Consider the following 72,089-nt stretch of genomic DNA (forward strand, 5'->3'; position numbering starts at 1 on the left):
TGTCAGCCACCCGAACACATAATGAATAGGGAAATGCGTCTTGAAGTCCCCAGGAAAAGCCTCACCTCCCACTAGTTCATGACCACCTTCCTTCTCTTTATAAAGTTTCCCCCTTGACACAGCTCCTAGCCCATAATAGATGCTACACAGGACTGGTTGTGCAAGGGCATATTGGCGCCCCCTCACCATGTCACAGGCTATGTAAAGTGTGCCTGGATGAACTATATCCGCTCCACCAGGAAGAGCAAACTTGCAGAGAAACAAGGCCAGGTAGGCGGTCAGAAAAACGTCATCGCCCTCAGATTGGCATCTATAAACCAAAGGTGTTTCTTCTGTAAAAACCTTCCCTTTTCCCTCCAAGTAGCAGTCAAACTCAACTACATCAGGATGTTCTCCATAGAAGAACCTTACCCACAGGGTGAAGGTTACATGGCCGCAGTTGGACTGGGAGCTAAGGAGTTCGTAAATCTCGAAAATATCCTTAATCTTAGCTGGAGGCGTCTCGGTCCCCAAAGGTGGCCTGCCAAAGATGATTGAGTTCTGAGACACAAACTAGTCATACATTGCCCCCATCAATGATAGCCCACCAATAACGTGAAGATCTAGTAGAGAGATCCCTACCTCATCATGACCAAAGAGCCATGTATTGACAACATTACTCCATGTTTCCAATAGTACCTTGATGGTGTTTGAGCAACGATCGAAATATCCTACTGAGCATTGAATTGCCACTGACAAGGAAGTGCGCTCAAGTTTGTCTGCATGCAAGTGCAGCACATCAAGGGTTCAGGAAGAATACCCTCTCAAAAATTGGTGCTCCCCTTGCACTCAGAGTCCAGTAGGAGACCATATTAACCCCCTTGTTTTGACCATCCTCTACCCGAGGGTAGGCAGGTTCTTGCCAGAAGCTATCTCGCTATGAAGGAAGTGAAGGAGTACAAAACCTTCTTCAACTGAAACTGTGCCATCATTATTTTCCTGAGCTTTCAAGCGTACTGGTCCACTAATGAAGGTGACACTCAGGGGCCACTCCGGTCTATAAGAAGGCAATGTGAGCCAGATGGGGTCCCGTCTGACCAAACTTTCACCAGTAAAATCACTGGTCTCTAACTCCCCCACTCTTGGAGGATTTTTCACTTCTGGAATATTGGCAGAACCTCGGTCGTTTGAAAGCTCGACCATTAGGTGCATACACTTGCCCTTTGGAAAAGCTTGGCTATCGTGCGTTTCAACCTTGGGAACGTTTGCTGACGCACTCACCTTTTACAACCGAGCGCACCACACTGCTGAGCACAACTCTCTACCATGCACAATACTCCGTCGCGCACAATTCTTTGTCGTGCGCGCCCTTCATAGCCAAGCACACTGCACTGCTAGGCACAGTGCTTTGTCGTGCACAATACTCCACCACACGCAATTCTCTACCGTGTGTGCCTTTCACATCCGAGCGCACCGCACTGACGAGCACAACACTCTTCCGTGCACAAAATTCTGCCGTGCACAACTCGCTGCTAAGCGTGTCAATAAGATCGACGGGCACGTCACGCCACACACCTGTCTCTGTCACACGTGTGGCACATGGTGCCACGAATACTATGCACATCACCTATCGAACTACATGGCCCTGCCACGTTTGGACGCGTGTCCCTGCCTGTGGGTGCGGATGAAGACTCTTCGACTGCACACAACTGGCTGGCTTCCCTTGCTGGAACCCCTATGCAAACACCGTAAAACCTCCTGGCTCACTGGTGAGCCCTCCCTCCTTCTTCTTGGTGCTTCCCTGTCGTCAAAAAACCACCAATAGTCCATCGAAGAATCTTCGCAAGACTTTTCACCAGAGCTTCTTCCCTCACAAAACCAATCGGAAACTCTCCGATAAGTACTTGCCTTCACCTGCAACCCCTGTGATTGGCCGTGAAACTCCCTCACCTCTCCAAAACACCCCTAATTGTTCCCTTTATGAGGATCTCTTGATGAAATCTCTTCATCGGAATCTCCCTTTGCCGAAACTCTTATTGCCGGAACCCTCAGGTGCGCCCGTCAGAAAAGTCTTCTCCCACTATTAAGAAAAAAAGCCCTTAGCGTTTTACCTTAAGGTAAAACGATAAATGGGGTTTTACCCCTTTTACACATGGGGCTTCCCAAAACTGCCCCACGCAAAATGAAAATGTCACGCAAGTCAAAAACGCCAAACGGCAACAGACCGGGCCGGGTCGGGTTTAGGCCCAAGCCCAAAAAAACTACTGCCGAGCATGCCTCTCATCGAATGTTGCCACTGAGCGTGAATGATTGCCGCTGAGCATGTTTCCTCGTCAAATGCTGCTGCCAAGCGCGCTCTCTAGCCACATGTGCTACCGAGCGTGTCCCTTTGTCAAGAGCTGCCATGCGCTATAGCCATGCACACTCGGCTGCTCAATGTTGTGCACGCATTACTGTTGTGTGCACTTTGCTGGCAAGTGAACCTGACTGCCACGAGTTGCTGCTGTATGCACTTTGCTGGCAAGTGCACCTGACGCCCATGAGTAGTTACCGCATGTAATTTCCACTATTGAGAGCACCCCTTCTGCCTCTGTGCCAATACCTTTTGCATGTTGCTCCCCACATGCCTTCCGCAGCCGGTCCGTTCATGAGTGCATCGGCAATGTCCGACCATCCCCATGGGAGCCACATTCATGCCCTGGCCTCATATCCTCAGGGAACCCACTTCTTAATCCCCAGTGAGTCCATTTCCGCCAACCATGCCTCACTGAGCCACCTTCACCATCGGAGCCCACCGCTCATAAATAGTCTCGGTGACTTCATCCCTAATGAGTCAGACCACCATCCACATGTTAATTTCCCATGGAGCCTGATCCATTCATGGTCTAGCTGTACGACCCTGATCCACGTACGGTACAGTTGTACGACCTTAAACTATAGTGCACGTCCTAGCTACATGACGTTAAACTGCTTCACACAATGGTCCAGCTGTACAACCCTAAACTATAGTGCACGTCCTGGGCACATGACGTTAAACTGCTTCACACAACGGTCCAGCTATACGACCCTAAACTATAGTGCATGTCTTGATTGCATGATGTTAAACTACTTCGCACAACGGTCCAGCTATAACTGTAGTGCACGTCCTTGCCGCATGATGCTAAACTGCTTTGCCCAGGTCTCGGTGGCATGACCTTAAACACATCTCCATACATAGTTTTTACCACATTAATTACCTCCCCAGCGTGTCCATCTCCGTTACCCTTTATAAACTCTCCACATTCCCCAGTGAGTTAAACCCACGCTCACGAAACCACGGTAACCGATTCCATCATCCATACTCATCAAGAGTTAATGGGTTACTCCTTATCCACCTTCCATATATACACAATCCATCATTCAGTGACAGTGTTGTTCCATCTCATGCAAATGAGTCAAACCACCATCGTACTCACCCTATGGCCTTCATAGCCTGTCATCCATCTCCGTCACGGTCTAGCTATACAACCTTAAACTATAGTGCACGTTCTGGCCGCATGACATTAAACTACTTTGCCCAAGTCTCAGAGGCATGACCTTAAATATGCCCCATAAAAACAAAAAAAACAGGCATGGTGTAAACTCGAAAGGGAACGCCATGAGTAAAAATGATGGACGGGCATGGTCATGAAACCATGAGTAAGAGTGTTCCATAAAAAAAAACTGGGCTTGATGAAAACCCGAAAGGGCATTGTGCGTAAAAATGGAAAAGGGCAGACATGGACGTCAGGTCATGAGTAAAAGAGCCTAATAAAATGGAGGTTGGTGAAAACCATCTTTACGACACTTGTTCCCTCAGTTTAAGAGAAAACCCGAAAGGGCACTTGGATCAATAAGTAGGTTGATGCAAAGTCCACCATCATAAGCCGCTTCAGCTAGCATTTCAAAAAAAATTCTCGGTAGCAGATATCCTGCTATCAAGAAAAAAAAAAAAAAATCATTCAAAGGCAAGAAATTGGCAATCCTGATGATGCTGCAAAATAACGCCATCCACATATCCAAATCCCTTCAGATCCCACACAGGCAAAAACCTATCAAATCAGGTAATACCGGCCCACATCAACCAGGGTGAAGCCAATCGAGGCCTCCTCACCAAAATCCCTCCCTGGTCGGACCAGACATTTGGGACAAGCCAACAAAAACCCTCGACTGGGCTCGGCAGGATGGGCCCCATAGAGGTACCCTGCTTGTCAAAGAATAAACAACGTCACAAACAAGTCCGACAACGGTGAAGACTTTAAAAGCATCTTGTACCTCTAATAGGGTGTAGACTCTAAAATCATCTCCCAAAAGTCTCCACAACTGGAACCACAAGGCCCCTAGCCGTCTGAGCGCCTTGGTCACCCCCTTCGGGAAGCAGCTTTGCATGAGTATCCCTTTGACGTTGGTGTGATATGGTGGCCAGGAAGAAACTATAGTCGAATGGCCAATTTTGTTTCCAAATGTTTACTTCTCGCTTCTCTCGAAGTACAACATTCAGTGGGGCAAGCAGTTTGAGGTCATTTTCCATCACTTGTATCTCCGATCCGAATAAGGAGAGAGCCGTTCGTGACCTAGGCCCACAGGTACCAAAACGTGTATGGACTACAAAAGTCATAAGTCAATAAGACCTGATTTCGAAGTAAAAGTTCTGACAGTCTTATAATGGTCTAAGAAGGTTTATGATTGTGTTTAAGAGTCTCTTAAGAATAGCTGCTAAGTTTCATCGCAATTTGACGAGTTTTAACAGTGCATATGACAAAACAGTTTTGGGAAATTTTACCTCTATCATGCTAAAATGGACTTTGAACTATAACACCATTATTGGAGCATCAAATGGTCTCCAGACTCACACCATTGGATTTATAACATTTGAAAACCCCCGATTACCGAATTTCAGTGTATTCTGATGCTTTCGGAACAAGTTATGACCACATTACCCAAAATGGATAGGTCATACACTATTACAGTGCACCCTCGGTGAACCAGTTTTCATTAATGGAAACTGTGGCTCTCAATTTCAGGGGTAAACTTCACATGGCCGTATCTTCCTCATCTTGAGTCGGATCGAGCCCAAATTTTGGAAGCATATTCCTCTCGACGACCCGGTCGATTTGATATATGGCACACATGATAACACAGCCCGAGATGAGAGAAATCAAAGAGAGAAATTCACCGAAAAACTTCCAAAAGTAGCAGGAAATGTCCAGCAACATGTCTCCAAATCAAACGGCCATATAAAGACGCTCGCGCATCGAAATGACCTCAAACATGACCCATTACGAGCACAAGGTCAGAGGCTTTGTCTGAGCCAAACCTCACGTGTGATGGACGGTCAAATTCAACACATGATGAGTCCAAAGTTGCTGCAATTTCGGCCACCGAAATTCAAACTTCGGCCAAAGTTTCCCAATTTGAAAAATCATCGTCCGAGCACCAAATCGAGCCGTTCTTTTGGGAAAACACTCGTGGCAACATGCTCGACACGCTACAAAGAAGAAATCGACAAAAAAAAAACTGAGAAATGGGTTGGATCTTAAATCTATGGTTACACATTTTTCCATGTTTTTTCCACGTCATGATCTTGGCTCGAGAGTCTGATCTATGGCTTGAAATGGGTATCAAAACGATCACGTTTTCGAGCCGATCAAGAAAAGACCTATCTTTTGGCCAAATGAAGACCAGAAGGACCTCGAATGGATTCCGAAAGTTCATGAGCATTGTATGGCCATTGCAGGGACCTGTTTAGAATTTCATGGATTGTTGGTATAGGGGCAAAATCGTCATTTGTCCCCTATTTTTTTAATTTTCTTTAATTCATTTAATTGATAATTTCAATCAATTAGGTCAGAAATTAATCATCCACCAATGTTTGGGCCCACTTCTATATACGAACGTACCATCTACATGTAAAGGACCCTTCTTTGATCAATAAAAAATTTCCTTTTTTGCTTGAGTTTTGTGTCACGGCATGAAGAGAGAGAGGTGAGAGAAATTTTGGATGGTTACCCCTAAGTAACTTTCTCACTCCTCTCTCTTCTTCTCTCTCATTATCTCCTCTTCTCTCTTCTTCTATCTTCTGTTTCTCTCCTCTCTATCTCTTCTGTCTCTCTTCTCTTTCTCTATCTTCTTTTTCTCTCTTCTTTCTCTCTTATTTCTCTTCCTTCTCTCTCTTCCTTCTTCATCTTCTCTGTCGTGCACGACAGTGCCCATTGATGAGCATAATCTTCTTTTTCTCTCTTCTTCTCTCTCCTTCTCGCCCTTTTTCTCTCCTTCTCTCTTCGTCTTTCTTATGTTTCTCTCTTTTGTCTGTCTCTTCTTTCTCTCTTCTTTCTATCTTCTTCTCTCTTATGTTTCTCTCTTCTCTCTCTTTTGTCTCTCTATTCTTTCTCTCTCTTCTTTCTCTCTTTTTTCTCTCTCTTTCTTCTCTCTTCTCTGTCTCGCACGATAGTACACACTGTCAAGTATGATCTTCCTCTTTCCTCTTTCCTCTTTCTTTGTCATCTACTTCTCTCTCTTTTTTCTTTCCCTCTCATATTTTTCTCTCTTTTTCTCTCTCTTCTTTCTCTCTTTTTATTCTTCCTCTTCTCTATCTCACACGGCAGTGCTCATTGTCGAGCACAATGTTCTTCTTTCTCTCTCCTTCTCTCTTATCTCTTCTTTCTTTTATTTCTCTTTTTTATATCTCTCTTTTGTCTCTCTTCTCTTTCTGTCTTCTTTCTCTCTCTTCTTTCTCTCTTCCTTCTCTCGCTTCATTCTTTCTCTTCTCTATCTCGCACGGCAGTGCTCATTGCCGAGCATAATCTTCTTTTTTTTCTCTCATTCTCTCTCCTTCTCTCTTATGTTTCTCTCTTCTCTCTTCTCTCTTCCCTCTCTCTTCTCTTTCTCTCTCCCCTTTCTCTCTCTTCTTTCTCTCTCTTTCTTCTTCCTCTTCTCTGTCTCGTTCGGTACGAGCACGATCTTTCTCTTTCCTCCTCCTTTCTCATCTTCTTCTCTCTCTTTCTTCTTTCTCTCTCTTTCTTCCCTCTCTTTTTTCTGTCTCGCACACCTTCTCTCTCTCATCTCTTCTTTCCTTTCTCTTTATTCTTCTTTCCTTTCTCTTTGTCCTTTCCTATTCTCTTTCTTCTTCCTTCTTTTCTCTCTCCTCTTCTTTCTTTTCTTCCTCTCCATCTTTCCTTTCTCTCACTTTTTCTTTCCTTTCTCTCTTTTTTGTTCTTTCTCTCTCCTTTCTTTTTCTCTTATGTCGTGCACGATAATGAGCATTATCGAGCATGACCTTCTCTCTCTTCTTTCTCTCCTCTATCGCGTGCGGTAGTAAACATTGTTGAGCGTGACCTTCTCTCTTACCTTTCTTTCTTCCATCTCACACGGCAGTGCACACTGCTGAGCTCGACCCATTCTCTGTTTTCTCTTCCCTCTGTTTCTCACGATAGTGAGTATTACTAAGCATGACCTTTTCTTCTCTTCCCCTTCATGTCCTGCATGGCAAAACACGCTGCCGAGCGTGACACTTCTTCCTTTCTCCTTCCTCTTTGTCTTGTACAACAGTGCATAACGCCGAGCATGACCTTCCTCCTCCTCTCTTCTCTCTTTCTCCTTCATTTGCTTGGCCAGAGGGTAGGTTGAGCCTTATGCTGCCGTGTTAGTCTTGCCATGAGTGGTTTAGATGTCATGTCGGTCTGAGTTATCTTACCCGTCTAGCTGTCACGTCAGACTAGCCATTGCGTTAGATCAGCCGTCGTGCCAATCTTGTCATTGAGCAGTTTAGTCATCATACCGGTTTGAGTCACCGTGTTTGTCTAGCTGCTGCACCAGACCAGCCGTCGTGCTAGTCTTGCGCTATGCTAGCCTAGCTACCCGGTCAAACTTCTTCACTCCTCTTCTCTCTTTCACTTCGTCTCTTTTTCTCTCCTTACCCCCCCCCCCCCCCCCCCCCCCCCTCGTCCTCTCTTTCTTTATTTTCTCTCTAAAAAAATTCCCTTCTCTCTAACATTCTTTCTCCAGTTAACCACTCTTCTTTTTCACTTCATTGTAATATATGCACTAAGAGTCCATAGTCAAGGAGATGCCATGAGGTTACTGAATTGACATGGATTTTAACTCCTTCATCCTCTTTTGAGTATGCACGCATGTGTGCGCTCATCCTATGACAAGGTGGGGTCTCCAGACTCACTTGTCTTGTATTCTAATGTGTGTGCGCGACTGTAGGAAAAAATGAAATAGGCCAAAGGAGGCATTTTGAACCAGTCATAAGTTCGAGGGGCATTCCAATGTGATCTAAGACGGTGCCCATGCGAGTTAGCCCAAGTACATCATGGACCCAGGTGAGGTAAGTCCCACCTCACACCTTAATTCCTCTCTCAACGGTAAGTATTCCTACTTGTGTCTTCTTAACACGGTTCACCAGAGAGCTGTCTCAGGTCTTGGGTCTATCTCGAACCTGGAGCCACGCCACCAGGTCATCTCGACCTGAGGGTGAGATCAAGGCATGTAACCAGTATATTTTAAATTGAATATGCTAGGGTAATTGATAGTTTAACGTATGTAATGACCAATATGAGGCCTGACATTGCATATGCAATGGGAAACTTCATAGCTATGCAAATTGCCTAGGAAAATAGCATTAGGATGCTATATCTCAAGTATTAATATACTTGAAAGAAACTATCAATAACGAAATATACTACATAGGTTATCCTGGAGTGTTGGAAGCGTACAATGATGCTAATTGGAATAAAGAAATCTAAGATTCACTATCAATATCCAGATGGTTTTTTACAGTAGTGGGTGGTGCGATATCAAGTGTATTTCATAATCTACTATGGACTCTGAAATTATTGCTTTCGACTATGTCGATAAAGAGGCAGAATCGCTAAAGAATTTGTTATATGACATTCTTATATGGTTAAAGCTAATACCTGCGATCACAATATATTGCGATAACAAAGCTACTATTATGAGAGCATGTAATGATGTATATAATGAAAAATCAACACATATTGTGTTAATTGGAGATAGAGTGATTAGTGTAGACTATGTAAGACGAAAGGAAAATGTGGCTGATCCTTTGACAAAAGGCATTGCAAGGGATGACAACAATAAGATATCAAAAAAGATGGGGCTTGAATCATTTGAGTGATCGTTTACAGTGGGACGTAACCTCAAAATGGGGCTAGAGTCCTTTGAGTAATCATCTACAGTGAGAACCCAACCTATTCTTTTGTGAACTAGAATTTTAACCTCAAAATTCTAGGTTCAATGTGGTAAAAACAAACTGTACATATGATTAATTTAGTCACCAAACGACAAAATATTTTTATCACCTATTCTTAGAAAATCTATATAGTGGAGAAGTATAATAATGCCCTGTATGTTAGTAAGATGAATTATAGTGTTAATATTGTCTATGGCTATACATAAGTCGGAATGGTTTATATACATGGGAACTCTTGATAGACACACCTTTGTAAGTATGGAAGTGAAGCCACTTCCTATGAGATGAGACTCGTATCTAGGGCACTTATGAAATTAGAGTATAAGCACAAGAACTAAAATATGCTGGCAGCTAAAAAATACCAGAGTTGAATATTCTTTGTGAGTTATACTACTGGTCTGTTAAATAAGTAATCTGGTTCAAAGCTATATGCACCACAATACTTGATGGACTTTGTAATGTATACTCTAAGTGAAGGTTCAAATCAAAAGATACCTTCATGGTATGCAAATAATATGTTTCCTCTGTTTTTTATTATTGTTTTGAAATAGTGGAGGAAAATTTTAGTATTTTTTCTTTTGAAAAACACTTGTGTATATTTCAAAATAACAATGTGTTTTTGTGTTTTTTCCTAAGCTGTATTTTGTAGAGCGATAAAACTATGGGTTTTTTGTCCTATATTGACGAGGAGAGAGTTAATTGAGTAGTATTCAAGAGTAGGCATTTCCATGCCTTATATTCTTAATACAAAGTGAGAGAATGATGGTGCATGTCCAGAGCATGCGAAGTGTGCGACATGCACGTGCATGTGCGAAGGCATGGGTACAAGGGCGTTTCATGGTGTGCCCCTCGCTCAAGCACATGTATGGATCGGGCTCACGGCTCGATATCGTTTTATGATGATGACTCATGTGGGATATCCAACGATCTTCTAGCTATTAATGAAATTGAGGTTTGTAACAACACATTCAACTATCATCTAACCATTGATAAAATGGAGGCATGCAGTAGAAGCCTTAAAGGGGTGCATGTAATTTGTAGATGTTGGTGGTGAATATAACCACCACTATAGTAAATGTGCAGCCTCCTTGTAGCTCTATAATAAGGGCCTTCCTTCCCATAAGAGATAGAGACTTGAACAACACTTTTGCAAATCTCTCTTAACAGACCCTTTTCTATGAAAAATCTAGGAAACATAATGGTTGACTCATCTCTCTTTCTCTCTCTAAAGCATTTTAAGACTTTGGTATCTAGTGTGTGGTTCCAAGCTTGGGTGCATAAAGATTTGGAATATTAAAAGAGACATTTGTGTTTTTTTGTATCCCAGGGATGAATTTCCCTTCTTATGCACACCAAATACGTTATCGAAGGGGGGAAAATACATTATCGAAAGAGGTTCTATTACCAAGAACCCCACGTAAATAAAACATAAATATGTAACTAAAACTATAACTTCTTCTAAAAGAACCTAACAAGAAAAATGAAAAGAAAAGCTATCAACAAAAACTTTTTGTAATTCAATCTTTGCACAATCAAATGTAAAAATCCAAGAATAATTAAACATAGAATTTATTAAACAAAGAAATCCAAGAATAATTAAACACAGAATTTATTTACCAACAACACATAAAACATATTAAAATTTTGATGCATTTTCAAAATAATGGAGAACTAAACAAAAATAAACAAATTTCATTAAAAACTACAGAAAAAAAAAAAAAAAAAAAAAACCAAAGCAAAAAGTTATCTACATTCATCTTAGCACAATCTAGATAAAAAATCCCAAAATAATTCAATATTATATTGTTAAAAGGCTGGAAAAACTCCTGCATTGCTTCAAAAACTTTTGAATTGTCTATGATTCTTTCCTTTCTTGAACCTTTTGCGGCTGCTTTGGATGATGTAAAAGAACTATGCCTCCTCATAGAATGCTACCTCCTTTCTCTTTATCTTTTAGACTCCAGCAAATATATCGATGCTTTTAAGAATTCAAAGGAATTTTTGCAGCATCTCGCCAATTAGCACGCATTCTCGAATACTTCAAACATAGGCTTTGATTAGGCATACCTCAGCCTCTCATATTCTTTTGTGAAGAGATATGAGTAGCATGCTACCTCATACCTTTCGGAAAAAACACCGTAGTTTAACGTCAATAGGGAAGACCATATGAAAATCCTTCCTAACCCTTCATAGAAAAGGTATGGGTGGTCAATACTTAGAGTCCTAGGACTCCAAGGAGTACTATAGTTTAGAGTCATACAGGAAGGACAATCTTGAAAATCCTTCTTAATCCTTTATAAAAAGGGTATGGATGGCCAATACCTAGAGTCCTAAGACTCCAAGGAGTACTGTAGTTTACAGTCATACAAGAAGGACAATTTGGAAAAGCCTTCCTAACCCTTTATAAAAGGGGTATGGGTGGCCAATACTTAGAGTCCTAAGACTCCAAAGATATTGTAGTTTAGAGTCATACAAGAAGGACAATCTGGCAAAGTTTTAGGTCATACGTTGTTGACCTATTGATGGGCCTTTTAGGGTCATGCATCTCGAACCTTAACTTGACTTAGTTTATAGCCATGATTAAGGACTATGTGATGGATCTTTATATAACATCAAGGCCTGGTCTTTAAAAGAGACCCGATATATGCTAGATAGTTTAGAGTCTTGCAGCTTAGACTATATTGTTGAAAGATATTTTTCATCATCATGGGGACCCCCACTCAATAAAAGCCTAGCAAACAGTGGAAATCCCGACAGTCTCAGAATAGCCCTGAAACTAGCCAAGATCTTCATGCGGCCTCTCAAAAGTCTCCCGCCAAGTTTCGTTGAATTCCAACATGTCTAAGGCAGTGCAAACTCAGAAACAGTTCTGGCAAAATCGGTCTCTTGCACTCTGAAATGGCCCCTATAACTAGAGCAACATTTTCGGTGTCTCAAATTATTGTGGGACCATCACCATTGGATCCGACACGGTTGAAAACCCCAAAGACCAAATTTTAGCTCAAACGGACACTCCAGACAAGCTTTATAGACAAAAGAGTGAAACAGAAGGAGCCACAAGCTATTCTCGTGCGGCCACCCTACAACTCCACACTATTGAAGGAAAAGTCACGAACAGTGACTTTCGACGTTCATATCTCACCTGTCTCAAGTCGGATCACGCTCAAATTCTGTGAGCATGTTTGTCTCATCAAGACGAGCGATTCGCTATGTAGTACGCCCCGTGACGACACTCGAGTACAAAGAAAAGCTAGAGAGAAGTTGCTGATCGCTAAAGAAAGTGCATGAAATTCAATAGTGTCGTGCCTTGCTTGAGCGGCCGAATCACGCCGCTTGCGAGCCTGATTGACGCGAGACTAACTCCATCGCGTGCGTAAGGTCTCGGGCCATCTCTGACCTGAACCCTGTACATGATGAAAGGCCAATGAAACCATTGCAAATTCCATCACCGAAATTCCAGATTTTGGCCAAAATTCCAAAGTTGCAAAATCTTAGTTCAGGCATGGAATCGAGATGCATTAGTTGCCCTACGATTGTGACGGCATGCTCAGTGTACTCCAATGATGAAATCACATAAAAACATCAAGGAACGAGCATGCCATTGATCCAAAGTTTCAAGATTCAACCAAAATTCAAGTCACATGATCGTGCCCTAAAAACACGATCCATGGCTCAAAGTTGGTATCAAATCGATCGCCACGCTGAGCCCTACAAGAAAACAATAATCTTTCAATCAATCGGGCATCAAAACGATCCCAGATCATCCATGCAAGATCACGCAAGTTTTAGAGCAACACAGGGACTGTTATAAAATTTGAAAAATTGTTTGAAAGGGGCAAATATCTCATTTTGCACCCTATTATTAATTTCTTTTAATTCAATTTAATCTTAATTTCGAGGAATTCGAGTTACTTTTGATCATCCACCCATGTTTGGGGTAAATTTTATATATAGTACCATAATTGTACACAGAAAAGGGAGAACACACACTCAATCCCTTCCAAATAAGAGTTTTTACTTAATATAGTTTCTCTTTCTTACCATTGCAGGGTCAAGTTAGGAGAGAGAGAGTAAGGCGAGAGAAACTTTTGATTGGTACCCTTAGACTTGAGGTAGATCTTCTCTCTCTTCCTTTTCTTTTCTTTTCTCTTCTCACTTCTTCTTCTTTCTCTTCTGCTCTTTCTTCTTCCTCTTCCCCTTCTGAGTTCCTCTCAGATGCCATGCACGGCAATGGCAGTGTCGTGCATGCCTTTCTAGTGGTCTCACAGATCGTGCATGGCAATGGTAGCGCCATGCGCGAGCTTCTCTCTTCTTTTGTTCTCTCTCCCAACGAGTTGTGTAGACGGCACTGCTCATCGCCGTCCGTAGATGTACCCTCGGCGTCTCCGTGAAGAACACAAACAGTGATACTCATTGCCACCCATAGGGGTCATCCTCTATTGCGAGTCTACTGCAGACGGTGATACCTATTGCCGCCCGCTAGAGGTCTTGGCAACACCTATCTCCATCCGCAAGCTTCCTTCGCATGCTCGGTGCTCATCGCCATCCGCGAGTCTCCTTCGAGTGTTTGGTGCTTGTCGTTGTTCCTCTTGCGTCCCACGCTTATCACCGTGCACCTCATGAGAACTATCGCCGAGCACTCCATGAGACGGTATCGCCGCCCGCGTAAGGGAGTGTTCCCTTCTCATGATGCCAACGACGATGCCCATTGCTTCTTGGGTTTTTCCTCCTTATGTCGTCTGGCTCTCTTTCTTTTCACTCTCTTTCCTTCTCTTTACTCTTTCCTCTCCTTACTTGATTGAGGGTGGACTTAACCTAGCACCACCATATCTGCCTCGATTTTGAGTAGTATTGCCACCGTACCGATCTTGAGTACCATGCCCGTCTTGCTACCACTCCGAGTCGGTAGCTTTCTGACAGTCATGCTAGTCTCGCCCCTTTGTCAAGTTTTCTTCTTCTTTCTCTCTTTATTGGAGCCTTCTGTTTCATCACTCCATCATATGTGCGTACAATGCTCTAAGACCAGGGTGGGTCTCTTCGACCCACTTGTCTCACCAATTAACCATAGAAGTGTTGTGCTGAAAACAAGAGAATTCAGGACATGCCTCGCCTACAACCCTCCATAAACTGCGGTCTCTCTCTCTCTCTCTCTATATATATATATATATATATATATATATATATATATATATATATATATATATATATATATATATATATATATATATATATATATGGATATAAGCTCTCCTAGATTTGGAGGTTCATCTCAAACCTTTCTGGGCAATGCAGACCCTTTTCACACCTCTCGAAGAAGGATACTCCTTTCATATGGGATGAAGCGTGCCAAGCTGCGCTCGATGACATCTAGCATTACTTGTTGAACCCACCGGTACTCTCCACTCTAGTGTTACGAAGGCCTCTTATCCTTTACGTGACTGCCCTTGATGAGTCACTCGGGGCACTCTTGGCGTAGAACAATGATGGAGGGAAAGCGACAACGCTCTATTATCTCATCCGCTGAATGCAAGGAGTCGAGAAGAATTACCCTCCCATCGAAAAGATTTGCTTAGCCTTGATCTTTACAGTACGAAAGCTCCACCATTACTTGGTCGGTCACAAGGTCAAGTTAATCTCCAAGGAAGACTCGGTTAGGTTCCTTATGTCTCGACCATGCTTGTCAGGACATTTGGCTAAGTGGGTATTATTGCTGATGGAGTTGGACTTCACGTATGTACCGCAGAAGGCAATTAAAGGTCAAGTCCCAGCAAATTTCCTCGTAGCTCACCCAGTCCCTTCAAAATTTCCCCTGTCGAGCGACCTCCCAGATTAAGAAGGTTTTTATACGGCGCTAACTCAACCGTGGGAAATATACTTTAACGGAGCATTCCAATCTGATAGAGGGGGCACCGGAGTTGTGTTCATAACTCCTGATGGTGGAATGATCCCTCTATCCTTCTCACTTGCAGAGGCAATTTCTCATAACAAAGCCAAGTATCAAGCCATCGTAATCGCACTGGAAATCACTCAAGAGCTAGACTTGGAGCACCTGAACATATTCAGCTACTCTGAGCTGGTCATCCCATAGCTTAAGGGGATTTATGACATAAGGAAAGATACCGTCAAGCCTTATCATGACACGGCCAAATCTTATATGGCCCAATTGGATGATTTCTCCCTGAATCTCGTCCCTTGAAGTCTAAACTCGCAGACTGATGCACTCTCAAAGCTCAGTGCCACCATTCAATTGTCTTCATCAGGGCCCACTCCAGTTTGTGTAATCGAATGGAGACACGTCTACTTGAGAATCGAAGTTGATGCAGATGATGACAGGGATGTCCTCCCTGAATGCCTACATTACCCATTCGGGGCGCTTCTCCCTGCCAAATATGTCATTGAGGCAGAGCAAGAGATGCCCCAAGATAAAGAATCCGAGGTCAAGAAGAAGGAGCCCGAATTCTTTGACCCGATGTGTGCAATGGTTGAATAGGTCGAAGACTGGAGGGAGCCGATCACGGACTTCATAAATCCTGCAAGGCTATCTCAGGATCAGGCGGAACGTAAAGGCATATGACGGATGTCTACCAAGTACACCTTTCTCAACGAGGATGTTCTCTTCCGTCAGTCATTTGACAGAATTCTCCTCAGATGCGGTGATACACAAGAGGCAAGCAAAGTACTCGAAGAAGTTCATTCGGGTATCTGCAGGATGCATCAGTCTGGCTCGAAGCTCTACTAGCGCATACACGGACTCCGCTGTTATTGGCCTTCAATGGTGGCTGACCCCCAAAACTATGCTAAGAGATGCCAGGTGTGCTAGATTCACTCAAGCCTCATTCATCAACCCCTGGATCCTCTCCATTCTACATTAACATCATGGCCCTTTTCCTAGTGGGCTATGAATATTGTGGGACCCATCGATCTGCCTTGGGTCATGCCTTCATTCTAGCAGTGATAGACTACTTTTCCATTTGGGCTGAAACGATCCCTCTCAAGCAAGTTCCAGGGACCACTGTGGCGAACTTTGTTCGGCACCACATCATCTACCGATTCAGGGTTTCAGACCGAATAATCTCTGATAATGGCCCTCATTTCAGAAGCCATCATGTTGATCGCCTAGCCAACCAGTTCGGCTTCGAATGGAAATAATCGATTATGTACTACCCTCGAGCCAATGGCTTGACTGAGGCATTAAACAAAACTCTACGTGGGGTGCTCCGGAAGTCAGTTTCAAAGTCAAAGAAGAATTGGCACAAGAAGCTACCTGAAGCTCTGTGGGCTTATCGCACTACCACTCGGAATGCTACAAACTCTACTCCTTATTCCCTCGTCTATGGAGTTGAGGCGGTCTTACCCCTCGAGGTTCAAATACCCTCACTCCGTGTCGTTATACATCAGGGACTGACTGAAGATGAGAGGATCAAGCTCTATTACCAAGAGTTGGATGCCCTTGACGAAAAGAGACTAGAGGCTCAGCAGAACCACGAGCTCAATCAAGGAAGAATGAAGAGAGCCTTTGACAAATCTGTCAATGTTCACTCATTCGCCCGTGGGGATCAAGTCTTAGCAGTCAAGCGACCGATGTCATGCATGGGTGCCGCAAAGGAAAATTCGAGCCCTAGTGGGAAGGTCTGTTTATAGTAAAAAAGGTCACACTAAACGTGGCTTATGTACTGGCAAACTCGGATGGAGGGGAGGCAATACACCCTATCAATAGACGATACCTAAAGAAGTAACGTCCTTGATGTGTCCCTAAAATGCAGTGTGCGCAGCAAGAAAAGAAGGAAATGGGAAAGAAGAACATTAAGACAGTTCAAAAGAAGTTCATTTCTTTCATTGCATTAAAAAGAGTTGCAAGTTACAATCAAAAGCCCATTACTAGGGAAGTTACAAAGCTCTTGCATTTAAGGATAAGAGGACGGTTACAGGCTAGAAAGAAACACTCTCCTCGTGAAGAAGAAGCAAACCCACTAAAGAAATGATCTCCCCATAAAGAAGAAGCAAAACCACTTGGAGAAGTTAGCTTTAGTGCCACCAAAAAGGATGGTTACAGGTCAATGGCTAGCTTCTAAGGAACATAACCACGACGAAACAACATGGACTTCATAGTTATGCTGGAGGACTTGGCTTCCAACAGACCCCGACAGCACAGCCTTCTCATTTTTCATCACTCTTGACCCTCGTGAGACATCACTGTCCATGATCATCGCCACACGTGACTCAACACCATGCTCAACCATCGCCGTACGCAACACATTATCACGTTCTACCATCAACACGGGAGAGCCAACGCCGCGCGAGACCATCTCTATGACCAGCATGCTCCTAAACGTGGCTATCGCGGTACGTGGCCTAAGGACGTGCAAAGGCAATGCCGCGTGCAACTTATTGTCACACATGCCCTTGTTGTACCTCGGTTCCCACCGTCCCCAATTCCCAGAGGGCTTTTAACCCTTGTGCTTCTTTGGCCTCCCCAGCTACCTGCCCTCGGCGACCGTCCATCTTCTCATGACCTTTCATCTCCTCCACAACCCTTCAGGTTTATCAGGGAACACTCCTCGATAGCTAGAAAACCCTATCTGACCACCATGTTCTTTCCCCTACCGACATTGCCTTTCCCTGACAAAAGTACTTCACCGCCACTAGAAATACCCTGCCCCTCCTTCCACTCGTTACCAAAGTTAGCGGAAAACCACCGGAATCCCCAAATTTCCCTGTGACCTTGCAGGTCTCCCTTCTCCCTACTTCTACACTTCAGCAATTTGCCACAAGCTCATCATAATTCTACTGAGTTCCCGGTGAGCCCACTCTTGTTCCTCCTCCTTCTCCTCCAATAACCAGACGACTGACAGAGCCCTCTGAACTCTCTATAGCCTCCCTTCAACTGCAGAATGACCAAAGGAGCACTCAAACTCTGGCAGGGCACCTCTGCAAATTGGCTAAGGCCTTGAGAAACCATGTTCCTTGCTTAGAGAGCCTTGACACTCTCCAAAGATGTTCGCAAGCACCTTGCGAAGGCCCACAACCCACTTCAGCTCGCCAGAAAGAGCTCTCCCTCTGAGGTAGATTTCAATCGAGAAGTTCTAACCAGGAAATCTCTCACCAGATGCTCAGGCCCTCTCTCTCTCTCTAAGAAAACTCTTCAACTGTTTTAACATTCGGTAAAACAATAAAGAGGGGTTCTTCCCCCTTTTATACTCAGCAGTACCGCAAACTGCTCTTGATAAATCTGAAAAGACGCTGTAGTCCTCATCTTCTAACAGAAAAAATACCGGGTCGAGGCGGGTCAAGCACGATACTCATCAAGGGCTATTACCGTGCTCCTTCGTCAAGGGCCATCGATGCACGCCTTCGCCCAGAGGCTATTGCGGCACCGTTCGTCTAGGATTTAACGACGTGGGCCTCAACAGGTGGCTATTGCTGTGTGTGCATCATCTAGCCCTAATGTCGTGCGCACCATCCAACAGTTAGTGTTGTGATCATGTCACAACACTCCCATCTGGACCATTGCCCTACCACCTCAGGAGGTTTCCCTGTGCCACAGTCCCACTCCTCAGGGAGTCTAGTCTCCAGTGACAGCTCTATTCCCCATGGGGTCGCATTCCTTCACCTTGCTACGGTCTGTGCTGTATGACCTTAAACTGCACTGCTATGGTCCAAACTATATGACCTTAAACTGTAGCAGAGGTCTAGTTGTACAACCTTAAACTGCTTAGTCCTCGTGGCACTACTCAAAACTGTACAACCGTGGTCCAAACTACATGTGCTTAAACTGTAGCGAGGGTCTAGTTGCACAACTTTAAACTGCTTAGTCCTCGTCACACAACTCAAAGCTGTACGATCATGGTCTAGCTGTGTAACCTTAAACCATAATGCACATCCTGACTGCATGACGTTAAAAGGCTTAATGCCATGGTCGAAACTATATGACCCTAAACTATAGCAGAGATCTAGTTGCACGACCTTACACTGCATGGTCCTAGCTGCATGACTCTAAAATTGCATAGCGATGGTCCGAGCTACAAGACCCTAAAACTGTAACGCAAGGTGTGACAAATGGCTCACACACATAACTTTAACTGAGAGATGGACCACCTCTTCGCTAGGGTGTATTTCATCAACATCTCCGGTGGAGTTAGATGGCTGCATAAGGTCATACCTACCCCGTTAATTCCCAATGAGTTTGTTTCGCACCAACATCCTAGTGAAAGTCACACCCTATTGCGACCCACTATCCCTAGGATTTAGGTCCATGCTTATCTTCTCAACCCTCAGTGAGGTTACGCTTGTACTCCAGACTGTCATCCTAGTGGAGTTACATGAAGCCCCATCATATCCCTGTGGAGTCACACAGGCCCTCCTAATCCCTAGTGAAGATTGGCTTCCACTTGCCACTCTTCGTAGGGCCACCATCTTCATCTAAAGCTCTTCGCATGTGAATAGTCTTAACTATTTTATCCCCAAGGAATCAGATTGCTGTTCACAAATCTATCCCCCATGAAGCTTCATCCACATGGCGACCCACATAATGGTCCGCATTGCATGACGTTAAACATTGCATGACCTTAAATTGCACAACCATGATCTGTGCTGCATGACCTTAAACTGCACAGCTCTAGTCCTAACTGCATGACTTTAAACTACACAGTCATGGTCCCAACAATATGACCTTAAATTGTTGCGGAGGTCTAGTTGCACGACTTTAAACTGCATGGTCCTAGTTACATGACTTTAGATTGCATCACCATGGTCCAAGCTATATGACTTTAAACGATAGTGTACATCCTGACCGCTTGACGTTAAACCGCTTCACCAAGGTCCAGGAGGCATGACCTTAAATATGCCCCCATTCATGCCCGTCTCCCCTAACCGACCCGTTCCTGTGTGTGCACCACCCTCATTTACAGTGAGTCCATTCATTATTACCATCTTTCACCCTTCCCCAGTGAGTTTTACCCATGCTTACAAAACAGCGAGCCATCTCACCACCCATACTCGCCATCAACTAGTGGGTCACGATTATTCACCACTCTTCACCCACCATTCATCCTTTACAACCAACCTGATGCCATCTTCCCAAAGTGAGTCATAACCATCACCAAACTCACTCCATGGTCTCCACAGACGACCATTCATTTCAACTACGGTCTAGCTGTATGACCCTAAACTATAGTGCATGTCTTGGCCACATGACGTTAAAAGGCTTTACATAGGTCTCGAATGCCTTCATAGAAAATGGGCATGGTGTACACCTGGACAAGGGAACGCCATGAGTAAAAATGATGGTCGGGCATGGTCACGAAACCATGAGTAAGAGAGTTCCATGAAAAACAAAATCCAGGTGCGGTGAAAACTCCAAAAGGGCATCGTCAGCAAAAACGGATGAAAAGGGTAGACATGCCGCAAGGTCATGGGTAAAAGAGCCCAAAAATAACAGAAGTTGACGAAAACTGTCCTTATGGTGCCACTTCCCCTAATTGAAAACTCGCAAAAGGGCACTTGAATCGATGACACAGGTTGACGCATGATCGATGCCTCAGCCGACACTCAATTTCTAAGCAATCACAATCCTATTGAGGTTTACCTAAAATCCTCAAATGTCAAACATCAACTAACACAAAATGGCTCACTAGGGAGTGAGAGCCGCATAAGATCTCCAGTACTTCAAACATCAACAATGTGGCTCACCAGGGAGTGAGAGTCGCATAAGATCTCCCAACAACAACAAGAGTCCTCGAGGGTGCGGACGATGACTAAAAGATTCTTCTGAAATGCTAAAGACCATCATGAAAGCAAGAAACTGATGAAGCAAGGGTCTAACCTGCCACAGGCTTCAGGGTATACCTCACCAAATCCCCTAGCCTACATGGGACTAGACTTTCGAGATAAGTCAGAAGTCCCCGAATGGACCCCACTAGAGGGAAGCTACAGAGATACGTTGAGCATCAAAAGAAAACCTGGTGTAGCAGCGAACAATGCTGACCAAAAGGTTCTAAGCACTTGGCCTCACGTAGGCCTGATTATGTCTGAGGAGGTTCCTACAAAGTCTCAATCTTTAGAATCACAAATAGTCCCTTGAGGGTGAAGACTTTGACAAGATCCGTCAAGCCTGATTCTGTCCAAGGATGTCCTTACAAAGGCGTCACACTTCAGAATCACAGATAGTCCTTTGAAGGTGAGGACTTTGACAAGATACCTCAGGCCTAATTCTATCCGAGGAGGTCCCTACAAAGGCCTCACACTTCAGAATCACAAATAGTCCCTTGAGGGTGAGGACTTCGATAAGATCTGTTAGGCCTGATTCTGTCCGAGGAGGTCCCTACAAAGGCCTCACTTTTCAGAATCACAAATAGTCCCTTGAGGGTTAGGACTTTGACAAGATCCCTCAAACTTTTGGAATGATTGCACTTCTCGATTCTAGCGAAGCACAAAATTTGGCAGAGCATACTGCTGAAAGATATTTTTCATCATCATGGGGTCCCTGCTCAATAAACTACTAACAAACAATAGAAATCTTGACAGTCTCAGAATAGCCCCAGAACTGACCAAGATCTTCATGAGGTCTCTCAAAAGTCTCCCGCCAAGTTTCGTTGTATTCCGGCATATTTAAGGTAGTGCAGATTAAGAAACAACTTCGACAAAATCGGCCTCTAGTAACTTGAAATGGCCCCTATAACTAGAGATACATTTTCGATGTCTCAAATTACTGTGGGACTATCACCATTAAATTCGGCATGGTTAAAAACCCCAAGGGGCCAAATTTCAGCTCGAACGGACACTCTAGGAGAACATTATAGGCAAAAGAGTGAAATAGAAGGAGCCACACACTATTCCCGTGCTGCCACCTGCAACTCCACACCATTGAAGGGACAGTCATGAATAGTTACTTTCGATGCTCATATCTCACCTGTCCCAAGTCAGATCATGCTCAAATTTGGTGAGCATGTTCGTTTCGTTAAGACGAGCGATTCGATATGTGGCACGCCCTATGATGACACTCAAGCAGGAAGAAAAGCTAGAGAGAAGTTGCTGATCCGTGAAGAAAGTACAGAAAATTCAGCAGCGTCGTGCCTCGTTCAAGCAATCAAATCAAGCCGCTCGTGAGCCCGATCTTTGCGAGACCATTTCCATCTCATGCGTAAAGTCTCGGGCCATCTCTGACATATACCCCGTACATGATGAACGGTCGGATTCCGCACATGAAGCAAACGAAGCCACAACAAATTCTGTCGCCAAAATTTCAGATTCCGGCAAAAATTCCATAGTTGCAAAATCTTCGTTCGAGCATGGAATAGTGATGCGTTTGTCGCCCCGTGATCGTGACGGAATGCTCAGTGTACTCTAGCAAAGAAATCATAGAAAGACATCAAGGAACAAGCACACCATCGATCCAAATTTTCAATATTCAACCAAAATTCAAGTCACATGATCTTGCCCTAAAAACATGATCCATGACTCAAAGTTGGTATCAAATCGATCATCATGTCGAGCCTTACAAGAAAAAAATCATCTTTCAATCAATTGGGCATCAGAACGACCCCGGATCATCCATACAAGATCATGCAAGTTGTAGGGAAACACAAAGACTGTTATGAAATTCCACAAATTGTTAGGAAGTGGAAAATCTATCATTTTGCACTCTATTTTTTAATTTTTTTTAATTCAATTTGTATTTAATTTCCAGCAATTAGGGTTACTTTTGATCATCCACCCATGTTTGGGGCAAATTCTATATATACATACCATCATTGTACGCAAAAAACAGAGAACACACACTCAATCCCTCACAAAAGAGAGAGTTTTTACTTATTGTAGTTTCTCTTTCTTACTATTCTTGGTTCATGTTTGGAGAGAGAGTGCAATGTGACAGAAGCTTTTGATCGGTATCCTTAAGCTTGAGGTAGATCTTCTCTCTCTTCCTTTTCTTTTATTCTCTCTCTTCTTCTTCTTTCTCTTCTTCTCTTTCTTCTTCCTCTTCCTCTTCCCCGTCTGAGTTCCTTTAAGAGGCCATGCACGACAATGGCAATGTCTTGCAGGCCTCTCTGGTGGTCTCACAGGTCGCGCTTGGCCATGGCAGTGCCATGCGCGAGCTTCTCTCTTCTTTTGTTCTCTCTCCCAGTGAGGAGTGTAGACGGCATTGCTCATCGCCGTTCATAGACGTATCCTCGATGTCTCAGTGAAGAAAACAGATGGTGAAATGTGTTGCCGCCCATAGGGTACTTCCTTTGTTACGCGTCTAGTGCAGACGGCGATACCTATCACCGCCCGCTTTAGGTCTTGGCAACACCTGTCGCCGTCCACGAGCTTCCTTCATGTGCTCGGTGCTCGTCATCGTCCGCTAGCCTCCTTCGAGCATCCAGTGCTCATTGCCATTCCTCCTGCGTCACATGCCTATCGCTGTGCTCCTCATGAGAACTATCTCTGCGTGCTCCATGAGAGGCTATCACTGCTGGCGTAAGGGCGTGTTCCCTTTATATGATGCCAATGGCGATGCCCATTGCCGTCTAGGTTTTTCCTCCTTCTGTTGTCTCTCTCTCTTTCTTTTTGCTCTCTTTCCGTCTCTTCACTCTTTCCTCTCATCACTTGATTTAGGGTAGACTTAACCTTGCACCGTCATATCAGCCTCAGTATTGAGTAGTATTACCGCCGTGCTGGTCTTGTGTACTATGCCCGTCTTGCTACCACTCCGAGTCAGTAGCTTTCCAATCGTCATGCTAGTCTCGCCCCTTTGTCAAGTTTTCTTCTCCTTTCTCTCTTTATTTGAACCTTCTAGTTCATCACTCCCTCATATGAGGGTACAATGCTCTAAGACAAGTGTGGGACTCTTCGACCCACTTGTCTCACCAATTAATCATAGAGGTGTTGTGCAAAAAACAAGAGGATTGCAGGTCAAGGGAAGCGATTCCTTCTCTCCTCATTGTAGAGCCATTCCCAAAACACTTAAAGTTCTCCCCATGAAACCTTGTTTAAGGAGCTTGATAGTGAGATATGTGAGGAATTGCGAGCACCATTTCACTCAAGGTAAGTGGATCAACACCTTGCATGTCCTTAATTGTAAAAGCGTGAAATTTAAGTATGAGTTTCTATGAATTGTGAAAGGAAAAGGATGCATATATGCTATGTTTTTCAGGAAATTAGGCCTTCCTTTGCACGATATAATGAGCACTGAAATTCGTGTTGATTTCCTTGAAAATTTGGAGGATGGTGTTCCTATGCATCTAATTTAAGAAGAGAGAGGTTTCATATTGAAATATAGTATAAATTGGGAATTATTGACTGTTCTTTAGGGTATGTTATGGACACACGATGAAATTCCAAGGAATTTACATATTCTAGTGATGAATGTTTGACTAACCAAATGATATCCAAATGGCTCCAAGTTACCTTCATTTGAAAGATACATGTGTCTATTATGATTTTGGTGTTTAAACTCAGTTGAAATTCTTTTTGAATTGGGAGAGATGCTTCGATTTGTGAGTGTAGGTCACTGTTAGCAGATTTTAACAAATTTCAGAACTTTCATTTCAGTTGTACTGAGATTTTAATTGACTAAACGAGGTCCAAATGCTTTCAAACCACCTCCATTGATTGTTGGATATTGTGATTCCGTTCTATCGAGACTGATATATGTGATATTGACCACTACGCAATGGGTCCTCCATTGGTAGTTGGATATTGTAATTCGGTTATATTGAGACTGATATATGTGATATTGACCACTATGCAATGGGTCCTCCATTAGTAGTTGAATATTATAATTCTGTTATATTGAGACTGATATATGTGACATGACCACTACACAATGGGTCTTCCACAGGTAGTTGGAGATTGTGATTCTATTATATTGAGACTGATATATGTGACACTGACCACTATGCAACGTGTCCTCCATTGGTAGTTGGATATTGTAATTCCGTTATATTAAGGCTTATATATGTGGCATGACCACTATGCAAGGGGTCTTATATTGAGACTGATATATGTGATACTGACCACTACACAATGGGTTCTCCATCGGTAGTTGGATATTATAATTCTGTTATATTGAGACTGATATATGTGACAGGACCGTTATGCAATGGGTCCAACATTGGTAGTTCGATATTGTGATTCTGCTATATTGAGACTGATATATATGACATGACTACTACGCAATGGGTCCTCCATTTGTAGTTGGATATTATAATTTTGTTATATTGAGACTTATATCTGTTACATGACCACTCCATTGGTAGTTGGATAGATTGTACCTCGACTCCAATGATAGAAATGGACTCGGGAGGTGACTGTAAATAATAGAGAGGGTTGTGCCCCCCACATTGTTATGGTCACTACGAATTGGGTCCTCCAATGGTAGTGTAATGCCCTCTCGCTTGAAGAAATAAGGAGAAGGTTGTGTCTTGCAAGGCCACCACGTATCGAAAACCCCAAAGCGCTTTGGGGATTGTGAGTGTGAGTGAGGACATTACGAAATGGGGCCTCCATTTGTCATTGTCCGCCCTCCTGAATGAGAGTAGAAGTTTTAAGTTCAGGATTGCTTGGATTGATCGATGTGACTTCTACTTTAGGAGTAGGAAACTCTAGACTTTGCTTGTGTGTTCTTTCTGGGTACGAACCTATTACTATGGTACGAGGTGAAATAACTGTTAGCTCATACAATATGTATTGCTTTGATAACTGAATCATACTCCGTTTTATACTGCTAATGAATTGTGATGCATGACTTTACTCTGTGACTCGCATGAACTATGATGATCAGCGGAGCACATTATCTATATGTGTGCATGTAGGTGGGAATGCAAGGGCATTGATCTACTTACTGGGCTTTTAACTCATTCTTCTTATTTTTCCATCTGTGTAGAGTGATAACCGACCATTCTTGAGGGGGCAGCTGGATAGTGGTGGCAGGCAGTTGAAGTTTAGGATTTGACAAGGAATTATTTTATAGTAGGTGCCGGGTGGCGGTACCGGTAGTGCCTTGGACAGAATTGTAAAGAACCTTTGGAGATTGTATATGTATATAATGGCATTGATTTGTGCAGTTTTATGATGCATGATGAATGAGTTTTTATTTTTTTTTGTGGTATTCTTTGATTCACATTTTTAAACTCGTTGAACCACTCTCACCTAAGTCACGTTCGTGACCTCTAGTCACGATCTCGCGCTTTCTTGCCCTTCGGCAAGTACAGTAGGGATTAGGGGCGGGGTCGTGGCAGTTATGGTTTCAAAGCCACCAGGATAGGATTCATGGCCTAAAGAGTCTTAGGAATGTCTCTGGAATGGTCTTGAATAGGTTAGTAACTGGGTGCTTCTGTTTTAGGTCAAGGATGCTGAGGACTCGTGCCATTAATGTGAGCTACAGCAATGAGAATACCCAGGCCCTTGGTGAATTCTTCAAGACCTTAGGGGCCATGACTCAAATGATGAAAGACAGTATGCCGACCCTTACTACCCCTGCCCCAGTACTGACTGACAGCGGGTTAATAGAAAGATTTATGAGGCTAGCACCTCCGACGTTCTTGGGCCACTAGGGAGTAGAGAAAGCGGAATGATGAAGGACAAATGCAGAAAAGTTTTTAGGTGTTACAATATAATGATGAGTAGAAGGTTAAGCTGGGAACCTTCATGTTAGAAGGAGATGCTCGGTGAAGCAATCATGGGAAGGGTCAGGGACAGAAGTGACTTGGGAGAACTTTCTGAAAGCATTCAATGAGAAGTACTTCCTTGACTTTGTACGGGAAAGAAAGGAAGTGGAGTTCATTGAGTTGTAACAAGGAAACTTGTCAGTGGAGCAGTATGCAGCAAAGTTTGCTGAGCTTTCACAATATGCACCGCACATCACAAACATTGAGGTGGGAAAGGCGAATAAGTTTGAGAGAGGCCTCAGGCCAAAAATAAGGGGGAGGGTGATATCAACGAACCTCAAGACCTTCTCCCCTTTGGTAGATTTGGCTATGAAGATTGAGAGGGACTATGAAGAGTTCCGACTCGGAGGAAATAGGAAAATGGGACCAGCCCAGTTTGGGAACTTTGGGAGGAAGGCTCGACCACCTCCAAGGAGAAGCTTCAGGGGAAGATATAACCAAAGGAATAAGAAGATTCAAAACACCTTTCTGGGTGACATAAGGGAGAACCCGTGACTGACATGCCCATATTGTGGGAAGGACAACCACTCTGCGGTTGAGTGTCGAAGAAGGGCTGGAGCGTGTTTCATATGTGGCAATTTTGGCCACCTAATAAAAAACTATTTGGTCAAGGGACCAGCAAACCGACCAAAGACTCAAGGTCGGGTATTCGCCCTCACAGAACGAGAAGCCAAGGCTTCTACCTCTGTAATCCGAGGTACACTTTTTATTTGTGGCATGGAAGATAAAATTCTGATTGACCTGGATCTTCTCACTCTTTTGTTGCACCTCACTTTGCATGCCACATGAGTGCTAGACCTACACTTCTTAACTGGACTTTGGTAGTATGTACACCTATGGGGGAATCTATAGAAATTGATATTGTTTATAAACACTGTGGAGTCTTGCTTAATGTTGTGTCTTACTTATAGACTTGATATTATTACATTCAAGATTTTGATGTAATTTTGGGCATGGACTAGTTGTCCACACATTATGCTACAATAAATTGCTATGATAAAATTGTAACCTTTAGACGCCCAAATCAGCTTGAGTTGAACTTTGTGGGCATTAAGGATGGTTCCCCTCTACACCTTATTTCGGCCCTTTGGGCTTCCCGCCTGTTGGCCAAAAGATGTGTTGGGTATTTGGCCTATGTAGTAAAGAATCAAAATGTCCAGTTCGTGTTAGAAAAGATACCAGTGGTGAGGGAATATCCAGAAGTTTTTCCTAAAGAGTTAACCTCTCTGCCTCCATTCAAGGGGATAGAATTTGATATAGATATGTTTCCTGATGCTGCTCCCATCTCAAAAACCCCTTATAGGATGGCCCCAGTTGAATTAAAGGAGCTGAAAGAACAATTGCAAGATTTATTGGAAAAGAGATTCATTCGACCTAGTGTGTCGCCTTGGGGTGCACCGGTCTTATTTGTGAAAAAGAAAGACGAGTCTTTAAGGCTTTGTATAGACTGTAGATAGCTGAATCAGGTCACTGTAAAGAATAAGTATCCATTACTTAGAATTGATGACCTTTTTGACCAGCTTCAAGTGGCCTAAGTATTTTTTAAGAGCTATCATCAATTGTGGGTCAAGGAAGAAGATGTCCCTAAGACCGCATTCAGGACCCGATATGGCCACTATGACTTATTAGTAATGTCGTTCGGGTTGACTAATGCCTCGACTGCCTTTATGGATTTGATGAATAGCATTTTTAGACCCTTTCTGAATAATTTTTTGGTGGTTTTTTATTGATGATATTCTGGTATATTCAAAGAACCTGAAAGATCATGGAAAGCACTTAAGAAGGGTCCTCAAGACTCTAAAGACAGAGAGGTTGTATGTTAAGTTGGGAAGAGCGAGTTTTGGCTTCTTAGCGTGGCCTTCCTTGGGCACTTTATTTCTAAGGATGGGGTCCCAATTGACCCTTGTAAAATTGAAATTGTAGTTAAGTGGGGAAGACCAACAAATGTGACTGAGGTCCGTAGTTTTCTGGGACTGGCAGGATATTATAGGAGCTTCATAGAAGGGTTCTCAAGGATAGCGCTCCCCATGACTCGCCTAACCCAGAAGAAAGTGAAGTTTGTGTGGTCAAATGATTGTGAGAAAATTTTTCAAGAACTGAGGAAGAGAGTGACCGCGGCCCCGATACTGGCCTTACTTGAAGGATGCCTCTCATAAAGGGTTTGGGTGCGTGCTAATGCAATGGGGGAAGGTCATAGCTTATGCCTCCAAACAGTTAAAGTCGTAGGAACAAAATTACCCAACTCATGACGTGAATCTCCCGACTGTAGTGTTTGCCTTGAAAATCTGGAGACATTACCTCTATGGGGCCCAATTTAAAGTATTAACAGGCCATAAGAGCCTCAAGCATCTATTTTCTCAGAAGGATTTAAACATGAGGCAAAGAAGATGGATGGATCTATTGAATGACTATGATTGTACCATCAATTACCAACCGGGCAAGACTAATGTGGTAGCAGATTCTTTGACCAGGAAGCCTGTGGTATCAGTGGCACACTTGATGGTTCGAGAGATGAAACTGTTCGAAGATGCAGTGGGGTAGCACCCAACCCTGCCCCTTAGTGATGTGGTAGGAATGACTGCTTGTATGAGGATGGAGCCCCAAATCTTTCAACAGATCCGAATGACACAAAAGGAAGATCCCCAACTCATGAAAATTCTAGAAGAAATAAAGCTGGGAAGGAAGGACGATTTCTCTCTTACCAATGATGATCTGTTAATATTTAAGGATTGTATGTGTTCTCAATGATGAAAGTGTTAAACAGGCTATTTTGGAGGAGGCACACCACTCCCGTTATACTGTACACCCAGGGAGTACTAAAATGTATCAGGATTCAAAGAAGACTTTTTGGGGGAATGATGTGAAAAAAGAAGTGGCACAATTTGTCTCTAAGTGCTTGACATGCCAGCAAGTGAAGGCTGAGCATCAGAAACCCACCGAACTATTGCAAACCTTGCCCGTGCTAGAATGGCAGTGAGAACACATTACTATGGACTTTGTCTCTGGCTTACCTAGAACGAGTGCGGGGCATGATATCCTTTGAGTCATTGTGGACCGGTTGCTTAAAGCTGCTCACTTCTTACCGGCCTGCACGACTTATACTTTGAATAAATTGGCCCAGTTATACGTTAAAGAATTGTAAGGTTGCATGGAATACCTGTCAGCATCGTGTCCAATAGGGACAGTAGATTTACTTCAAGATTTTGGAATAGTCTGCAATACGTTTTAGGGACAAGTCTCACTTTTCGCTCAGCTTTCCACCCCCAGATTGATGCGCAGCCAGAAAGGACCATTCAGACCCTGGAGGATATGTTAATTGCTTGCGTTATTGATTTTAAGGGAAGATGGGATGACCATCTGCCTCTGATAGAATTTTCTTATAACAACAACTTCTAAGCCAGTATTCAAAAGCATTGTATGGGAGGAAATGCATTCACCTATCTGTTGGGATGAGGTCAGTGAAAGGAGGCTGTTAGGGCCAAAAATTGTTCAAGCGACCTCAAAAAATATTTCCTTGATTGGGGAGGGGCTCAAGACTGTTCAGAGTTGGCAGAAGAGTTACGCTAATAATCGAAGGTGAGACCTCGAGTTTGAGGTGGGTGATCGAGTTTTCTTAAAAGTATCGCCAACTAAGGGTATTATGAGATTTGGCAAGAAAAAAAAATTGAGCCCACGATTCATTGGACCTTTTGAAATTCTGGAAAGAGTTGAGAGTATGGCTTATCGACTTCCCCAACCACCTGAGTTGGCTAATATTCATGACGTGTTTCATGTATAGTTGTTAAGGAAATATCAATTGGACCCGTCCCATGTTCTGAGATATAAACCAATTCCGATCAAAGAAGACTTGACTTATATTGAACGACCGATTGAAATATTGGACAGGAGAGTGTAGGTGTTGTGCAATAAAGAAATTCCTCTAATCCGTGTGTTATGGCAATATCACACAAAGGTAGAATCTACATGGGAATGAGAAGAAGAAATCCGAGATAAATACCCCCAGTTGTTTGACCAACTGAGACACGATTTGAGGACAAAGTCCTATTTAAGGGGGGGATTATGTAACGACCAAGACATTCATCGCCAATTAGATGTGATTGGCAGTAAGCGTGCACAACAGTGGGTTCTCATGACAGCAAGAGAGAGGATGCGTGCGGTAGTAACCATGCGACAATGAGTGCACACGACAATGAGAAGAAGCAGAAAGAGTGTCGCCATGCGCAATGTCGTCGAGCATGTACATGACTCATGGATGCCACTTGCCTATTGCATGTTGCCACATCTGCCACCTGTCAAACTGTATGTCACTGGGCAGCCCGAGTTGCTACCTCTCATTCTTGAGACATTTAAGGCTCTCTCTCTCTCTCTTTCACACACTCCTGGTTCCTTCTCTCCTCTTTGTAAAGCCATCCCCAAAAAACTTAAGAGTTCTCCCCTTGGAGGCTTGTTTGAGGAGCTTGCTAGTGAGTTGTGTGAGGGATTGCGAGCACCATTGCACTCAAGGTAAGTGGATCAACACCTTGCATGTCCTTAATTGTAAAAGCGAGAAATTTTAGCATGAGTTCCTATGAATTGTGAAAAGAAAAGGATGCATACATGCTCTGTTTTTCAGGAAATTAGGCATTCCTTTGCACGATATAATGAGCACTGAAATTCTTCCTGATTTCCTTGAAACTTTGTATGATGGTGTTATTATGCATCTAATTTAGGAAGAGAGAGGTTTCATATTGAAATATACTATAAACTGGGAATTATTGACTATTATTTAGGGTATGTTATGAGCACATGGTGAATTTCTAGGGAATTTACATATTCTTGTGATGAACATTTAACAAACCAAATGATGTCCAAATGGCTCCAAGTTACCTTTATTTAAAAGATACATGTATCTACTATGATTTTGGTATTTAAACTTAGTTGAAATTCTTCATGAATTGAGAGCGATGCTTCAATTTGTGAGAGTAGGTCACTGTTAGCATATTTCAACAAATTCAAGGACTTTCATTTCTATTGTACTGAGCTTTTAACTAGCCAAACGAGGTCCAAATTCTTTCAAACCACCTCCATTGGTAGTTGGATATTGTGATTTTGTTATATTGAGACTGGAATATGTGATGCTTACTACTACGCAATGGGTCCTCCATTAGTAGTTGTATATTGTAATTTTGTTCTATTGAGACTGATATATGTGATACTGACCACTACGCAATGGGTCCTCCATTGGTAGGTGGATATTGTAATTATGTTATATTGATATTGATATATACGAGATGAGCACTACGCAATTGGTCCTCCATTGGTAGATGGATATTGTGATTCTACTATATTGAGACTGATATATGTGATACTGACCACTACGCAATGGGTCACCCATTAGTAGTTGGATATTGTAATTCTGCTATATTGAGACTGATATATGTAACATGACCACTACGCAATGGTCCTCCATTGGTAGTTGGTTATTGTGATTGTGTTATATTAAGACTGATATATGTGAAACTTGTTTATGATGAAAATTGGACAAATCTTCCAACGAAGATCTCTCGGATTTTAACACCTTAAACTGATAAAAATAATGGGGTAGAGAAAGTAGGACAAATCAAATTTAGATTTGAGGCCAGATCTGCCAAGAAATGAGCAGATTCGCTCTCAGATCTGTGGCAGAGCCAAAATGATCCAAAACATTAAAAACATGAGTTCAAAGAAAAAAACAGGCCAAAATTAATCAAAATAAAATCAAGACAATAATTATAAGAAGAAATAAAGGGTAAGAGAATAATACCAAACTGGGTCGGATGGCCCAAGAACCCTGAGACTTCGAGGGTTCACCCGTATCAGAACCAGCGTCATCTTTGCCTCTATGACTCTCAAGTTCACCAGAAGTTCTCTGATTGAAAAGGGTTGTTGTTACCTAGAGATGGTTTTGAACTTGGGGTCCCTAGGTTTAGGTTAAGGTTTCTCAGGCTTAGGGTTAGGGTTTTTTTATTAGGGTTTCATAAGCTCACCAAGTCTTTTTTTTTTCTCCTCTTCCCAATGGCCACAAAAATGAGGTTTATGATGGCCAAGGATCTGTTGGGAAGGGCATCTTTACATAACCAGCAAAATTCAAAACCTGGACTACCTTTCTGGGGTCCCGAGTCTGGGTGACCCAGACAGTGTCGCCCAGCCAAAATTGGCCAAAATGATGGAAAATTAGCTTAGAATGGCAGGGTATCATTCTTGTGCGAAAACTACCGTTTTCAGGTAGTCTGAGCTGGGCGACACTGGCTATGTCGCCCAGGTCATGACTGCTCAAAACGCTTCTTTCTGTCAAGGACTGACTAGTGAGTTGTCTTGTAAAAAACTGACAATTTCAGATCAAATTGGGTTGGGCGACACTGGTGAAGCTCCCAAAGAAAATTTGGGTTAAAAAGGATTTTTCTACTGTTTTAAAGGAATATTTTGGTAAAACAAGGCATTTGTAGTACTCTTGGTGAAAACAGGGTATCTGCAGGGTTCTGGGTAGGCAAAATGGTTCTAGATCACAGGGTAGGCTGTGTGGGCTATAGATTTGGGTTTACTAGGATAGTGCAGTTCTAAGAGTTTAAGAAACCACGAAATTTGCAAGATTTAAAATCGAGTGTCTACAGTTGCCCCTCTTTGGCACTCCCTGTCCTTCGAGGGACAGGTGAGTGGTAAAGAAGTAGACACTTTGGCTTTCCCTGTCCTTTGAGGAGCAGGTGAACGTCAAAGATAATGCACACACTTTTAAATTTCTTCCTGACATCACGTGGTTAGAGGGCACACTGACTAATCCCTCCAACTCATTGCGCTCACCGATCTTACCCACCTAGGGCATTTTCATCCTAGGGTTTTTGGCATGAGATGTTGGTGAGTTACACAAGCTTGAAACTCAAGTTGGATTTTCTAGCCATGCCACTTAACTTCAGGGGTTTCATAATTTGAAATTCTTTAACCCTGTCATCTTCTTTGATTTCATTAGGGTTTCATAAGGCTTTCAATAGAAAAGGCTTTCTATAGGAAGAGACTTGTCTGGCCCCTTCAGAAGAGAGAGACGAGGCAGCAATGCGATAATAATCATATACGGGTGTCCAAGCTCCTTCGTTTTTAAAAGTATTTTTATAAATTTTGAAAACAAGGGGAAATTTTGAAATAAAACCCAGAACTTGGACAGGTCACGATTTTAACAAATAAATTAAGGTTTTTGAAAACACAAGACATATAGTGAAATTTTTTAAAAAGAGAGATATTTCAGAAAACAAGGTTGGTTATCAATTTTAATTGCTGCATTCATAGAGCCCTCTAAGCAGTTTAGCGTCATGTAGCGATGGACATACACCCGACCTTTTTACGTCATACGGGGCTAGACGGTATACACCCGACCCTTTTACGTCATACGGGGCTAGACAGAATACACTCGACCTTTTACGTCATATGGGGCTAGAAGTTACCTGCCTCGGCTCTATTACATCGCACGAGTTTGACGTTGAACTGGACACAGTTGACGTTTTACCACGTATGGGGCTAGACAGAATACACCCAACCCTTTTATGTCATATGGGGCTAGACAGAATACACCCGACCTTTTACGTCCAACGGGGCTAGACGTTACATGCCTCGGCTCTTTTACGTCTCACGAGTTTGACATTTTTCCTGTCACGACTTTTTTACGTCGCACGAGTTTGAAGTTTTTTCTATCTCGGCTCTTTTACGTTGCATGACTTTGATGTTTTCTGAATTGGATTGTGGTTGGAAATTTAGGCTTGTGCCACCAAGGAGCATTTTCTTTTTGACTTTTTGAAATTAGTCGATAGTTTAGGCTCATGCCACCAAGAGCATATGAAAATTTTTGAAATTTAAATGTTTGAAAACTTTGAAAGAAAAATGCATGACAAAACCAAACTTAACCCCTCAAAGGCTCCAATAGTTGAGCGGGGGTATTTTAGACAACAGGTTTTTGGGCAACACTAGTGGTGTCGCTCATGGGGTATTGGTGGTGTCGCCCACACAGTGTTTTGGCTAGGCAACACCAGTTGTGTCGCCCATAAAAATTTATTTATTTTTTATGTAGTGTTTTGTTTGGGTGACACTAGTGTGTCGTCACAAAAAGTGTTTTGTCTAGGCAACACCAGTGGTGTCGTCGGGGCGACACGAGTAGTGTCTCCTCAAACAGGTTATGAACTTGGGCGACACTAGGCGTGTCGCCCAGACCACCGACCTCCAAAATTCAAATTTCTTTCCTTAGATGATCTTGAGGTTGCCTAAACCATCTGTTGGCCGAAATGGAAACCTGCAAGATAAGTTTTGGGCGAGATTTCTTATTTTCCATAAAGTCTCCCTCCTTCCCATTCTCCTTTCATCCTTCAAGCTTTCCTTTTTTCTTCCCATCTTCATCTTCTTCCTTCTTCATCATCTTCCCTCTGATCTTACTGGTTTTTCTTGTTCTCACTTTTAGGCTTTCAGGGTTCATAGGAAGGACAATGCAATTTCCAAGGGCAAAGGGAAGGTTTCTGAGTGGGCTGATAATGGAGGAGAGGAGGAGGCTCTTCCTTTGTTTTCTAGGGTTAGGGACTTCCTTGAAGGACTTCCCTCCCATATCTCATAGGACCTTCGATTGGGTGAAGTTCCTCGGCATGTTAATGGCTTCCCTGTCATTGGGCCTTGGTTCAAGGATTGGTTTCTTTCCGCTTGGCAATGGCCCGAGCTCATTGCCTCTTTTGCTTAAGTTTCGATGATAGGCATCTTGAATATGGTCTCTTTCCATGTGAACTTTCTACTCCTTGAGTCTCTTGCTGAGAGGTTCAACTATCAAACAAACACCTTCTTCCTTCCTACAGGCGAGACAACGCCAACTTTGGAGGAAATTGTCAAGGTTTCTAGCTTGAACTTGGTCGGGATTGCATATCAGCCTTCTACTGCCACCGACGATCATTCCATCATGGGTACGCAGCTCTTGAGTCTTACCTACTCTTCACATGGTCAGTGGGTCGATATGGCATTGCTGTTCCGGAATCGAGAGCGGTCTTGGGCCACCGAACAAATCCGTATTTTCCTTTTTGTGCTGTTGGGATTCGTTCTTTTTTCGAGCGATCGTAAGACGATTCGTAGTTCTTTTGTTCCTTTAACTCATGCCTTTTGGAAGCGAGCAAGATATAGCAATGTTCCAACCGTGTTGGCGGGCATTTACCGGGGTCTTCATGACCTAATCACACGAGGTGACCGATTCATCGAGGGTAGTACCTTGATTTTGCAAGTATATTTTCAAAATTAATTTTATTTTATTTTTGTCCCTGCGACTTAGGTTTTCTTCAAGTTTTTGCTCCTAGATCCCATATTTTTGCCACAAAAAGTTACTGGAAAGGGCCTGGATCTCCCACACAATTTGGGTGACACCAGTAGATTCACCCTGGTAATCTTATTCCAAATGGTTTTGAGGTTCTTGGTTGCTATCTTGTGACCCGTTGGGGTGTTTTTGGCTCCTATTTTCTATAGTTTTGGGCCTATGATCACATTGCCATTGTCCATCCTCCTCGATCAACGACAGTTGTATCTATTGCCCTAGAACTGGCTTATGTCAATGACTCCACTCGACTTCGAGACATTAATTATTATCGCTGGGTTTTGGACGAGTTGTCGTCCATTGATTGGGTGATCAGGGGTCTCGAGAATGTGCCCATGTTTCTGCCTGCTATAGGGCAATCACGTCTTATTCTGGCGGAGTAGTTCTTCACAGAGGGGTATTTCCCTCTGAGGATGCTTCACCAGTTTTTCCATACTCAGAATTACACTTCCTCAAGAGAGGCGATCGAACGCCGCCCTATTTTTCCTCTTCAAAGGGCAGTCTTCCACCCTTCTTGTCGACGTGGGTTTGTCATGGAAGGGGGAGAAATCTTCTTCTAGTGAGGGGTTGATCAAGAAAGATAAGCCCTCGACCACCTCCAACTATGATTCTTGGTGGGATCGTGCTTCCCCTCTTCCGTTGTGCTCAAAGTTCTCGAGACTCCGTGATGAATGACCTACCCCTGCTCGAGATCTCATGTCTTCTCGAGAAGACGATGCCTCTTCTTCAAATAAGCGAGTTAAATCGGATGAGGATGTTTTTGGCATTAGTTTGGAAGATGCTGAAGTTGAATTGGCTCGATCGGCGGCCTTCGTGGCAGAACTCAAGGAGAAGGATGTTGATCCGAAGCCGAATATTGAATAGCCAAAATATTTTTTTTCTTCTCGTTTTTTTTGGCATGAAATAGTTGACCTTGTAATCATTCTCATTTTAGTTATATTTTTCGTTTCATTGAAGTTCATTGGGACAGTAGAAATTTCGGTCATAGGACCAAGTTTAATGGGGTGAACACGCGTAATAAGTTTGTTTCAATGGATGAATAAGATTATAGTTTTGAGCTACCCAAAATTTTGTTTTCTGTTCTGCTTGATCTTCTCTGATTGTAGAATCACCTTTATTTTTCTCAAAATTTTATTTATTTTTTTATCTTTAAAATAGGTTGGGTGACACGGATGGTGTCGCCCTCACAGGCTGGGCGACACCAGTAGTGTCGGCCTCATGAAAAGATTTTTTTTTTTTTTTTTTCTCCTTGTTGTTGTCGTGTTGGGAGGTCTTTTTCAACTTTGCCCCTATTATGGGCAGTTCGAAAATGTTTTATTTTTTATTTTTTTTATTGACCCTATTGGGGAGTTCTTGTTCAACTTGCCCCTGTTGGGGGGTTCTTGCTCATCAGTAAGTGTGCGATTTTATTTTTCGAAGCATAATGGAATACTTTCTTGGCATGCACATTTCAATATGAATTCCTACACATTCAATCCCCTTGTTTTAGGGTTTTTGTCTCGAATTTCTGACTATTGGGTCATCGTACACAGATACAGGGATGAGCTTGCCTCATATTTCGTCAGGGGATCCAGTCGAGAGAAAAAGGCTCCCAGACTAGCCAATATAGTCATTTGGCGAGGTTCACCCATCTCCCATATGTTGTAGTTTGTAGTTATACTCATACAACCATGGAGTCCCTGACTAGTTTCCAGCCTTCTAGGCGTAGGAAGTTGGCCTCAAGAATGAGGCTAGATCGACTAACAGTTTAACCTCTTGTAGTGATGAAGGAAGTCCTTCATAAAGGGTTTTAGAAATGGACGGCTTTGACAATCAAATTGAAAAAACATTTTCAAAAGGGACGGGACTTACAGTTTTGCCACCTGTGGCCCCTTTGGTGGTCATTTTCTTTATTATGTTTTACCCAAAGATGATGAAAGGATTTCCTTGTGTGATCGTGAGAACTCAGAAGTCTCGAAGTTGTCCTTTTACCTTTGGAGCTTTTATCATGTGCTGCGTGGGTCCATGAAGAGTTCTTTAGATTCTTGTCGGGCTTCCATCTTGGAGAAGTCTCAACATTCTTTCAGGGTTTGTCAAAGTCACTTCATTTTTCCATTCATGTCACCCTCCCACATCTTTCTGAGTTGGATCTGTTGGGAACCTATAGGGTCTAGGAGGAGTCTTCATCCTCAGGGTCTGCTTGTGCAGTATTGTTGTGCAAGTACTTGTTTGCACTTTACTATTTTTCTTGTCCAATACTATTGTAACTCACAGGTACTTGTTTGTACTTGAGGTTTTGGATCAGAGATTTTTATATTCTTCTTTCTTTTTTTTTTTGTACCCGTGATTGTTTGAAGACATTTTCAGCACCTTGGTGCCCAGGTTAATAAAGCCAAACAAAACAGTGGAAATTCTGATAGTCTCAGAATAACCTCAAAATTGTCCAAGATCTTCATAACGACTCTCAAAAGTCTCTTGTCAAGTTTCATCACATTCCGACATGTCTAAAGAAGCACAGACTGAGAAACCGTTTCAATAGAATTAGCCTCTCGTACCCTCCAATAGACCCTACAACTAGAGCTATATTTTTGGTGTCTCAATTTGCTGTAGGACCACCGCCATTGGATCTGTCATGGTTGAAAATCCTTAGTGGTCAAATTTCAGCTTGAACGGACATCCCAAAAAGAAATTATTGGTGAAACGTGAAAAAGGTGGAGCCGCATGCTATTCCTGTGCGGCCACCCTGCAACTAAACTCCATTAAAGGGGCAGTCACGAATAGTGACTTTCGACACTTATATATCTCTCATCCGAGATCTGATCATACTCAAACTTGATGGAGCGTTTTCGTCCCGTTGAGACGAGCATTTCAATATGTGGCACGCCTCGCGACGACGCCTGAGCGTGAAGAAAAGCTAGAGAGAAGTTGTTGATCCATGAAGAAAGTGAAGAAAAATCAGCAGCTTCGTACCTTGCTCGAGTGGCTAAATCATAGCGTTTGGGATTCTGATTGATGTGAAACTAATTCTATCACGTGTGTAAGGTATAGGGCTACCTCTAATCCGAACCCCGTACATGATGAACAGTCGGATTCCGCACACGAAGTCGACAAAGTGACTACAAATTCTGGCACCAGAATTCCACATTCCAGCCAAAACTCCAAAGTTGCAAAATCTTCATCCGGGCACGGAATCGAGTTGCGTTTGTTGCCCCAGGATCGTGACGACATTCTCAATGTGTTCCAGTGAAGAAATCATAGAAAAACATCAAGAAACGAGTGTACAATCGATCCAAAGTTCCAAGATTCATTCAAATTTTAAGTCACAAGATTGTGCCCTAAAAACACGATCCATGGCTTGAAGTTGGTATCAAATGGATCGCCATGTCGAGCCCTACAAGAAAACATCTATCTTTCAATCAGACGAGCATCAGAACGATCCCGAATCATCCATGAAAAATCATGCACATTCTAGGGAAACACAAGGACTATGGCTTGATGGTCTTTTATGATCAATCGTTAGAAATGCACACCTATGACCGACGATGGATTAGAAAGTGTATCATACTATATCTAAACTCTTGATATCATGTGGAGAGACGTATTGTAGACTCGGGAGTATAAGTCCCAGAATTTTTCTTGAATTGAGATGGTTTGAGACCCCTTTATGATCGGTCATTAGCCAAGATACATATATTTGACTGACAATGGATTGGAAAGTTTATCGTGCTATAACCAAACTCCTCTGATATCATGTGTAGAGGTGTATGATAGCCTCGGGAGTATATGTTCTATAATTTGTCTCAAATTGAGATGACTTGTTACTCTTTGCTATCATCCAACTAAGATATATGAGTTGACCAACGACCAGGACTGCTAAGGCATATTGAGACCTTCACATGACAAGTCCCAAACACATCATATTTTGTTTATTATATCATGAGCATGGCTTGAAAATATCTTCAAGAATCATATCCAATAGGTTTTCTCAGTAATCCATTGTCTGCCAAAATGTATCAATTTGGCGTTCGCTTAGTACTTATCTCATGGTCGCACCCTTATATATTTATCAGTGCATTCTTCCAAATGTATTCAGTCTTGTAGCATGATTAAAAAATACACCCAACACATCGATATTTTTGTTTTTTACTTATTTATAAATCTAGCATGTTTTCCACATTTTTAGCCATTTCTCAACTTTGTGAACAAGAGTAATTTAATATTTTTCATGACATAATTAGGTGTTTAATAAGAATATCTATCTTAAATTAGACAGATCGTCTTATCCTGTCGTCCAATTAGATGGACGTCCCTGAGTCATCAACAGCTTGGGAGTTGTCCAATATGGGTGACGACGTTAAAAGTACCCTACAATGGTCAAAGCCGGGGCAAGACCTAAAATACCCCCTGCACACGTTCAATTCTGGTAGCAACATAAAAAGTTGCCCAAAATATTCTAACTCTTTTTCTACTCCCTCCTCTTCTATTTCTTCCACGGGTGCAGCTTGATAGTGCCCAGACTTCGACACTCTAAACAAAGAGCTTGGAGGCACTAGCCTTAGGAGGTCGCAGTGGAAGCCCTTAAGAAAGATGTTGGCCCAGGCTGCTGGATTCTTGACAGTCGTTGACGCCCTGTCAACCCAAACCAAGACGGAGCCATCTTCAAGCTACTCTTCCAAAGAGGCCTCCCACATGGTGCAGATCTTGGAAGTACCATCCAGCATTAGGCAAATGAACCTGAGATCGGGGAAGAAGCTACAGTCCACACCTCAAAAGCTCAAGTACAAAGAAGAAATGAAGATGAGGACCGTTAAGCCAACTAAAAGTAAGTTCATTTCTTTTATTGCATTAGAAAAAGTTACAAGCTACAATCAAAAGCCCATTATTAGGGAAGTTACAAATCTCTTACATCCAAGGATAAGAGTACGGTTATAGACCACCAAAGAAATGCTCTCCTCATGAAGAGGAAGCAAAGCCACCAAAGAAGATGCTTACAGGCCAAAAAGAAGAAGCCCAACCATTTCCGAGTCAGCTTCAATTCATCTGGCGAGGCATGGCTAGCTTCCAAGGAAGTGGCCCATGATGGATTCCCTTCCTTCGAAACAACATGGACTTCACTGTTGTGCTGGAGGACTTGGCGATCAACATACCACAGTGATCGAGCCTTCTCATTTGCCATCACTCTTGGCCCCCACAAGGCATCACCGTCCATGATCATCACCACGCTCAACTCAATACCGTGCATGATCATCGCCGCGTATGACTCAACGCCGTCGGTGATCATTACCGTACGTAGATCAATGCCACGTTCTACCATTACCACTGGCAGGCCAGCACCGCACGAGACTATCATCGTGAACGACATGATCCCGAGCGTGGCTATCATCATGCGCGGCCTAGAGACATGCGAAGGCAGCACTGCATATGACTTAATGTCGCACATGCCGTCACGGGGCCCCGATTCCCACTGTTTCCAATTCTCGGGAGGCATTAACTCCCACACCTCTTCGATTTCCCAAACCGTCACTCCTCACCGACAGCCCACCTTCTCACGACTTTTTGCCTCCCCAGGAACACTTCAGGTTTCACCGAAAATTCCTTTCGTCCACTGAGAACTCCCCCTGACCTTGTTCTTTCCCCCTTTTAATAGCTAGGAAAATTTAAAAAACCACTGGAATCCCCAAAAAGCTTCCTTGTGACCCGACGGATTTCCCTTCTCCTTATTTTCGCACTTCAACAGTTTGCCACAAACTCATTGAAATTCCACTAAGTTTTTCAATGAGCACATTGCTGCTCCTTCTTCTTCTTCTTCTGATAGCAAGAAGATCGTCAGCTCCCCTGATTTCTCTGCAACCTCCCCTTCAGCCACGAGACTATCAGGAAAGCTCCAACACTCCCGCAAAACACCACTACGACTCCTGCAGCTTCATTGGAAAAGTCTCGGTGAAGCTCTGAGTAGTCCCCGTCTCTTGCTCGAGAAGCCTTGGCACTCCCCGAATAACACCCGCAAACATGGTGCGAAGCTCCTCAACCTGTTCGAGCTCGTCAGAAAGCTCCTGAAGCACTGGGTATTGCAGATTTTGGCCGAAAAACTCTTGATGAAGGCTCTGACTCTCTCTCTAAAAAAATCTCTTCAACTATTTTACCTTAAGTAAAACAATAAGATGAGGTTTTCCCCCTTTTTATACTCAACAGTGTCGTAAACTGACCCTCACAAATTTGAAATGACACTGCAGTCCCCCACTTAACTAAGTCAGAGCAGCTCAAGCCCGAGACCCGAAAGGGTTATCGTCATGCGCTGCGTAAGATGCTATCACCTCGCACCTTCGTCAAAGGCTATCGCCGCGTGCTTCACCCAAAGGCAATCGTCGTGCACTGCATAAGGTGCTATCGTTGAGCGCCTTCGTCAAGGGCCATCACAGTGCACCTTTGCAAAGGGACATCGTCGTGCGCTTCGTCAAGGGCTATCGCCGCGTGCTCATAAGGAGTTAATGCCACGTGCCTCACCAAGTGGCTAACGCACCCTTCATCACAAGCCTAACACCGCTTAGTGTCGTGCGCAGGTCACGACACTCCCATCTAGACCTTCATCTTGTATCCTCAGGAAGTTCATTCCCAGCACCCTAGCCTCACTCCTCTGAGAGTTGAGTCCTCAATTACGACTCTATTCCCCCTGGAGTCACATTCTACCTACAAAATGGTCCATGCTGCATAACCCTAAACTACACAGCCCGAGTCTGTCCCGCACGACCCTAAACTGCACAGCCTTGGTCCTAACTGCAGAACCCTAAACTGCATAGCCACGATTTAGTTGCACGATCTTAAACTACATGGACCCTAAATTGTAGCGGAGGTTTAGTTGCACGACCTTAAAACTGCAGCTGTATGACTTTAAACTACGTAGCCATGGTCCAAGCTACAAGACCTTAAAATTGTAACTTATGTCCATGTAGTAAAATGATAAACAACGCGACAAATAGTCCACACGCATGACTTTAAACTGTGAAATGGACGCGCCCCTTCTCCAGGTGTATCCCATCAACATCTCTAGTGGAGTTAGGCGCATGCAAAAGAAAAAGGGAGTCATGCTTACCCCTTCAATCCTCAGTGGGTCTGTCTCACACCAACACCCCAGTAGGAGTCATACCCTATTGCACCCACTACCCCCAATGGGGTTGCATCTGTACTCTGGCCTATCATTCTCAGTAGAGTTACAAGCATACTATTACTCATCATCCCTAGGGAGTCACACTTACCCTCTTAATCCCTCGTGAAGTCTGCTTCCTCTCTCCATTCCTTGTAGGGCCACCATCTTCATCTAAATCTTTCTGCTTGTGTATAGCCTGAACTATCTTTATCCCCAGGGAGTCAGATTGATATCCATAAACCTATTCCCCATGCAGCTTCACCTACGTGGTGATCCACACACTGGTATGTGCTGTATGACCTTAAACTGCACAGCCTTGGTCCGCGCTGCATGACCCTAAACTACACAGTCATGGTCCAAACTATATGAACTTAAACTATAGTGGCGGTCTAGTTGCACAACCTTAAACTTCCTCATCCTAGCTCCATGACTTTAGATTGCATAGCCATGGTCCAACTGTAGCGAAGGTCTAGTTGCACGACTTAAACTTCCTTGTCCTAGCTGCATGACTTTAAACTACATAGCCACGGTCCGAACTATATGACCGTAAACTATAGTCTACGTTCTAGTTGCATGATAATAAAAGGCTCAGCATTACAGTCCAAACTATATGACCTTAAACTGTAGTTAAGGTCTAGTTGCACGACTTTAAACTGCATGGTTCTAGTTGCACGACTTTAAACTGCATAACCACGGTCCAAGCTATAGGACCTTAAACCATAGTGCATGTCTTGGCCGCATGACGTTAACCTACTTTGCACAGATCCCTAAGGCACAACCTTAAACTTGCCCCCACATACACGTATAACCCCTTTACATGCATCTTCACACACACTTTCCCTAACCGACCCACTTGTGTGCACGCACCACCTTCATTGCTTCCCCAGTGAACCCATTCACTTCACTACCACTATTAATCATTCCCCCAGTGAGTCTCACCCATGCTCACAAAATGGCGAACCATCTCTCTATCCATACTCGTCATCAGCTAGTGGGTCACCACTTTTCACCCACCATTCATACACCTTTCATCTTTCATAGGTAGCCTCGTGCCATATCCCAAAAGTGAGTCAAAACCACGACCATACTAACCCTATGGCCTCCACAGACTACCATTCATTACCATTATGATCTAGTTGTATGACCCTAAACTATAGTGCATGTCCTGGCCACATGACGTTAAAAGGCTTGGCACAAGTCTGAAAGGCATGACCCTAAACGCGCCTTCACAAAAAAAAAAATGGGCACGGTGTAAACCTGGACAAGGGAACGACATGAATAAAAATGAAGGGCGGGCACGGTCATGAAACCATGAGTAAAAGAGTTCCATGAAAACAAAAACCCAGGCACTGTGAAAACGCCAAAGGGAACTGTGAGCAAAAACGGATGAAAAGGGTGGACATGGTCACAAGGTCAAGGGTAAAAGAGCCCAAAAATCAAGGAAGTTGGTGAAAACTATGTTTACAGTGCCACTTCCCCTGTTCAAGTCAAAACCCGCAAAAGGGCGCTTGGACCAACAAAAGAAGTTGATGCAGCACCACAACCTCAACCGACTCACAATTGCCAAACAGTTGTAATCCTGACTGTTAAGGTCTACCTAAAATCCTCAACAGCTAGCATCCAATCACAACATAAAATGGCTCATATAGGAGTGAGAGCCCCATAAGATCTCGCACACGTCACCTCCAAAAATAACAAGAGTCATTGAGGGAGAGAACGATGACCAAAAGATCCCTCCAAAATATTAAAGAAACCCACGAACTCAAGAAACTGATAAAGCAAGGGCCTAACCTGCTAGAGACTTCAAGGTAGTGTCTCACCATGACACTGCCTCTCCAAAATTCCCTCTAACCAACAAGATTAGACTTTAGGGATAGGTCAGAAGCCCCCGACTGGACCCCGCTAGATGGGACCTACAGAGATACCCTGATTATCAAAAGCAAACCTGGTGTAGCAGCAAACAATGCCAACCAAAGGTTCATAGCACTTAGCCTTTAGATAAGCCCGATTCTGACCAATGAGGTCCCTACGAAATCCTCAAGTTGTCAGAATCGTGAATAGTCCCTCGAGGGTGAGGACTTCCACAGGATCCCTCAAAAGTCTCTTATCCCCCTAAAATCTCCACGGATGGAGCTGTACATTGCATCCAAACGTTCGAGCATCCTTTTCGAATGTTGTCCCTCTCATTTCTCTCGAAGAATAACCTTCGATGGGGCAACCTGTTTGACGACGTTTTTCAGCACCTTGGTCCCCCAATCAATAAAGCTTGACAAAACAATGAAAATTTTGACAGTCTCAGAATAGCCGCAGAACTGGTAAAGATCTTCATAAGGATTATCAAAAGCCTCCTGCCAAGTTTCGTCGCATTTTGACATGTCTAAGGCAACGCAAAGTGAGAAATAGTTTTGGGAGAATCAGCCTCTAGCAACCTGAAACTGACCCTACAACTAGAGCTACATTTTCGATGTCTGAATCTGCTGTGGGACCACTGTCATGGGATCTAAAATGGTTGAAAACCCCTAGGGTTCAAATTTCAGCCTGAATGGACATCACACAGAGCATGCCATCACGGTCACTGGCAACAAACGCCGCCCGATTCTGTGCCCGTACGAAGATTTTGTAACTTTGGAGTTTTGGCTGGAATTTGGAATTTCGAAGCCGGAATTTGCAGTCACTTCGTCGACTTCGTGTGTGGAATCCGATCGTTCATCACGTATGGGGTTCATATTAGAGGTAGCCTTAGACCTTACGCATGTAATGGAACTAGATTCACATCTATCGGGCTCACGAGCGGCGTGATTTGGTCGCTTGAGCGAGGCATGATGCTGCTGATTTTCTGCACTTTCCTCACTGATTAGCAATTTCTATCTAGCTTTTCTTCCTGCTCGGGCGTCAATGCGGGGCATGCCACATATCGAAATGCTCGTCTCTACGAGACGACCACGCTCCATCAAGTTTAAGCGTAATTCGATCTCGGACAAGGTAGATATAAGCATCAAAAGTCACTATTCATGATTGCCCCTTTAATGGAGTTTAGTTGCAAGGTGGCCTCATGGGAATAGCGTGCGACTCCTCCTGTTTCGCTCTTTCACCTATAACTTCTTCCTGATTCCAGCGAAGAAATCACAAAAAAAAATCAAGGAAAGAGCATACAATATATCCAATGTTTCAAGATTCATTCAAATTTCAAGTCACATAATCATGCCCTAAAAACATGATCCATGGCTCGAAGTTGGTATCAAATCGATTGTCTTGCCGAGTCCTACAAGAAAACAACCATCTTTCGATCAGACGGGCATCAAAATGACCCTGGGCAACACAGGGACTGTCTTGAAATTCCACTAGTTAGGAAGGGCCAAATCTTTCATTTTGCACCCTATTTTTTAATTTCTTTTAATTCAGTTAAATCTTAATTTCCAGCAATTCGGTCTTATTATGATCATCCATCCATGTTTGGGCACAATTCTATATATACCACATACCATCATTGTAGGCAGAAAAGCTTGAAACCCTTCACAAAAGATAGAGCTTTTACTTAATAAAGTTTCGCTTTCTTCTCATTGTTGGGTCACGTTTGGAGAGAGTAAAGAGAGAGAAACTTTTGGACTGGTACCCCTAGGCTCAAGGTAAATTTTCTCTCTCATCTTTTCTCTCTTCTTCTTCTTCTTCATTTGAGCCTCCCTAAGAGGCCATGCACTGCGGTGGCATTACCGTGCATGCTTCTTTCTTTCCCTTTTCTCCATCCTGTAATTCCACAGGTCACACATAGCCATGGCAGCACCATGTGCGAGCTCCTTTTCCTCTTCTGTTTGCGTGTCTCTATCTCTCGATGAGATTTGCAAACGGTGTTGCTCATCACTGTCTGCAGGTGTGTCCTTGACATCTCAGCGAGGAATGCGGGTAGCGAAGACTATTGTCATCTGTGGGTGTTTAACCCTGTCGCGTGACTATTATAGGCAGCGATGTCCATTGCCACCTGTGAAGGGTCGCGACAATACTTATCACCGTTTGTGAGCTTCTCTTTTGTGCCCAATGCTTATCGCCGTGCACAGGCTTCTTCCGTTCTCTAAAAACCTATTACCCGTGCGCAGGCTCCTTCCGTGCCTCTCCATATCTATCGTCGTGCTCAAGCTTCCATTGTGCCCCACGCCTATCGTCGTGCGCTCCACGAGTAGTAATCATCAGATGACCCATGAGAAGTTATTGTCATGCACCTCGTCAGAAGCTATTGTCATCCGCAAGAAATGTGTGGCGTTCTCTCATTGCCAATGGCGATGCTTCTTGACATCTGCAAGTTTCTCTCCTGTCCCAAGTCTAGAGTCGTGTGCCTCATGGGGAGCTTTCACCTTGAGCCTCATCAGAAGCCATCGTCGCCTGCAAGGGACACGGTGTCTTCTCATGATGTTAACGACGAGGCCCATTCCCGTCATGATTCTTCCCCTCCCTATGCCGTCTCTCCTTGTCTCTCTTCATTCCCTTTTCTTCTCTTCTTTCTTTTCTCTTCTCACTTGACTGAGGGTAGACTTGGCCTAACACTATCATATCGACCTCGATTTCGAATAATATGGTTGTCCCACTGGTCCCGACCGTCATGCTACCACTCAAAGTCGGTAACTTTTCAACTGTCACTCTTGTCTCACCTTTTCATCAAGTTCTCTTTTCTTTTCTATCTTTATTTGAACTTTTCAGATCATCACTCTAGCTTCTCACATTCTTAGCCATGTGAATATGTGTTGCCCTAAGATAAGGGTGGTCCTTTCAGAACACTTGTCTTGCAAGTTAGCCATAGTAGTGTTGTGTAGAAAACAAGGTGATCGCAGGTCAAAGAAGGTGATTCCGAACCAGCTAAAGCAGCTGGGGGCCTTTCTTCATGATCTAAGAGGGCACCCACAAGAGCCAACCCTAGCAAGTCCAGAACCCACCTTAAATTCCTCTCTCATCGGTTGGTATACCTGCCCTTGCTCTTGAGCAAGCTTGAGAGAGCGATCTCAAGTCTTGGGTTCACTAGAAACCCGAGATACGTGCCACCAGATTATCTAGATCTGGAGGGCAAGATCGAGGTACCTAACCAGTGATGCCTTTTCAAGATTTCGCAACGTCCATTTTTTTTTTTTTTTCTTTGTGATGCCTGTTTAGGTTTTCACCATGCTTTTGAGCCCGTTACCAGTAGTATTTTCTGAGATACTTCACATTAATGGGGTCGTTGAGTTCGTGTGCCTCCTGATTTTTTATCTTATAAGAATTGCATGTGTGCACTCGGGTAACCACGAATGGCCCCTCCCATTTAGGTTTGAACTTACCCAAAGGGTGTGGAATTGCAGGAGCGTGGAAGATTTTCTTAAGTACTATGTCCCCTTCTCTGAATTGTCGGGGAACAACTTTTCTTTAGTGTGCCCTCTCGATTCTACACTGATAGGCAACGATATTTTGTGTTGCTCATAGTCATCTTTCATCAAAAGTAACGAGGGCAACGATTCGTGGTTTGATCTTTCGTTCCTCATCTCAATTTTTGTGAATAAGCACTTGAAGAGACGGTATCTCAACTTCAATGGGTAGCACTGCTTCCATACCATACACCAAAGAGTATGGGGTCATGCTAGTAGGAGTCTTCTCAGTTGTCCGGTAAGCTCATAGTGCATCATTTCTCTTTTTGTAACAATCTTTGCCACCTTTTATCATTCTGTCTATAACCCTGAGAAGTCTTTTGTTTGTGGCTTCTGCTTGTCCATTTTCTTGAGGGTAGTAAGGTGTGGAGAATTTTTACGTTATCCCGAACGTTTTTTATACCTTAGTGACCTTTTCATTTTTGAAGTTGGATCCATTGTCGGTAATGATTGACTCAGGAGCACCAAATATGAATACAATGTTGTTCTTTATGAAACGGGCAACATGTTGTCCCTAAATTTTGACAAATGATGCGACCTCTACCCATTTTGTGAAGTACTTTGTAGTTGTTAATACAAAATGGTGGACGTTTGGGCTTTTAGTGAGATCATTCCGATGATATCAAGACCCCATATGTCAAAGGGCCATACGGGCAGTGTTGAGTTGAGTGGTATGGACGGTGCATGGATGAGGTCTCCATAAAGTTGATACTTGGGACACCTCTTAATGAACTTTCAACAATCTTCGACCATGGTGGTCCAGCAATAGCCCTGACACCAGATTTTTTGAGCTAAGGCAGCTGCCCCAAAATGACCTCCTTCATTGTGTAACTCTATCAGTATTTGGTTGATTTCTGACTGATCAAGACACCATAGAATGATGCCATTGAAGGATTTCTTGAATAGAAGATCACCTCTTACTAAGAATTCCATAGAAAACCTTCAAAGGGCTACTTTATCCTTTTCGTGGCTTCTTCGGGGTATAACCCATCTTTCAGCAGGGACAAAATATTGTGAAGCCATGGTTATGCCTTAACTAGAGTATCTGAAGCCACGAGAGACACTTCCCCATCATTCTCATTTTCTTGCTTTATTTCTTTTTCAATCCTAGGTGGGGAAGGGTCATGTTTGTTCCTGATGTAGAATGGAAACATGGTGATTTCTGAAGGAATATCAACCATTGAAGCAAGGTCGCAAGGTTGTCGGTGAACCGATTATTTTCCCTAGTTACGTGTTGAAAGGTGATTTTCTTAAAATATGGGATCATCTTTTCCAGCTTTTCTTGATAGGGATTAAGCTTTTCTTCTTTCACCTTACAAATCCCTTGAACTTGATTTATGACGAGTAAGGAGTCACCAATCAGTCGTATTTGCTGGATTTTCATTCCCATAAGGTTCTCGAGCCCGGCTATCAAGGCTTCATATTCAACAATGTTATTGGTACATGGGAAATTCAATCTGATGGCTGTTGGCATTAAAATCTTCTCGGGTGAGAACAGTATGACCCTTACAGCTGACCCGTGTTCATTCTTTGCACCACCAAAGTATAGCTCCCAACTTGAGTCCAAGATTATGAAGAGATCATCATCAAGGAGATCCGTGTTAACGGAAGTGTTATCTAGCAGTGCGTGCTTAGCTAAGTGGTCAGCAATGGATTGTCCTTTGATCGATTTTTGAGTGACATATTCAATCTCGAATTCGCTCATTATCATTCTCCATTTTTCCAAATGCCCGTTGAGGACTGGCCTCTCTAATAAGTACTTGAGTGGGTCTATGTTTGAGATGAGCTTGACTGTTTGAGAAGAGTCATAGTGTCTTAATTCCTACATAGCCCACATAAGTGTTAAGCAATGGTTCTCCACATCCGTTTATCTCGTCTCATAGTCGACCATGGTTTTGCTAATGTAGTACATGGTTTGTTCTTTGCGATGGTCATTGTATTATCAGAGCATTGCCCTAATGATGTTGTCTTTATAGGAACAAGGGTTTATCTTGACTTGAAGGACTAAGGATGGGAGGTTTGGTGAGGTACTCCTTAATTTGATCGAGCGCCTCTTGGCAATTATTGTCCCATATGAATGGGGTATCTTTCTTAAGGAGCGTATTGAATGGTGTGCACTTGTCTGCCAGTTGTGAAATAAAACGCCTTATGACTTGTATGTGACCTTGAAGCCCACAGATTTCTCTGATGTTCTGGGGAGGGGGCATTTTAGTGATGGCTCGTTTTTTGGATGGATCCACCACAATGCTCCTTTGGCTTACTATAAAATCTTAGTAATTTGCCAGATTCAACTCGAAAAGCACATTTTTGTGGATTGAGTTTGAGTTGATGTTTCTGAAGTCTTTCGAAAATGATTCTCATGTTGGTGAGATGATCAAACCTGGCCTTCGACTTGACCAGAATGTCGTCAACATAGTCTTCCATGATGGTATGAGTCAAATCGTGGAAGATGCTAGTCATTGTCTGCTGATAAGTTGTCCCTGCATTTTTTAGGCCGAAGGGCATGCCTTGGAAGCAATAAGTTCCCCATTGCATTATGAATGAAGTCTTGATTTGGTCTTTTTCTGCCATGAGGATCTGGTTGTAGCCTGAGCAGCCATCCATGAATGACAATATCTCGTGCCCCGCAGTGTCGTTGACCAAGGCATCTATGTTTGGTAATAGAAAATTGTCCTTTAGACAGGCCTTGTTGAGGTCTTGGTAGTTGACACTCACTCGGATCCTCCTGTCTTTCTTGGGTACGACCACTATGTTGGCCAACCATTCTGAGTTATCGACAGGGGTAATGAACTTCGTCTTGAGTAGTTTGTCGATTTCTTCCTTAATTTTGAGCTCAAGGGAGATCCTTTGATCTCGGAGTTTCTGCCTTTCAGGCTTTGCCCCTTCATTGAATATTAAGTGATGTTGCATCAATGTGGGATTTAACCCTGACATATCATCATATGACCAGGCGAAGACATCGCGATATTCCTTGAGAAAGGAAATCATATATTTCGGCTCCTCATGAGATAGGGAGGTTCCAATCTTGGCTAACCTTGAGTCCTTCTCAATTCCTAGGTTTACGTTGATCGTCTCTTTGATGATAGCCGTTAGGTCACCCTTGAACCTCTACTTGAATTGCTCAACATGGGAAGTGAGTTCCTCAGGTTGAGGGATTTCTTCATACTCTTAGCTCTCTTAATCTTGGTCTTGGTCGTCCAATTCGTTGTCTTGGGTATTATGCACCGTTATAGGGAATGCTTGGCTGTGTCAGAGCCAATTGTGCATACCTTCAAATCCAGGTCAGCATAAAGGTCTTCAATCCCTAGTTCTTGTGTGTGTCAAGGTGTGGAAAAGGAATTATTCCCCATTGGGGATTCAAGGATCACCTTTGGCCGTTTTGAAGGATGAGCATTGAGTGGGTCGAGGCTTTGAATGCCTCCAGATACAAAACTTGGATAGCTTGAAGGCTTCATCCGGCTTTGAAATAAGGTGAGAGAACACCCGAGACCTCTTCGATCCCCGTTTTCAGTTTTGGCTTTAGGTGATTTAGAGATTGCTTTCGTTACACCTTACCCATGACTTCCCAAGCGCTAGCCTGATTGGAAGCCTTGGGAGAAGAACATGTGCCCAGCCTCGAGGGACCCGAAACCGTATCGATGTTGACATTGGATAATGTCATTCATCGATTCGAAAATTTTTAAGATTTGGGGAACAAGGTCACCGTCCTTTAGGCGTAAGGTGGCACAATTGGATTGCTCGAAGGAAGCGAATGGGATTTCTCCAAGCTCAACCCCTACGGCTAGCTTCCCATTACCCATACTAGGATTGAGAAAAGAAGGGGGTTCAGCACATACCTTCATGACTTCATTTTTAGTCAGAAATTTGAGGCATTGATGGAGTGTAGAGGCAACCACGAGGTTTTCATGCAGTCTTCTTAGCAGCATGTTGAATGAAGGTTTTATGTCCAAGAGATCGACTATATGGTCGATCGTGAGTGTAACCTGCAATATGCCTTCAGCTTGTCTCTTGGTCATTTGTTTAAGGATGCCCTATTATCAACAAGCACTCTCCGTATCTCGTATCCTAGCTTGAAAAAGGTGATGTGCAAAGGTTGGACATAAAAGCTGTTGAAGCTGGCTGGGATGTCATTGTCGTGAACAAAATTGGAATTGGTGCCATCAGTTGGTTGATTGTTCCGCACAATTCATCCGGCTGTGTGTTTCTTAAGATGTGTGTTTTGGCGAGGACCATTTCGATCTGGGCTCTGTGTGTTGGTGAATTAGCGAGCAGCTTCAAGATGGAGATTTGAGCCTGGATCTTCTCAAGATGAGCCGATAGATCGTAGGTGGTTGCGCATCCTTGACTTTCTTTATTCGGTTCATGATCTGTAAACCCTACTAGTTGTTTGGCTTTTGAGGTGTTTCCCATTCTTTCATCAAGAGTATCGGCTATCAATTGAATGGGTTTGAACACTCGACCTCTTCGAGTTAGGGAATCAACCTCGTCAGCCTGAAGCTCGACAGGGTCAGCCTTAGCGAGAGTAATGGGAGATTTCAGAGTGTTGACCCTTTGTTTGGGAGATGACGCCTTTTCATTGATTCTGACCATATCAATTTCTAGCATATCATCTTCGCCATATTGGTCTCATTTGGGAAGGTTATAGAGGTTTGGAGGTGAAGGGTTTTCTCTTAGAAGGCTCAAAAGATCTTCTTCAGACTCTTGAAAGTGATGATCACAAGCAAATATGAATTGACTGGGATCATCTTCTTCATCTCCACTCTCAATCATGTGAATGATGACGTTCTCTTTTTAGTTGTCTTGAGCTCTCGGCTTTTCAGTCGTTAGGACCATATTTTTAAGGAGAGGATTTGTGAAGATGCCCATCCTTTGATTAGGCTCTTCGACAGGTTGATTTCTAGGTACGACAGTGATGTCCCCCCTATTGATTAGCCCTTGAATCACCCGTTTCAAATACAAGTAGTTTTGGGTATCATGAGCATGGCTTTGATGCCATTTGCACCACTTGCTCTTATCCGTGACTTGAAATGGCGGTTCAGATGGTGGCGGGAGATAAACCATATTTCTAGTCATGAGTAATTCCAACACTTTTTCTAATGGCTCTTTGAGAGGGGTAAAATTATCCTCTCACCTTTGGTTATTATTTTGAGAGTTATTTTTAGACTGACTTCTTCGGTTTTTGCCCGATTGTTGTGCTGAGTGGCTGAACCTCGAGTCGGTTTGTTAACGACAATCTCATTAAACTGAATGGAAGCCTTCCCCTTATTATTGTTTTTGTTCTTATTTTGGGGAGTTGTTATCAGTTTATTGTTGGGCCTGGTGCTGAGGGGTGTCCCTCTGGCCCTTTCATGTTGCACCACCCGCTCAATCATGGAGTCAAAAGAGTGGGGGATAAGACCTTGGCTGAAGAAGGTCATTTATTTGGGAGCGGTGCTCTCTAAGGCCATGAATATTTTGGCAAGGTCTGTGAGTGGACATTCTATGACCCGCATCGCTGCCTCACGGAATCGACCGATGAAATCCTCGAAGGATACTCCTACGTTTTGTGTCGTTGGACTGAGTTTGCACAGGGAGAGAGATCTTGGTGTCAAACCACGGTAGTTAGAGACGAATATGTTGAACATTTCATCTGAAGTGATGTGTTGTTGAGTGGACATTGTTCTCCGATGCCAGTTCAAGGCCTCGTTGGCCAATGTTTGCGAAAATATGGCCTTCAACTGGTTAGGCATGTCTCGTAAAGCTGAAACGAAGAGGATGTACGCGTTGAAGTGAGTATCTGGATCGCTCTTTCCATTGAACTTGTTTCTAAATTCTGAGATGAAAAATCCCAGGGGAAGGTCTTCCATGCCTCCAAGGGTCTCATAGACATTGGCCTTTGGGGGTAGAATTTCATGCATGCCCATTCTTGCAAGCATATCCTGCATTACTTTTATGGTTCCTTTGTGTTGGGTATTTGGCATGATAGTAAGCCCACCGGTCGGTGGGTTCCCAAGCATAGGCTGATGAGTCAGCACTTGGGGTACATGCTGGTCTACATGGGCCTGAGATTTATGAGCCGCAGTCACCGGGGTTGTTTGATACATTTGTGCCTAAGGGGTGTACTGAACCATAGGTGACGCCACCGGCTGCAGAAATTTCACAGTTTGTTGGACCCGATGAAGTAGAGGGACTGATTGAAGAATCGGCTAACTCGGTTGTGCTAGGGGTTGACCTATACCACTAAGTTGGTTTGGGATCGTCCCGTAAGCTGAGGCATGAATGGTGTAACCTAAGTCACCTAGACTCTAAGGGTAGCTTGGACACCCATCTCGCCTAAGGGTTGGTCTAGATTGACACCTCTGCTTCGTACAACATTCAGGTTCTCACGAGTTTTACTATGGTGGCTCAAGGCTGGGTTAAATCCCTTAGACCTAGGTGGGTCTTGGTTTTGAGATCGTTGTGCCTCGGGGTTATCTCGGTTCGAGTTGTGGGAATTGGCTTTTGATACTGCATGAACTTCTTCCCTCACTCGACTTCTAGTTTGGTTGCCTAAAAGCCTTTGTAGGACGACCCCAGTCGAACCCCTTGACTATTCATGGTTTTTCGGGCGGAGCTGACTTTTTGAGCACACAGATTTCAGGATTAGGAGTGGACCCTTGAGACACTGCCTCTAATTGAAGACCTGGGCATTGGATAATAGATTGACCCGAGTTCTGTTGATAATCCCAAGGGATCGCGTCATATTGGCTTCTGGGTTTGGGCAGGTTAGGCTTAGAGTCGGACGTGGAGCAATCATCATATTCGCCTTGAGTCATTGACATGGTGATTGCTTTTGGTGGGGTTCTAGAATCTAGACTTTGGTAAGATATAGACTCAGCGACTTAGGGTAGGCCTAGCCTGACTCTAGGTGCAAAACCTTAACTAAGACCTAAGTTAAGACTATACCAGAATCTAGACTTGTTACACTCAACGGGTATTGGTTTAGACCTTGAACTAGGGTAAGCCTTATCTAGCTCTAGAGGCAACTCTAAGCTTAGACCTATGCTAGAACCTAGACTGAGATTTAGACTAGATGGGTACGAGTCTCGGCTCAAACCAAGAGTGGGTAAAGGTTCGGACCTGGGTGTGAGCCTGGTACAGACCTGGACTGATCTGGGTGTAAGCTTGAGCTTGGACCAAGTGGATTTTAAAGATCAAACGACCCAAACTGGGTCAAGGTTGGTTTAGGCATGAGCTTCTGGCTCCGGCCAAAAGGGGGTCTAGGTCCGAACCTGGGTGTGAATCTGGTTTAGACCTGGGCTAGGCTGGGTACCAAACTGAGCTTTGACCAAGAGGGTTTTGATGATCAGACCAGGTATGGACCCGAACTTGATCAAAGATGAACTAGGAACGAGCTTTCGACACTGACCGAGAGGGAGCCTAAGTTCAAACCAAGGCGAAACCTGGTTCAGACCTGGGCTAAGCTGGGTACAAGCCTGGACTTTGACCTAAAGGGTTATGATACTTAGACCGGGTGTGGACCCGAACTGGATCAAACTTGGTTTAGGCATGAGCCCCTAGGCTTGGACTAAGAAGGAGGCCCAGGTTCGGACCAAGGTGGAACCTGACTCGAACTTGGGCTAAGCTAGGTATAAGCCTGAACTTGGACCTAGAGAGTTTTGATGATCAGACCAGGTATGGACCTGGACTGTATCAAAGATGAATTAGAACGAGCCTTCGGCTCAGACCAAGAGGGGGCCTATGTTCAAACTAAAGCGAAACCAGGTTCGGACCTGAGCTAAGCAGGGTACAAGCTTGGATTTGGATCCAGAGGGTTCAGCTCGAACTAAAAGCTGGTCCGGACTAAGATCTAAGATTAACCAACATAAATAAGAGAGCATATCACATGAAACATTTTGACTTAGATTATAGTAGGCTTTGCTTGAGAGTGGGTTTCTAGTTCTTGAAATGCAGCTAGGCTGATATAGGTCCTCACATAGGTCCTGGCCTCCTGTTATAGGATTTTCACCAAGTCATACTATAAGAGAAATTTCTTTGAAGCAAAGGATTATGAAGGGGCGCTCACAATTAAAGTTACACGATTCCCAACCTCCTCGACTCTCAAAGCTAGGTTACCCTCACGCCGTTAATGTGGATTTTACGGAAAGTAGGGAAAACATGATTTTAATCAAAATTAACAAACTAAAATAAAATGAAAAAACAAAGAGCAAAACAGACCCATCTGAAGCAAAATAGTTTTTTTTATATTTTTTTAACAGCCTCTGGAAGAGGCATGTGGGGTCCCAGGAAATTTTTGGGACCACTACCACTGGGCGACATGTGTGGAGTCACCCGGCCAACACTACTGGTGTCGCCCTTATAGGCTGGGCGACAATGCTGGTGTTGCCCAAAAGAGTATTTTATTTATTTATTTTTTATTTTTATTTTGTTAACTTTGATCAAATAAGGTTACAATAAACTTGCAGAAGTAGGAAAAATAATATTTCTGATGAAATAAATTAAAATAAAGTAAAAACAAAAAGTGCACATAGACCATACCTATCCTTAATATTGTTTTTGTATTTTTAAAGATTTTATTTTGATCTGAAATTTTTTGAACAATCACGAGAGAGTCCTTGGAACAAGACTACAATGTCTCATAAATGTTTGAGACTTCTGAATGTGGGCGACAGGGGGAGTGTCGCCCTGGACTTGGGCGGCACTAGTGGTGTCGCCCGGGCGACACTACTGATGTCGCCCAACACAGACGAGGTTTCATAGCACTAAAACCCTAGGTTCTGGTCACAGCTGATTTTTTGGACTTTTTTGTGACTGAAAACAGTGAAAAAAAGTACCTAAAACTCGTGTTTTGGCGCTTGGATCAAGTTCGAAATGCCCCACTGTGGGCGCCAAACTGTTTACGATAAAAATCGGACAGATCTTCCGACACATATATCTTGATATTTGAAACCTTAAACTGATAAAAATAATTTGATAGAGAAAGTGGGACAATCGAATTCAGGTTTGACGCTAGATCTGCCCAGAAACAAGCAGATCCACTCTCAAATCAGTGGCAGAACCAGAATGATCCAAAACATTAAAACATGAGTTCAAAGCAAAAAACTAACCAAAATTAATCAAAATAAAATCAAGAAAATAAGAAGAAGAAGAAGAAAGAAAGGGCAAGTGAATAATACCAAACCGAGCCAGATGGCCTGGGACCCCGAGCCTTCGAGGGCTCACCCAGATCAGAACCGGCATCGTCTTTTCCTCTCTGACTCAGAAGTTGACCAGAAGATATTTGATTGAAAAGGGTTGTTGTGCCTTCGAGATGGTTTTGAACTAGGGTTCCCTAGGTCTAGGTTAATGTTTCTTAGGCTTAAGGTTAGGGTTTTCAATTAGGGTTTCACAAGCTCACCAAGTGTTTTTTTTTTTTTTCTCCTCTTCCCAATGGCCCCGAAAATGAGGTTTATAAGGCCAAAGATCTGTTGAGAAGGGCAAATTTCCATAACCAAGCAATTGCCAACCTTGGACTGCCTTTTTGGGGGGGTTCTGGGTCTGGACGACACTGGCAATGTCGCCTAGCCAAAATTGTCCAAAATGAGGAAAATTGGTCGAGAAAGGCAGGGGATCATTCTTGTGTTGAAACTGCCGTCTTCAAGCAATTTGGGCTGGGCGACACTGGCAGTGTCTCCAAGGTCAGGACTGCTCAAAACGACATCTTTCTGCTTAGGATTGACCAGTGAGCTATCCTGCCAAAAACTGACAATTTCAAGTCAAATTGGGTTCGGCAACACTAGTGGTGTCGCCCAGTCTAAGCTGGGTGGCACTGCCAGTGTCGCCCAGAACAAGTCTGATCAAAACTTATATTTCTTTATTCAAGTGTGTATTTCGGGCTCTTATGAAGCTGCCAAAGAAATTTTGGATCAAAAAGGATTTTTCTACTATTTTTAATGATTTTTTTGGTGAAATAGGGCGGTTACAAGACTTTGGGTGAAAACAGGGTATCTACAGTGTTCTGGGTAGGCATAATGGTTATGGGCCATAGGGTAGGCTATGTGCACTATAGATTTTCGTTGACTAGGATAATGCGGTTCTAAGGGTTCTAGAAATCACGAAATTTTCCAGATTTAAAATGGGGTATCTATTATACTGACCACTACGCAATGGGTCGTCTATTAGTAGTTGGATATTGTAATTTTGCTATATTGAGACTAATATATGTGACATGACCAATACACAATGGGTCCTCCATTGCTAGTTGGATATTGTCATTATGTTATATTGAGACTGATATATGTGATATGACCACTATGCAATGGGCCCTCCATCGGTAATGGGTTATTGTAATTTTGTTATAATGAGGCTGATAAATGTGACATGGCCACTACACAATAGGGACTCCATTGGTAGTTGGATGGACTGTGCCTCGACTCCAATGATAGGAATGGGAGGTGATTGCAAATAACAGGGAGGGTCGCGTCCCCCACATTGTTATGGGCACTATGCATTGGTTCCTCCAATGGTAGTGTAATGCCTTCTCGCCTGAAGGCATAAGGAGAGGGTCGTGTCTTGCAAGGACATCACCTATCGAAAAGCCCAAAGCGCATTGGGGATTATGTGTGTGAGTGAGGACATTATGAAATGGGGCCTCCATTTGTCATTGTCCTCCCTTCTGAATGAGGGTAGAAGTTCAAAGTTTAGGATTGGCTTGGCCCGGTCAATGTGACTTCTACTTCGGGAGTAGACAACTCTAGGCTTTGCATGTGTGCTTTGTGTGTTCTTTCTGGGTACTGACCTGTTACTATAGTAGGAGGTGAAAAACCTGTTAGCTCATACAACATGTACTGCCATGATATCTAAATTATACTCCGTTTTACACTGCTAATGAATTGTGATGCATAACTTTACTATTTGATTCGCATGAACTGTGATGATCTGCGGACCACATTATCTTATATGTGTGCATGTAGGTGGGAATGCAAGGGCAATGATCTACTTACTGGGCTTTTAGCTCATTCTTCTTATTTTTCCATCTGTGTAGAGTGATAACCGACCATTCTTGACGGGTTAGTTGGATAGTGGTGGCAGGAGGTTGAAGTTCAGGATCTGATAAGGAACTTTTTATAATAGGTGTTGGGTGGCAGTGCCACAATGTTATTTTGATGTAATATTTAAATTTTGTTGTCCTGTAGTTCCTTGGACAGAATTGTAAAGAAACTTTGAAGACTGTATATGTATATAATAGCTTTGATTTGTGCAGTTTTTATGATGCATGATGAATGAGTTTTTATTTTATTTCGTGGTTTGCTTTGATTCTACATTTTTAAACGTGTTGAGCCACTCCCACCTGAGTGACATTCGCGACCTCTGGTTGCAATCCCACTCTCTGTCACCCATCAACAAGTATTGTAGGGGTCGGAGCGGGGTCGTGACATTGGGTCTTCTTTTCCACTCACTATTTGGTTGTCTCCATGTCAGTCCTCATTTGTGCGAGGCACTATTGAGCCGTAAAGGCCACATATGTCACTGCATTTGACAAACGTAGCTAATTGTCGAGCTTAAGGTAGGAGATGTCCACCTTTTCGGATAGGTGGCATGAATTGGCCATGACCCTCTTGAGTTCCCTCTTTTGCGCCGATAGCAAGGTCTCCATCTTATCAATGAAATTCAGGATTATGGCTTTACGAGCCTCCTCTCGATCATATTGGTCGCTAAGATCCTCCACCAAGCCCTGAATGACTTCCAAGCCTTTCTTTTCTTTTACAGTGTCTTTCTCGAGCCTAGCATAGGCTTCCTCCCCTTCTCTTATCAGAACGGGAAATGTGTGAGAAAGACAATCTTGGTCAGAAGCTTTGACTTGGGCGTCTTGAATGACCTAGTCAATTAGTTGCCGGAGCTTTTCTTCATCAACTCCCATTGACCGGAACCATGATACCATTTGGGAGATTGCCGACGTAGTCTCTTGAAGGTCAGATAGGGAGTTGTTCCCAATCGCCCTAAAGAGCATCCTCACGATGCCATCACTCATCTCCATCTGAATTTTACCAATCAAAGAAGGATCTTTGCACACCGAGTCTACAAGGCACTCGGGATCCTCGGCAAGTGCAACAAAGTCCTCTAGAGGATCATTCTCAAGCACCTCAGGGAATTTTGTAGTGTTTGATATCTTAAGAGCCTCGGTCCCAGGTCTCCCTGACCCAGTATTTGAAAGGCAAGGTGCAAAGTCCACAACTTCAGTACTCGCCACAGTCGCAGCAGCATCATCCTTCTGAGCTCCTTGTAGCACCATGGTAGGCTTGAGTAGCCTGAATCAGAGCCCCATCCATGGTCTAAGTGAAGACCGAATATGAAATCACACATAAAGTAAGAAATAGAAATTTGTCCAATTAGGTCTTTCTCAAATAACAAGAGGAGTTTCGAATACTTTGAAGTTTGGTCCTATCAAATCTGACTGATGGAGCTGGAAGTCCCGACTCAGGTGGATCACCATAGGAGAACTTTCCTTTATCCAATATACTGTGGACAATGGTAAGCCCTGAATTCACGTCAGCATGGGTGAGTAATGATGTAGCCGACAAGCCCACTATCAAGACAGCGACTATAGTGGATAAGTCAACCGTCGGAGGATTCTTCATCTCAATGCGAGCTTTTCCTTTTGCTTTCCTCGGTTCATCCACCATAGGTTCAACCTCCAGAGCATGGCTTTTTGTTCTGCTATGATCAGAAGAAGAGCTTTCACTTGGCCCTGGGGAAGGGTTAAGTCCCTTCAAGGAATCAATAAGACCTTCTTCTTTCGTGATTGAGATCTCCATTCCCTCTTCTTGATCGACCGAAGCCTCCATTCTCTCGTCAACAACTGAAGAATTTTCTCTAGGCACTTCTGAGTCTAGCCAGAGAGTCTGGAGAGGAAAAAGAATCTATCTTAATAACCTCTGACTTTTGTGAATTTCTTGGTTGTCACCTTTTGACGAAGCCTCGACCTAGAAGGAGATGCTCTAGCCACAAAACTCCACGTGCTTATGCTCGGAACGGCCAAGGCCAAAGCAATCGATGGCAGAGGAGTAGCAGATGTTTCCCTGACTTCTTCTTGAAGGCTTGAACTTTTTACCTTCTTGAAGGATCTTTTCAAAGGAGAAGAGTCATATGGCTTCCTCTTCCCTTGAGAGTCTGGATTAGTAGACTCCAATGCCTCCCGCAAAATTATATTTGATATAAAGTCCTTCTTGACCGAAGGGTCAATATCACGAGCCACAATCAGCCTCTGATCTTTTGATATTTGGCTCAAGTCATGAGCCCCACTGGATTCTTTCAGGCCGGTGGGGGAAGGATAGTATCCCTTCCCCATTCTTCTCACCACCAAGCTTCCTCGAACGAAAGGACGACTCCACCCCTCTTCCTTTCTCTCTCTCCTGTGCTCAGATGGAGGTTCGTTTGAGGAGGCAGCTCAACCCTTCCATGGCTCAACTAGAGGTTCGTGTGAGGTCCACCAGATCCTCTTATCTTCTCATAGCCACGGGATTGATGAGAATATTTCGAGGACTTCGACTTCGGAGCCAACAAATCATCAAGATGATGATAGAATGAGGCTCGAGTCTCTTCAATCACCCCTTTCAAGACAATCTCACCCCGCGGATGGTTAGCACTTAACACGTTCCAGCCTTCAACGAAGCGCAACCCAAGTACCAAACTTGACAAAACTCTCTCAAACTTGTTTTGAGGTGAGTTCGAGAGGTTCCATGACTTTTGTCTTCTCGAAAGACAGGCATACCTTCAATAGGACCCTGAAAGAAGCCTCACTGATCTTCTTAATACCAAGCACAGTAGTTGCAGGTCATGAAGACTTCTCGACGGTTGTTGGGAATGATGAACCGACAAGATTGACCCAGCAATGTATAGGAGTCCCATGCTGACTTCACATGAAGATTTGACTAAGATCCATGCTTCGTGAAGTCGTAGAAAACAGGACAACCTTGGTCCATCCATGTCACACCCCAAGAATTTACAATACTGATATTCCTGAGATGTGACAGTCAAAACATATATACATCTCTTGATAGGACAAATTTACACTGACGAATTCTTACAAAGTAAAAAAAAAAAAGCTTAGACACAACTACAATATCTTCCAAAGTTGCCCTTGACGAGTACTCAAAATGAATCCGTAGTTATCCTGAAAAATGTTTACCATAGTTTGATGAGTTTGGCTACTTAGTAAGTGATCATCATAATCCTAAAAATAATCATGATTGAAAGATATCAATATTTTCCAAAATGAGATCTATTAACAGAAATGCATCAACAGTTTCACTTTCAATAAATGCATAATTAAGTATAATCCGAGTAATTGAAATGCTTATAACACTTTTAACGGCAGTACATAATTCAAAGGATTTCACAAAATACCCTACTGGCGTCCCAAGTAGGTCACCTATATACCCCATCAGCATCCTGATGGGTCCACTTAATCCCTATCGGCGTCCCAGATAGGTCCACTTAATCCCTGCAGGTCCACTTATACCTCACCGGCGTACCGGATGAGTCCACTAACCCTACCGGCGTCCCAGATAGGTCCACTTATACCTCATCGGCGAACCGGATGAGTCCACTTGCATACTTAAATTATTTCTAAATCTCTTTATACATTCGAAAGCAGCAATATCATGTACTCAACATATCACTGAAACCATTAATACTTAAATTATTTCTAAATCTCTTTAAACATTCGAAAGCAGCAATATCATGTACTCAACATATCACTAAAACCATTAATATGAATTTCACTTAAACCATTAATAACAGTCACTCTCTATAACATTTCAAAAATAACCAATCTAATATTTTGGGCTCAAATTTAGAAAGGTAGCAGTTTGTAAAGGCATTCTAGCATAATTGCCAATTTAATGTGTATAGAAAAACTCTTATAAAAATTCAAGAATACGGAATTATCACAATTTATGGAATATCAATTCACAAATAAACATTTCACAACAATACTATGATCAATTGCAAAAATGTCAATTTTTAAATAATAAGGCAGTCATTTGCACATGAATTTTACAATGTCTAAATATTCAAAATAGTAGAAAGAAATATCACAATTTTACTAAAAGCAGAAATATCACATTTATTTCTAACAATAGACAAGAAAAATAAATAAATTACTTTTCTAATTTACAACATTCAAAATTTCTAACATAGATAAAATATCACAATTTTTATTAAAAAGATTATTTTTCAAGATAATGGGGTCACGTGCGCATAAAATTTATCGCGCCTAAAATTCATGATAATAAGCAGAAATAATTATTTCATTTTATTTTTAAAAAGAATGGATTATTTTTCGAGACAATGAGGTCAGTTACACACAAAACTGATAAAATAAAGATCCTAGACGGAAATATCACTATTTATTAAAGATAGACTATTTTTCAGAAAGACGATGTCACTTACCCACAATTATTTGAGAGGGAGCTTCCGATAAAAAAATTCGGTTCGAGAGAGAAGTTCACTGTGTTTCGACCAGAGAGAGAGATCTCAAAATTTTGTTTTAGGGTGGGAGTGCTCACATCCCCTATTTAAATTCTTATAACGTATTATTATATTGTTTTATTACGCTCTACCTCATACCTGAGGTGTCGCGTTAAAAGCAGACTTTTATCGTACGAAAACCACGTCCGCTAAAGGACGTTGCCAGCTGCAAGCAGTAGGAGGCAAAAGCAGGCAAAAGAAAAAAAGTAAAGGCAAAGGCAAATCTTTTGAAAATAGTGATGGTCTTCAAGGACCATCATATTCAAACAGAACATCACCTATTTAAAAGCATATTTTCTCCCTTTTTTTTTTTTTTTTTTTTTTTTTTGAAATTTTAGGATTGTTACAATCCAATGCTGTCTTGCGAAGCAATAAGGGTGGGAGGGCTCGATCAACCTATGGTTGCCCACCCTCAAAGGAAGTAGACACCCTTGGATGTTCATAAGGGACATAACCTCTCAATCAGTACTGTTTGCGATGAAATCTAACAAATCTTTCGACGAAGATCCGTCGGATCTTACACCTTAAACTTGATGAAACTAAGTGGTAGAGAAAATGGGATAAATCGAATTCAGATCTGATGCCAGATCTACCCGGGAACAAGCGAATCTACTCTGATATCTGTGGCAGACCTAGCATGATCCAAGACACAAAAATATGATTTTTAAAGAGAACTAAACAAAATAAGAGCAAAATAAAATGAAAACAGTAAAAAGAAGAAGAAGGAAAAGTGATGAAACAATACCAAACCAGGTCGGATGGCCCGGGACTCTCGAGCCTTCGAGGGCTTGCCCGCATCAGCACCAGCATCCTCTTTGCCTCTCTGATTTGGATCTTGACCAGTAGATCGGTGGTTGTTGTTCCCTAGAGATGGTTCTAGAACTAGGGTTGTTGTGCCCTAGATCTAAGGCTTTATGGCTTAAGGTTAGGGTCTCAGGAAGCTAGGGTTTCTGAAGCAGTCTCTAAGTTTTCAATCTTCTGAAGCGCTAGGGTTTTCTCCTCTCTGAAGTCGTTTGCATTCCATCCCTATTTCAAACTTTATCTGCCCTTAAGTAGCCATGAAAAAGGAATATACAAGGGCCCGAGGCCTGTTGGAAAGGATATACATCCATAACCAACAAATCCCCATCCAAAAAAACCATTTTTGAAAGTACGGATTTGGGTAACACTGACAGTGTCCCCAAAAAATATCATTAAAAAACTGACCTAAAGTAGAAAAAAATGAATTTTAGGCAAAGGGGCTAGGCGACACTAATTCAGGTGACACCAGGCGTGTCGCCCAGTCTAAGCTGGGCAACACTGCCAGTGTCAACCAAACAAAAAATGCACCAAATTGAAAATTTTCTTTTTAGGTGTGTTCCTTATCCTCTTGTGAAGCTACCAGGAAATATTTGGGTCAAAACAGATTTTTTTACTGTTTTTAATGATTTTTTTGGTAAAATAGGGCATCTACAAGATGACTTGGACGATACTGCCAATGTCGCTCGAACGACACCAGTGGTGTCGCCCAAACCAAAACTTCTCCAAATTGATTTTTTTTCACTTTGGATGTTTTCTTCATCCTCTTTTGAATCGTTCAAAGAAATTTTGGTCAAAATGGATTTTGTTACTATTTTTAATGAGTTGTTTGGTAAAATAGGGCGTTTGCAGGATTCCGGGTCAAAACAAGACTTTTGCAAGGTTCCGGGCAAGTGAACTAGTTCTGGGTCACAGGGTATACAATGTGAACAATGGATTTGGGTTTACTAAGTTAAGTGTGATCCTAAATTTTTAGGAAACCATAGAATTTCCCATATTTAAAATGGGGTGTCTACAGTTGCCCCTCTTTGGCACTCCCTGTTCTTCGGGGAACAAGTGAGTGGCAAAGAAATAGACACTAGCGTTTCCTGTCCTTAAAGGGCAGGTGAACGTCAAAGATGTTGCAGACATTTTAAATTTATTTCTCAGGTTACGTGGTCAGAGGGCATACCAACTAATCCCTCCAAGTCATTGCGCTCACTGAGCTCACCCACCTAGGGCATTTTTCCTCTTAGGGTTTTCGACGTGAGATGTCGGTGAGTCATACAAGCTTGGAATTTGAGTTAGATTTTCTAGCCATGCCACTTAACTTCAGGGGTTTTGCAGCTTGAATCATTAACTTTGACATCTTCTTTGATTTTCTTTGGTTTTCCTAAGGTTATCTATAGGAAAAGGCTTCTATGAGAAAAGACTTGTCTGGCTGAATTCGAAGTGAGAGACGAGGCAGCAACGTGGCAATCGCTGCAACGTGGCAATTGTGACAACGTGGCAATCATGGCAACTCGATAATCGCGGCAACAAGGTAATCATCATATACGGGTGTCGAAGCTCGTTCATTTTAAAAGTCTTTTTAGAAATTTTGAAGATAGAGGGATGTTTGAAATAGAACCTAGAGCAGGGACAGGCTACGATTTTAACAAAGAAGTTAAAGTTTTTGAAAACATAAGACATATAGTGAAAATTTTGAAAAGAGAAAGATATTTCAAAAAACAAGGTTAGTTAGCAGTTTTAACTCCTGCAACCTTAGAGCCCTCTAAGCAATTTACATCGATACGTGGATAGATGGAATATACCCGACCCTTTTACATCATACGGGGATAGACTAAATACACCCGACCCTTTTACGTCATATAGGGATAGACGGTACCTGCCTCGGCTCTTTTACATCGCACGAGTTTGACGTTATTCTATTGAACAGGATGGTTGTGCCCTAGATACACCCGACCTTTTAGGTCGTACAGGGCTAAACGGTACTGATCTCGGCTTTTTTACATCGCACAAGTTTGATGTTTTTCCATTAAACAGGGTGATTGTGCCCTGAATACACTCGACCTTTTAGGTCGTATGGAGCTAGACGATACTTGTCTCGGCTCTTTTACATCTCACGAGTTTGACGTTTTTCCATTGAACAGGGTGGTTGTGCCCTAGATATACCTGACCTTTTATGTCGTATGGGGCTAGACGGTACCTACCTCGACTCTTTTATGTCACACGAGTTTGACATTTTTGCATTGAACAGGGTGGTTGTTCCCTAAATACACCCGACTTTTTGCATCATACGGGGCTAGACGCTACCTGTCTTGACTCTTTTACACCGCACGAGTTTGACGTTTTTCCTATTGAACAGGGTGGTTGTGCCTTGGATACACCCGACCTTTTGTATCATACGGGGCTAGACGGTACTTGTCTCGGCTCTTTTACATCATACAAGTTTGACGTTTTTCCTGTCTCGTCTCCTTTACGTCGCACGAATTTGACGTTGAAATGAATTGGCTTTGGTTGGCATTTTAGGCTCATGCCACCAAGGAGCATTTTCTTTTTTATTTTTATTTTACTTTTGAAATTTTTGAAAATTGGTTGGCAGTTTAGGCTCGTGCCACCGAGGAGAATTTTCTTTTTGAATTGTTTGAAGTTTCTATTTTCTGGAAAATTAATGAGCAGTTTAGGCTCGCGCCACCGAGAACGGACTGAAATTTTTGAAAATTAATTAAAATTGATTTAATGTTTGAAAACACTCGTAATAATACATGACAAAATAAAATTTGGTTCCCGGAAGTCTCCAAAATCAAGTGGGGCATTTTTGGAAAACCAAATTTGGGCAACACTAGGCGTGTCGCCCACCTAAAAAAGATTTTTTGTTTTTTATGTATTTTGCTGAAAATATTGGGCAGAAAAAAAAAAAGTCTTTTGGCAAAAACATTTGGGCGACACAGCTGGTATAACCCACCCCAAAAAAAATTTTCTTTTTTATCAAGTGTTTGAAAAAAATGGTTTTGCAAAGAAAAGAATTTGGCTACACACGTGGTGTCACCCCACAGGCTGAGCGACACTAGGCGTGTTGTCCAAATTAATTTTTATTTTATTTCTTATTTTTATTTCTTTAAGTGTTACTGCCCCTGTTGGGAGGTCTTTTTCAACTTTACCCCTATTATGGTGAGTTTGAAACAACATATATATATATATATATATATATATATATATATATATATATATATATATATATATATACTCATACAACCATGGAGTGATTGACTAGTTTCAAGCCTTCATAATAGGCATAGGCAGTTGGCTTCAAGAATGAGGCCAGATCGACTAATAGTTTAGCCTCTTTTAGTGAAGGAGGAAGTCCTTTCTAAAAGAGTTTTGATTTTGAAAATGGATGGTTTAAAGTCTATTTGAAAAGCATTTTCAAAAGGGACATGCCTTACAGTTTTGCCACATGTGGCCCCTTTGGTGGTCATTTTCTTTATTATGTTTTACCCAAAGATGATAAAGGATTTCTTTCTAGGATCATGAGAACTCAAAATTCTCGAAGTTGTCCTTTTACCTTTGGAGCTTTCATTCCATGCTTCGCGGGTCCATGAAGAGTTCTCTGGATTCTTACGGGCTTCCATCTTAGAGAGGTCTCGATGTTCTTCCAGGGTTCGTCGAAGTCACTTCGGTTTTCCATTCATATTATCCTCCCACATCTTTCTGAATTGGTTATGTTGGGAACCTGTAGGGTTTAGTGGAAGTCTTCATCCTCAGGATATGCTTCTACAGTATTATTGAAACTTGCAAGTACTTATTTGTACTTGAGTGTTTTGAATCAAAAGCACTTTCTTGGAGATTTTTTTTTTATTCTTTTTCCTTTTTTCTCCGTGATGCCTTTTCAGGTTTTCACCACATCCATTTTTTTTTTTTTTGCGCCCTTTCAGGTTTTCACCACTCTTTTGAGCCCGTTACGGGTAGAATTTTCTAAGATACATCGCATGAATGGGGTCATTGAGCTCGTACCCCTCCTGATTTTTTATCTTGTGAGAATTGCCTACATGCACGAGGGTAACCACGAATGGCCCGTCCCAAATAGGTTTGAACTTGCCTAAAGGGTGTGGATTTGTAGGAATGTTGAAGATTTTCTTGAGTACCATATCCCCTTCTCTGAACTGTCAAGGAACAACTTTTCTTTGGTATGCCCTCTCGACTCTACGCTGGTAAGCAACGATATTTTGTGTTGCTCACAATCGTCTTTCATCCAAAGTAACGAGGGCAGCGATTTATGCTTCGATCTTTTGTTCCACACCTGAATTTTTTAGAATAAGTACTCGGAGAGACGGTATCTCAACTTCAATGGGTAGCACTGCTTCCATACCATATATCAATGAGTATGGGGTCATACTAGTAGGAGTCTTCTCAGTTGTCTAGTAGGCCCATAGCACTTCATTTAGCTTTTTGTGCCAATCTCTATCACCTTCTGTTATTGTGTTTATAATTCTAAGAAGTCCTTTGTTTGTGGCCTCTACTTATCCGTTTCCTTAAGGGTAGTAAGGTGTGGAGAATTTTTGCATTATCCCAAGAGTTTTGCACACCTTAGTGACCCTTTCATTCTAAAAATTGGATCCATTATCAGTAATGATTGACTCAGGAACACTGAATCTGAATACAATGTTGTTCTTTATGAAATGGACAACATGTTGTCCTTCAATTTTGACAAATGAGGCTGTCTCTACCCATTTGTTGAAGTACTCCATAGCCATTAATATAAAATGTGGGTCGTTTGAGGCTTTTGGTGAGATCATTCCAATGATATCAAGACCCCGCATGGCAAAGGGCCATATAGGCGATGTTGAGTTGAGTGGTACAGACGGTGCATGGATGACGTCTCCATAAAGTTGACATTTGGGACACCTCTTAACGAACTTCCAACAGTCTTTGGCCATGGTGGTCCAGTAATTGCCTTGATGCCTGATTTTCTAAGCTAAAGCAGCTACCCCAGAATGACCTCCTTCATTGTGTAACTCTGTCAATACTTGGTCGATTTCTGGCTGATCGAGACACCATAGAATGATGACATCGAAGGATTTCTTGAACAAGAAATCACGTCTTACTAAGAATCCCATAGAAAACCTTTGAAGGGCTTCTTTATCCTTTTTGGTGGCTCCTTCAGGGTGTAACCCATCCTTCAACAGGGACAGAACATCATGGAACCATATTTTTGCCTTAACTAGTGCGTCTGAAGCCACGAGAGACACTTCCCCATCGTTCTCATTTTCTTGCTCTATATCTTCTTTGATCCTTGGTGGGGAATGATCATGTTTGTTCCTGATGTAGAATGGTAGCATGGTGATTTCTGAGGGAATATCAACCATTGAAGCAAGTGAGCATAGGAAATTCAATCTAAAATCTTCCCAAGTGAGCATAGTATGACTCCTACACCTAACTCGTATTCATTCCTTGCACTGTCAAAGTATAACTCCCAAATTGAGTCCTCAATTGTGAAGAGGTTCTCATCAAGGAGATCCGTGTTGAAAAGAGTGTTATCTGACAGTGCGTGTTCAGCTAAGTGGTCAGCAATGGCTTGTCCTTTAATCGATTTTTGAGTGACATATTCGATCTCGAACTTGCTCAATAGCATTCTCCACTTTGCCAAATGTCCATTAAGGGTTGGTCTTTCTAATAAGTATTTGAATGAGTCTATTTTTTAGATGAGTTTAACTGTATGAGATAAGACATAATGTCTTAATTTATGCATAGCCTAGACAAGTGTTAAGCAATACTTCTCCACGTCCTTGTATCTTGCCTCATAGTCGACCATGGTTATGCTGATGTAGTATACAATTTGTTCTTTTCCATGGTCATTGCATTGTCTGAGCATTGCCCCCATGGTCTTATCTTTCTCCGATATATATAAGAATAGGGCTTTGTTGGAACTAGGAGGACTAAGGATGGGAGGTTTTGCGAGGTACTCCTTGATTTGATCGAACGCTTCTTGGCATTCATTATCCCATATGAATGGGGTATCTTTCTTAAGGAGTCTATTAAATGGGGCACACTTATCTGCCAGTTGTGAAATAAAACGCCTTATGACTTGTATGCGACCTTGAAGCCCACGGATTTCTATGATGTTCCAGGGAGGGGGCATTTCATTGATGGCTCGTATTTTGGACGGGTCCACCTCAATGCCCCTCTGGCTTACTATAAAGCCTAGTAATTTGTCAGATTCAACTCCAAAGGCACATTTCTGTGGATTGAGTTTGAGATGATGTTTTCAGAGTCTTTCAAAAATGGTTCTCAAGTTGGTGAGATGATTAGACCTGGTCTTCGACTTGACCAGAATGTCGTCGACATAGTCTTTCATGATGGTGTGCATCAAGTCGTAGAAGATGCTAGTCATTGCCCGCTGATAAGTTGCTCCTGTGTTTTTTAGGCCAAAGGGCATGACACAGTAGCAATAGGTTCCCCATTGTGTTATGAATGAAGTCTTGGTTTGATCTTCTTTTACCATGAGGATCTGGTTGTAGCATGAGAAGCCATCCATAAATGACAACATCTCATGTCCTACAGTGTTGTTGACCAAGGCATCTATATTTGGTAATGGGAAATTACCTTTTGGACATGCCTTGTTGTGGTCTCAGTAGTCGACACACACTCAGATCCTCCCGTCTTTCTTGGGTACGACCACTATGTTGGCCAACCATTCTGAATAATCGACGGAGGTGATAAATTTTGCCTTGACCAATTTGTATATTTCTTCCTTAGTTTTGAGCTCAACGTGGGTCTTTTGACGTCCGAGTTTCTGTCGTACAGGCTTCGCCCCTTCGTTGAATATTACGTGATGTTGTACCAAAGTGGGATCTAGCCCTGGCATATCATCATATGACTAGGCGAAGACATCGCGATATTCCTTGAGAAAGGAAATCATATTTTCCCACTCTTCAGGAGATAGGGAGGTTCCAATCTTAGTTAACCTTGGGTCCTTCTCAGCTCCTAAATTTACATTGATCGTCTCTTCGATGATAGCCGTTGGGTCACCATCGAACCTCTTCTTGAATTGCTCAACATGGGAAGTGAGTTCCTCAGGTTGAGGGATTTCTTTAGACTCTTAGCTCTCTTGATTTTC

General features: G+C 42.8%; 1 long non-coding RNA gene across 1 annotated transcript; it reads left to right on the forward strand.

The window, feature by feature from the left end:
- The first annotated feature begins 13,260 nt into the window (after nucleotides 1-13,260).
- Nucleotides 13,261-59,923, forward strand: LOC148780496 (uncharacterized). Its single transcript, XR_016041486.1, has 2 exons — nucleotides 13,261-13,323; nucleotides 59,706-59,923. It is a non-coding gene; the product is annotated as an uncharacterized LOC148780496 (long non-coding RNA).
- Nucleotides 59,924-72,089: the final 12,166 nt, after the last annotated feature.

The sequence above is a fragment of the Amborella trichopoda genome, chromosome 9, assembly GCF_054954075.1.
Source record: "Amborella trichopoda isolate Santa Cruz 75 chromosome 9, AtrichopodaSantaCruz75HAP2 v2.0, whole genome shotgun sequence".
Lineage (NCBI taxonomy): Eukaryota > Viridiplantae > Streptophyta > Magnoliopsida > Amborellales > Amborellaceae > Amborella > Amborella trichopoda.